The following is a 70988-nucleotide window of genomic DNA, read 5'->3' as shown; positions in this document are numbered from 1 at the left end:
ACGTGATTTTTGGAACAAACGTGATCCAGAGGACTTGGAGTGGACGTCAAGTAATCAACGAGGCGGCCACGAGGCAGGGGCGCGCCTACCCCCCCTGGGCGTGCCCTCCCCCCTCGTGGGCCCATCGTAGCTCCACCGACCTACTTCTTCCTCCTATATATGTTCACATACCCCGCAAACATCCAGGAGCATCAGGAAACCCTATTTCCACTGTCGCAACCTTCTGTACCCAAGAGATCCCATCTTGGGGCCTTTTCCGGAGCTCCGCCGGAGGGGGAATTGATCAGGGAGGGCCTCTACATCAACTCCATGGCCCCTCCGATGATGTGTGAGTAGTTTACTTCAGACCTTCGGGTCCATAGCTAGTAGCTAGATGGTGTTGGGGATCGTAGCAGAAATTTAAAATTTTCTACACATCACCAAGATCAATCTATGGAGTAATCTAGCAACGAGGGGAAGGGGAGTGCATCTACATACCCTTGTAGATCGCTAAGCGGAAGCGTTACAAGAACACGGATGAAGGAGTCGTACTCGTAGCGATTCAGATCGCGGTTGATTCCGATCTAAGCGCCGAACAACGGCGCCTCCGCGTTCAACACACGTGCAGCCCGGTGACGTCTCCTACGCCTTGATCCAACAAGGGGGGAAGGAGAGGTTGGGGAAGACTCCGTCCAGCAGCAGCACGACGGCGTGGTGGTGGTGGAGGAGCGCGGGACTCTTGCAGGGCTTCGCCAAGCACTACGAGAGACGAGGAGGGAGAGGGGTAGGGCTGCGCCAACAGGGGAAGAACTTCGTGTGTTGGGGCTTCCCCTTTGCCTCTACTATATGTAGGGGGAGAGGGAGGGCTGCGCCCCCACCTAGGGTTTCCACCCTAGGGGTGGCGGCAGCCCCAATCCCCATCTGGGGTGGCGGCCAAGTGGGGGGAGAGGGAGGCGCACCAGGCATGGGCCTTAGGGCCCATCTGCCCTTAGGGTTTGCCCCCTCTTCTCTCTAGGCGCATGGGCCTTGGTGGGGAGGCGCCCCAGCCCACCTAGGGGCTGGTCCCTTCTCACACTTGGCCCATGTATGCCTCCGGGGCCCGTGGCCCCTCCCGGTGGACCCCCGGACCCCTCCGGTGGTCCCGGTACACTACCGGTGATACCCGGAACACTTCCGATGGCCAAAACCATACTTCCTATATATCAATCTTTACCTCCGGACCATTCCGGAACTCCTCGTGACGTCCGGGATCTCATCCGGGACTCCGAACAACATTCGGTAACTGCGTACATACTTTCCCTATAACCCTAGCGTCATCGAACCTTAAGTGTGTAGACCCACGGGCTCGGGAGTCATGCAGACATGGCCGAGACAACTCTTCGGTCAATAACCAACAGCAGGATCTGGATACCCATGTTGGTTCCCACATGCTCCACGATGATCTCATCGGATGAACCACGATGTCAAGGATTCAATCAATCCCGTATACAATTCCCTTTGTCTATCGGTACGATACTTGCCCGAGATTCGATCGTCGGTATCCCGATACCTTGTTCAATCTCGTTACCGGCAAGTCTCTTTACTCGTTCCGTAACACATCATCCCATGATCAACTCCTTGGTCACAGTGTGCACATTATGATGATGTCCTACCGAGTGGGCCCAGAGATACCTCTCCGTTACACGGAGTGACAAATCCCAGTCTCGATTCGTGCCAACCCAACAGACACTTTCGGAGATACCCGTAGTGCACCTTTATAGCCACCCAGTTACGTTGTGACGTTGGGCACACCCAAAGCACTCCTACGGTATTCGGGAGTTGCACAATCTCAAGGTCTAAGGAAATGATACTTGATATTAGAAAAGCTTTAGCATACGAACTACACGATCTTGTGCTAGGCTTAGGATTGGGTCTTGTCCATCACATCATTCTCCTAATGATGTGATCCCGTTATCAACGACATCCAATGTCCATGGTCAGGAAACCGTAACCATCTATTGATCAACGAGCTAGTCAACTGGAGGCTTACTAGGGACATGGTGTTGTCTATGTATCCACACATGTATCTGAGTTTCCTATCAATACAATTCTAGTATGGATAATAAATGATTATCATGAACAATGAAATATAATAATAATAACTAATTTATTATTACCTCTAGGGCATATTTCCAACAGTCTCCCACTTGCACTAGAGTCAATAATCTAGTTCACATCGCCATGTGATTAACATTCACAGGTCATATCGCCATGTGACCAACATCCAAAGAGTTTACTAGACTCAATAATCTAGTTCACATCACTATGTGATTAACACTCAATGAGTTCTGGGTTTGATCATGTTATGCTTGTGAGAGAGGTTGTAGTCAACGGGTTTGCAATATTCAGATCCCTATGTATTTCGCAAAACTTTATGTCATATCGTAGATGCTGCTACCACGTTCCACTTGGAGCTATTCCAAATTGTTGCTCCATTATACGTATCCGGTATCTCTACTCAGAGCTATCCGGATAGGTGTTAAGCTTGCATCGACGTAACTCTTTACGTCGAACTCTTTATCACCTCCATAACCGAGAAACATTTCCTTATTCCTATAAGGATAATTTTGACCGCTATGTGGTGATCTACTCCTAGATCACCTTTGTACCCTCTTGCCAGACATGTGGCAAGGCACACATCAGGTGCGGTACTCAGCATGGCATACCGTATAGAGCCTATGACAAAAGCATAGGGGACGACCTTCGTCCTTCCTCTTTCTTCTGCCGTGGTCAAGCTTTGAGTTTTACTCAACTTCACACCTTACAACTCAGGTAAGAACCCCTTCTTTGACTGATCTATTTTGAACTCCTTCAAAAACATGTCAAGGTGTGCGTTCTTTGAAAGTATCATCAGGCGTCTTGATCTATCTCTATAGATCTTGATGCCCAATATGTAAGCAGCTTTATCCAGGTCTTCCTTTGAAAATCACTCTTCAAACAACCGTTTATGCTTTCCAGAAATTCTACATTATTTCGAATCAGCAATATGTCATCCACATATACTTATCAGAAATGTTGTAGTGCTCCCACTCACTTTCTTGTAAATACAAGTTTCTAGCAAACATTGTATAAACCTAAAAGCTTTGATCACTCCATCAAAGCATATATTCCGCCTCCGAGATGCTTGCTCTAGTCCATAGAAGGATCCCTGGAGCCAGCATACCTTTTAGCATCCTTAGGATCGGCAAAACCTTTTATTGTATCACATACAACTTTTTCTTACGAAAACGGGTAAGAAAACTTGTTTTGACATCCATCTGTCAGATTTCATAATCAAAAAATACAGCTAATGCTAACATGATTCCGACGGACTTAAGCATCGCTACGGGTGAGAAATTCTCATCGTAGTCAACTCCTTGAACTTGTCAAAAGACTCTTTGCCACAAGTCGAGCTTCATAGACGGTAACATTACCACCCACGTCCGTCTTTTTCTTAAAGATCCATTTATCTCAATGGCTCGCCGACCATCGGGCAAGTCCACCAAAGTCCATACTTTGTTCTGATACATGGATCCTATCTCGGATTTCATGGCTTCTAACCATTTGTCGGAATACGGGCCCACCATCGCTTCTCCATAGTTCGTAGGTTCATTGTTGTCCAACAACATGATATTTAAGACAAGATTACCGTACCACTCAGGAGTAGTACATATCCTTGTCGACCTACAAGGTTCGATAGCAACTTGATCCGGAGCTTCATGATCACTATCATTAACTTCATATGCAACAGACGTAGGCGCCACAGAAAACATCTTTCTGTGTTGCATCACTTTCTGGTTAAAATAAAGGTTCGACAACCTGATCAAGTTCTATCTTCCTCCCACTCAATTCTTTCGAGAGAAACTCCTTCTCGAGAAAGGACCTGTTCTTAGCGACAAACAATTTCCCTCGGATCTGAGATAGAAGGTATACCCAACTGTCACCTTTGGGTATCCTATGAAGATGTGTTTGTCCGCTTTTGGGTTCGAGCTTCTCCGGCTGAAGCCTTAAGTATCGCAGCCCCAAACATTAAGAAACGACAACTTTGGTTTCTTGCCAAACCAATGTTCATACGACGTCGTCTCAACGGACTTATATGGTGTCCTATCTAAAGTGAATGTAGCTGTCTCTAATGCATAACCTCAAAATAATAGCGGTAGATCGGTAAGAGACATCATAGATCGCACCATATCTCATAAGGTTCGATTATGACGTCCGGACACACCATTACGCTGTGGTGTTCCAGGTGGCTTCAACTACGAAACAATTCCACAATGTCTTAAGTGATTGCCAAACTCATAACTCAGAAAATCCCCTTTTGATCAGATCGTAGGAACATGATCTTATTGTTATGATGATTCTTAACTTCACTCTGAAATCGTTTGAACTTTTCAAACATTTCAGACTTGTGCTTCATTAAGTAAATATACCTATATCTACCCAAATCGTCAGTGAAGATGAGAAAATAGCGATATCCACCGCATGCTTCAATTCTCATTGGATCAGACGCATCAGCATGTATGATTTACAACAAGTCACTTGCCCGTTTCATTGTACCTGAAAACGGGGTCTTAGTCATCCTGCCCATGAGGCATGGCTCGCATGTGTCAAGTGATTCAGAATCAAGTGACTCCAAACATCCATCGACATGGAGTTTCTTCATGCATCTTATGCCAATATGACCTAAGCGGCAGTGCCACAAGAAAGTGGTACTATCATTATTAACTCTACATCTTTTGGCGTGAACATGCGTATTATCACGACCGAGATTCAATGAACCATTCACATAGGGTGCATGACCATGAAAGGTATTATTCATGTAAACAGAATAACCATTATTCTCTTACTTAAATGAATAACCGTATTGCAATGAACATGATCTAATCATATTCATGCTCAATGTAGACACCTGATAACATTTATCTAGGTTCAATACTAACCCCGAAGGCAGATGGAGCGTGCGATGGTGATCTCATCAACTTTGGAAACACTTCCAACACACATCGTCACCTCGCCCTTAGCCAGTCTCTGTTTAGTCCGTAGCTTTTGTTTCAATTCACCAATAATAGCAACTGAACCGGTATCCAATACCCAGGTGCTACCAGGAGTACTAGTGAGGTACACATTAATAACACGTATATACTTTGTTGAAGTTGCCAGCCTTCTTATCTACCATGCATTTGCGGTAATTCCACTACCAGTGACCGTTCCCCTTACAATAGAAGCACTTAGTCTCGGGTTTGGGTTCAACCTTGGGTTCCTTCACTGGAGCGGCAACTGGTTTGCCATCCATGAAGTTTCCCTTCTAGCCCTTGCCCTTCTTCAAACCAGTGGTCTTGTTAAACCATCAACACTTGATGCTCCTTCTTGATTTCTACCTTTTGTGGTCTTAAGCACCGCGAACAGCTCTGGGATCAACTCCATCCCTTGCATGTCATAGTTCATCACGAAGATCTAGTAGCTTAGTGATAGTGGCTAGAGAACTCTATCAATCACTATCTTATCTGGAAGTTTAACTCCCACTTGATTTAAGTGATTGTAGCACCCAGACATTCTGAGCACATGCTCACTAGTTGAGCTATTCTCCTCCATCTTGTTGGCAAAAGAACTTGTCAGAGGTCTCATACCTCTCAACACGGGCATGAGCCTGAAATCCCCATTTCAGCTCTTGGAACATCTCATATGTCTTATGGTGTTCAAAACGTCATTGGAATCCCGATTCTAAGCCGTGAAGTATGGTGCACTAAACTATCAAGTAGTCATCAGGATGTGTCTGTCAGGTGTTCACAACATCCACAGACGACGTTGTAAGGGTTTGCACATCGAGCGGTGCATCAAAGACGTAAGCCTTCTGTGTAGCAGTGAGGACACTCCTTGGACTACGGACCCAGTCCGCATCATTGCTTACAATATCTTTCAACTTGGTCTTTCTCTAGGAACGTATTGAAACAGGGAGCTACAACGTGAGCTATTTATCTACAACATATTTGCAAAGACAATTTAGACTATGTTCATGATAATTAAGTTCATCTAATCAAATTATTTAATGAACTCCCACTCAGATAGACATCCCTCTAGTCATCCAAGTGAAACATGATCCAAGTCAACTAGGCCGTGTCCGATCATCACGTGAGACGGACTAGTCATCATCGGTGAACATCTTCATGTTGATCGTATCTTCTATACGACTCATGTTCGACCTTTCGGTCTTCCGTGTTCCGAGGCCATGTTTGTACATGCTAGGCTCGTCAAGTTAACCTAAGTGTATTGCGTGTGTAAATCTGGCTTACACCCGTTGTATTCGAACGTTAGAATCTATCACACCCGATCATCACGTGGTGCTTCGAAACAACGAACCTTCGCAACGGTGCACAGTTAGGGGGAACACTTTCTTGAAATTATTGTGAGGGATCATCTTATTTAAGCTACCGTCGTTCTAAGCAAATAAGATGTAAAACATGATAAACATCACATGCAATCAAATAGTGACATGATATGGCCAATATCATTTTGCTCCTTTTGATCTCCATCTTCGGGGCGCCATGATCATCATCGTCACCGGCATGACACCATGATCTCCATCATCATGATCTCCATCATCGTGTCTTCATGAAGTCGTCTCGTCAACTATTACTTCTACTACCATGGCTAACGCTTTAGCAATAAAGTAAAGTAATTACATGACGTTTATGTTGACACGCAGGTCATAAATAAATTAAGACAACTCCTATGGATCCTGCCGGTTGTCATACTCATCAACATGCAAGTCGTGATTCCTATTACAAGAACATGATCAATCTCATACATCACATATATCATTCATCACATCCTTTTGGCCATATCACATCACACGGCACATGCTGCAAAAACAAGTTAGACGTCCTCTAATTGTTGTTGCAAGTTTTTACGTGGCTGCTATAGGTTTCTAGCAAGAACGTTTCTTACCTACGCCAAAACTACAACGTGATATGCCAATTTCTATTTACCCTTCATAAGGACCCTTTTCATCGAATCCGATCCGACTAAAGTGGGAGAGACAGACACCCGCTAGCCACCTTATGCAACTAGTGCATGTCAGTCGGTGGAACCAGTCTCACGTAAGCGTACGAGTAAGGTCGGTCCGGGCCGCTTCATCCCATGATGCCGCCGAATCAAGATAAGACTAGTAACGGCAAGTAAATTGACAATATCGACGCCCACAACTGCTTTGTGTTCTACTCGTGCATAGAAACTACGCATAGACCTAGCTCATGATGCCACTATTGGGGATCATAGCAGAAATTTAAAATTTTCTACGCATCACCAAGATCAATCTATGGAGTAATCTAGCAACGAGGGGAAGGGGAGTGCATCTACATACCCTTGTAGATCGCTAAGCGGAAGCGTTACAAGAACGCAGATGAAGGAGTCGTACTCGTAGCGATTCAGATCGCGGTTGATTCCGATCTAAGCGCCAAACAACGGCGCCTCCGCGTTCAACACACGTGCAGCCCGGTGACGTCTCCTACGCCTTGATCCAGCAAGGGGAGAAGGAGAGGTTGGGGAAGACTCCGTCCAGCAGCAGCACGACGGCGTGGTGGTGGTGGAGGAGCGCGGGACTCTAGCAGGGCTTCGTCAAGCACTACGAGAGACGAGGAGGGAGAGGGGTAGGGCTGCGCCAACAGGGGAAGAACTTCGTGTGTTGGGGCTGCCCTTTGCCTCTACTATATGTAGGGGGAGAGGGAGGGTTGCGCCCCCACCTAAGGTTTCCACCCTAGGGGTGGCGGCAGCCCCAATCCCCATCTGGGGTGGCGGCCAAGTGGGGGGAGAGGGAGGCGCACCAGGCATGGGCCTTAGGGCCCATCTGCCCTTAGGGTTTGCCCCTCTTCTCTCTAGGCACATGGGCCTTGGTGGGGAGGCGCCCCAGCCCACCTAGGGGCTGGTCCCTTCTCACACTTGGCCCATGTATGCCTCCGGGGCCCGTGTCCCCTCCCGGTGGACCCCCGGACCCCTCCGGTGGTCCCGGTACACTACCGGTGATGCCCGGAACACTTCCGATAGCCAAAACCATACTTCCTATATATCAATCTTTACCTCCGGGCCATTCCAGAACTCCCCGTGACATCCGGGATCTCATCCGGGACTCCGAACAACATTCGGTAACCACGTACATACTTTCCCTATAACCCTAGCGTCATCGAACCTTAAGTGTGTAGACCCTACGGGCTCGGGAGTCATGCGGACATGGCCGAGACAACTCTCCGGTCAATAACCAACAGCGGGATCTGGATACCCATGTTGGTTCCCACATGCTCCACGATGATCTCATCGGATGAACCACGATGTCAAGGATTCAATCAATCCCGTATACAATTCCCTTTGTCTATCGGTACGATACTTGCCCGAGATTCGATCGTCGGTATCCTGATACCTTGTTCAATCTCGTTACCGGCAAGTCTCTTTACTCGTTCCGTAACACATCATCCCGTGATCAACTCCTTGGTCACAGTGTGCACATTATGATGATGTCCTACCGAGTGGGCCCAGAGATACCTCTCCGTTACATGGAGTGACAAATCCCAGTCTCGATTCGTGCCAACCCAACAGACACTTTCAGAGATACCCGTAGTGCACCTTTATAGCCACCCAGTTACGTTGTGACGTTTGGCACACCCAAAGCACTCCTACGGTATCCGGGAGTTGCACAATCTCATGGTCTAAGGAAATGATACTTGACATTAGAAAAGCTTTAGCATACGAACTACACGATCTTGTGCTAGGCTTAGGATTAGGTCTTGTCCATCACATCATTCTCCTAATGATGTGATCCCGCTATCAACAACATCCAATGTCCATGGTCAGGAAACCGTAACCATTTATTGATCAACGAGCTAGTCAATTAGAGGCTTACTAGGGGCATGGTGTTGTCTATGTATCCACACATGTATCTGAGTTTCCTATCAATACAATTCTAGTATGGATAATAAAAGATTATCATGAACAGTGAAATATAATAATAATAACTAATTTATTATTGCCTCTAGGGCATATTTCCAACAGATGGCTTGTTCTCTCTCTCTTTGGATCTCAATACAAAGTTCTCCTCGATTCTCTTGGAGATCTATTCGATGTAATCTTCTTTTGCGGTGTGTTTGTCGAGATCCAATGAATTGTGGGTTTATGATCAAGTTTATCTATGAACGGTATTTGAATCTTTTCTCTAAATTCTTTTATGTATGATTGGTTTATCTTTGCAAGTCTCTTCGAATTATCAGTTTGGTTTGGCCTACTAGATTGATCTTTCTTGCAATGGGAGAAGTGCTTAGCTTTGGGTTCAATCTTGCGGTGCTCGATTCCAGTGACAGAAAGGGAAACGACACGTATTGTATTGTTTCCATTGAGGATAAAAGGATGGGGTTTACATCATATTGCATGAGTTTATCCCTCTACATCATGTCATCTTGCTTAAGGCGTTACTCTGTTCTTATGAACTTAATACTCTAGATGCATGTTGGATAGCGGTCGATGTGTGGAGTAATAGTAGTAGATCCAGGCAGGAGTCGATCTACTTGTCACGGACGTGATGCCTATATACATGATCATGCCTAGATATTCTCATAATTATTTGCTATTCTATCAATTGATCGACAGTAATTTGTTCACCCACCGTAATACTTATGCTATCTTGAGAGAAGCCACTAGTGAAACCTATGGCCCTCGGGTCTATTTTCCATCATAGAAGTTTCCAATCTATTTTATTTTGCAACCTTTACTTTCAATCTATATCATAAAAATACCAAAAATACTTATCTTATTATTATCATCTCTATCAGATCTCACTCTTGCAAGTGGCCGTGAAGGGATTGACAACCCCTTTATCGTGTTGGTTGCGAGGTTCTTATTTGTTTGTGTAGGTACGAGGTGACTCGCGCGTGGTCTCCTACTGGATTGATACCTTTGGTTCTCAAAAACTGAGGGAAATACTTACGCTGCTTTACTGCACCACCCTTTCCTCTTCAAGGGAAAACCAACGCAGTGCTCAAGAGGTAGCAGGGCGCACCCCTTGCCTCATGGAAGCTTCGCGGACTTCCAGACTTGTACTCCAAGTCTCCTGGGTTGCGTTTGTTCCAAGAAAGATCCTCACGAAGCTTTCGTTCCGTTTGGATTCCGTTTGATATCCCTTTTCTGCGAAGCACTGAAATAGGCAAAAAAAACAACAATTTGCACTGGGCCTTCGGTTAATAGGTTAGTCCTAAAAATAATATAAAAGTGCATATTAAAGCCCATTAAACATCCAAAACAGATAATATAATAGCATGGAACAATCAAAAATTATAGATACGTTGGAGACGTATCAAGAATCAACATGTACACTTCATATTTGCACCCCTAGCTCCTTTCCCTCTCCCTGGAGTTTGTCATTTCATCGAAAGTGGAGGTTGTGAGGTGCTTGCGGTAGTACCGCCACCAGAGCGGTAGTACCGCCCATGGACCTCAAGCGGCAGTACCGCTATACTACGGCGGTAGTACCGCTGGGGTGCATCGGTGGCAATACCGTCCTAGGTTGGCACTGCTACCGCCTCGATTCGAGGGTGCTCTCCTCGTGTCGAGTTGAGCGGCAGTAGCAGCAGTAGTACCGCCCTTGAGCGGCAGTACTGCGGCTACCACCGCTACTAGTGCCGCCCAAACACCCCCTCTCTCTTTCGTTTCTCCTCTGGTGGCCCTACTCTCAGTCACCGCGGTAGTACCGCTCCTACCAGCGGTAGTACTGCCCCACTAAATAGTAGTACCGCTCTGCGCAGGCTGAAGAGGGGGGTAACGGTTGGATTGGTTCCCCCACTATAAAAGGAGGTCTTCTTCTCCAAGTTGACTTACCTCTTTTCCCCAAGCTCCATTGTTGCTTCAAAGCTCATTTTCGCTTGATCTGTCTCCCTAGCCAATCAAACTTGTTGATTCTTTAGGGATTGGTTGAGAAGGCCCGGATCTACACTTCCACCAAGAGAAGTTTGATTCCCCCCACTAATCCCTTGCGAATCTTGTTACTCTTGGGTGTTTGAGCACCCTAGACGGTTAAGGTCACCGCGGAGCCATATTCCATTTTGGTGAAGCTTCGTGGTATCGTTGGGAGCCTCCAATTAAGTTGTGGAGATAGCCCCAACCTTTTTTGTAAAGGTTCGGTCGCCGCCTCTAAGGGCACCAATAGTGGAATCACGGCATCTCGCATTGTGTGAGGGCGTGAGGAGAATACGGTGGCCCTAGTGGCTTTTGGGGAGCATTGTGCCTCCAGACCGCTCCAACGGAGACGTACTTCCTCTCAAAGGGAAGGAACTTCGGTAACACATCCTCGTCTCCACCGGCTCCACTTTTGGTTATCTCTTACCTTTACTTGTGCAAGCTTTATTTGTGTTGTATCCCTTGCTTGCTTGTGTGCTTGTGTTGTTGCATCATATAGGTTGCTCACCTAGTTTCATATCTAGACAACCTACTTTGATGCAAAGTTTAATTTGATAAAGAAAAACTAAAAATTGTTAGTTGCCTATTCACCCCCTCCCTCTAGTCAACTATATCGATCCTTTCAGAAGTTCTTATCAAACCAGGGCTCCAAGCGGTACCTACGTTCACCATGAGTTGTTTTCACCTCGCAAAGAAGACGTGCCGGAATCTGACCTCTATCTCTTCAAATTCTGGTGGGGTGCAAGAAATGGTGAGCGGAAAGTGCATTGGATCTCATGGCAGAAAATGCATGTGACCAAACGTGAAGGTGGAATGGGTTTTCGGGATCCAGAAGCTTTCAATCAGGCTCTCCTTGTTAAACAAGCATGGAGGATTTTACAGTGCCATCATCTTTGTGTGCAAGGGTACTTAAAGCGCGGTACTTCAAGGAGGATTCGATCATGTCAGCCACCTGCCCGTCGACGACCTCGTTCACTTTCAGAAGTATATTGCATGGGAGAGATCTCCTGCATGAGGGTACGGTGTGGCGTATTGGAGATGGGTCAAAAGTCAGCGTCCACCATGCAAATTGGATACCCAAAAGTGGATCATTGAGACCATTGAGTCAGGTTTTCATACCCGGGGTGACTAAGGTGGCTGACCTGCTAGCTCCGGATGGTTGCAACTGGAATCATGCTATTGTGGACGCTATGTTCTCTGCAGGAGACGTGGCGGATATCAAACAGATAGCGACGGAGGGCATAGGTATAGAGGACTATATGGTGTGGAATTTCACGAAAAATGGTTGCTTCACTGTCAGATCGTCCTACCATCTGAAAATGACCCTCATAAAGGTAAGAAATGGGATGTCGGAGTCATCTAGTTCAGTAAACACGCACAAGGGGTACATTGCACTGTGGGACACTAACGCGCCGGGAAAGGCAAAGATCCATATGTGGAGACTCATAAAAAATGGTTTGGCTGTTGGATCAGAGCTTCACCGACGAAGGATTAAGCCAGGAGTATTCTGTGTTGCATGTGGAAGGGAAGGAACTATATACCATCGGTTTTGGGGCTGTCAGCACTCTATCCTCTTTTGGCAGTTGTTTCAAGCGGAGAGGAGAGTTCCAGCGGTGACCGCGCCATACCCGATGGAGACCCATAGTGCTTTAGCTCAATGGCTGATCGGATGGTTCGCCGATGCATCGGATGAGGAGAAGGAAGGAACGATGCAGGCTATCTACGGTCTTTGGCTGGCCAGAAATGAGGCAAGAGATGGGAAGAGAATCAAGGCCCCCCATGAAGTGGTTCCGGCTGTGCTTACCCATATGCAACAATGGAAGGAAGTTCATCCAGCAAAGGACAGGAGTTCGCAGCAGAAAGAGAAACAAAAATGGGAGCCGCCGGATGAAGGTTGGATCAAGATAAATTCAGATGGAGCTGTCTCGAAAGCAGGTGACAAGGGTGGCGGAGGAGCAGTTCTCAGAGATCACAACAGGGCTTTTAGAGCAGGTATGTGTCATCATTTTCCCAATATTGTTGATCCAGGGTTGACGGAAATCCTGGCATGCAAGCAAGCTCTTCGTCTGGCAAGAGAAATCAACGCCGAGAAGGTGCAAGTGAAGCTTGGCTGTCAAGGGGTGGTTCATATATTGAATCACTCACCAAGAGATCTGCCTGCAGCTGGACCTTGGGTGCAAGAAATAAAGTCTATAATGCGATTGTTTTCAGAGGTAAAGGTGTCTTGGGTTAGGCGTTCTGCGGATTTTGTCATGCATAAGTTTGCGAAAGTAGGTGTTGATGATGAACTTTGTAAGGTTTGGGTGGGGGCTCCGCCTGACTTTGTCCTGGATGTAATTTTGGATGAGATTCGGAAGTTTGAACTCTAAATAAAGCGGCAATACCAACCATATTTAAAAAAAGCGCATGCATCGTCGCGTTGGAGTTGGCCATCCGACCGTCTCAGGATGTCCGTTGCATCTCATCTTCACGCGTTGAGTAAACCGGCCGGTTTGTTGTTTAACCCGTCGTCAGGCTGGTCAGTCTTAGGTGGTGTTTGGTTCTCTAGTCCTAAGATTTTTTTTTAATCCCTAGGAGTTTTTAAAAAAGACTCTCAAGAAGGTGCTTCTAAGATCTTTTAGCAAAAAGTCCAAAAAGGTTCCATCCTATTTGGTTTGTTAGGGACTTTTTCTAGTCCCAACATAAAAAAAGTCCTTGAAACCAAACACCCCCTTACATCACCGGTTCCCATGGACGAAATGGGGCGCACAACGCACGACGACCATTTGGGAGCGCCCTACAATCCACCTGTCTCTCACGAGAGCACACAGACGCCAGGTTAGCCACACGAGCAAACGATTCAGGCCAGCTCATTTTTGCTGCTATTATACTCACTAATATAAAATACCATATGATGTAGCCGTAGGTCAACTACATGGAAGATACGTACGATGCACTAACTAATCGAGCAGGAGCCAGGTGTACGGGGAGCGTATACTAAACTATTAAGAAGCGATCCATCTCCTGGCCAGCGGCGGGACACGATCCGCCCTTTGCTGCCGCCGAGCAAAGCGACCTGGCCTACCCATCATCGTCGTTAATCAATTTAACACTTTACGCGGCACATCAGCTTCCCTGCCAAGCCCCGAGCCGTGCCTGCCTAATGATACAACGGCCAACTTTTAAGCCAGTGGATTTTTAGCAGAAATCTCCGATTCGCCCCCGCCATCATTCATTCATTCGCCTCTACTTTTTCCTTGCTGCTGCTCCTGCTGCAGCGCATTGGACGACAGGAATCATCTTTTTCTTCCACATGGCCAGAAAATTAGAATAGCGCTGAAAAAGTACTACTATATGTAAACAAATTAGACAGACCGTATTGTTCTGCCCCGGCCGGTGGTCAGGTCAGGCCGCTGCAACTGGCTCCTGAGAGTGGTCACCCGTGAAAAGCAAGCGAGCCTTTTCGTCTTGTTTTTGTGACAAGATCTTGTCTTGGCTGGTAGTCGGTCGAACGTGCTTGTGTTTCACGCCGCCGAATGCCCGTTACGTCGAGTGACAAATCCGCCAGAGTAGAGTAGACTGTGCTGTTGTTTTACTCGCAAAAAAGAGAGAGAGAGAGAGAGACCGTGCTGTTGCTTCACGCCGAGCCAGGACGGTGGTCTGGCGCGCCAAATCTGAGCAGGCCGGCATGGAGAACAAATCCAACTGTACTCCGCTGCAGGTTGCAGACATGCCTTGCTGTCTTGTCCTCTCCGCCGAAACTTTCAGATATCACCAAGACAGAACGGGCCATGGATTTGTCGGCATGGACGTGTGGGTCCGCCCTCGATATATACTGTATGTGTAATCTGCCTTCACGGACGGACCGCTCGTAATAAGATTCGAGGCCTGAGGTGCACCCAACGTCTACATCCAGCTGGTGGTACGTTTCCGTCTCTCTCTGTATCTGGAGCCGTGTTAACTGTGACCCCCCCTGCCGCTCCTACCTTGGGGGAGGCCAATCCGTCCTGCCCCACTCCACAGCGACGGGAGCCGGCGACGGCGACGGTGACGGCATCGTCGACCGGGTGCTCAGCTCAGTCCCCCACGTACACACGGGAGCCGTCGCCGTCTCTTTGTCTGGCAAACAGCGACCCCGAGACAACGGTGGATAGACGATGAATGGATCTGTCTCCATAGACTCCAAGCGTGGCGTGCTTAATTTGGCGGCAGAGCAAACAGACGTGCCGCCGCCGCCACCCACTATGCTCACCAGTTTGCCAAATTTTAGCAAGCTTTTGGGAGCACCAAAGGAAACATCTACGACGACATGGCTATTTGGGGGCTGCAAGCCGAATTCCAAGTCCCTTTCCCGTCTGCCCTGCGGTCCAGAAGAATTGTAGATCATGGATCATGTTTGGTACGCGTCGCACTTTCGTCCACGTTGCTACATGGCCTCGGGCGAGCACTCGACCAATTCTGTTTTGCTAATGGCTTGAAACCGGCCGACGGCCGTGCAAGTTTAACCAATTTGCGCGTCGATTAGTTCATAGTTCCTATAGGGCGCTTCAACCGCCGGTTGAGCTTAATGGCTACAAAGAGTCAGCTCTAGAATGGGCCGGTCCAACCAGCACGATCAACCAGGCGCCGCCCTAAATGGACAGACCCGGCTCGCCCGAAGCCACTTGCTCGTTTTTTCTGTTTGTTTCACCTTTAGTTTTATTTCTATTTCTTTTATTTACTTTTGTTTATACTTACAGAAAAATATAAACATATATATTATAAAGATATATACTTTCTATAATGTTTTGAAAAATGTTAATTATGCATTTTAAAAATAATGAATGTGTATAGAAAAAATATTGACCATGTATACGAAGAATGTGTACAAAAAAATACAATACGTCTGAAAGAATTTGACCATGTATTAAAAATATGTTATTAAAAATTTCGAACAAGTATTTGAAATTTTTAATAAAGCATTTAAAATTTGTTGCATGCGTATAGAAAAAATGCCGACCATTTATAAAAATTAATAATCTTGCATTGAAAAATGTTGACCAAGCATTAAAAAATGTTAAATGTGTATAGAAAAAATGTATACAAAAATATACAATATGTGTGAAAAAGTCGATCTAGTGTTTAAAATATGTTAATGAATCAATTGAAAAAAAAACATTATACAAGTATTTGAAAACTGTTGAATGTGTAGAGAAAAAATGTTGACCATGTATTGAAAAAAATGTTAATCTTGCATTTAAAAAATATTTATCAAACATTTGGAAAATGTTAAATGTGTATAAAAAGTGTACATGAAGAAAAAATATTTTTTTAATAGAACCGAGAAAGAAACAAAAAACTGGAAAAGAAGAATGAAAACAGTAAAAACGATAAAGAAACAAAATAAAAACCGATGAAAAACGAGAAAGAAAGAAACTAAACCAAAGAAAAAAGATTGAGATGAAAAATAATGAAAACCAAGAAAAGAAACAAAAAAACAAAAAAACAAAGAAACACAAAGGAAAAAAGAAATAAAAGCAAAACCAATAAAAGCAGAGAAAGAAACAAAGAAAATCCATGAAAATACCTCTCGGCATTAGTGGTTTGCTCTCTCCAAAAAAAAAAAGAAAATCCATGAAAAAACAAAGAAAAAACAAAAACAAAGAAACAAGATAGAAGCAATGGAAAAACCAGACCTTTCCCCTAAGTTCATCACAACTTTTAGTTTTCCACAAACACAATAGTGGCTTTCTGGCTAGCTGCGGTACTCAACACCGGGGAGTCCTCGGTTTGATCCTTCGTTCTCCCCTTTTACTCCATTTCTCATTTTCTGCGCGAGGTATAACAGGTCGGCCAACTACTGTTTAGGCTTCACACAAGAGCTTGTTCCATCTCGTGTAAAGCAAGATATAGCTCTCGGGTCGTCGCATTTTCTGTCCACATTGCTACATGGGCTCGAGCAAGCACTCGACCAACTGTTTTGCTAATGGCTAGAAACTGGCCCATGACTGTACAAGTTTGACCAATTGTGTGTCACATTACCAAAAGATGCCCGTGAATCCAATTCGGCTTTTACGGCGCTACGAATACGCCGGGGCTATATCTCAGTCAGTGCGAGTCGGAAGATACTCTCGCATTAAGATTTTTCTTCCCCACTTTGTCCCAGTGATAGTTCACGCTCCCTTGCTCGTGCCTTTTTCTCTTTCATTTTTCCTTTCGGGTTTTGGTTCCTTCATGGTTTCATATGTTTCTTTTTTTCACCATTTTCTTCATTTTTTTGTGTTTTTACTAGTTTTTTCTTTTTTTCTTTGGTTTTATTTTGTTCCCCTCTCTATTTTTATTTTTTCTTATTTTCTTAATTTAAATATTTTTCTTTGTTTTTATATATCCATATTAATTTTCTTAGTTTTCTTTGGATTTGTTTTGTTTTTCTTGGTTTTCCTTCCTTTCCTCATGGGGTTTTACAATTTTCTTTGGGTTTTCCGTTTTCCTTCGTTTCTGAGGTATTTCTTTTGTTTCTTCGGTTTTGACCGCTTTTGTTCGGTATTTTTTCTTCAACACATCTCTACATTTTTGTACACATCTGTACACCTTTCGTATACATCAGAAACATTTTAGATACATTTTAAACATTTTTCAGATCCATGAAAAATAGTTTTTATAAATTATGTTTGATGACTAATTTTCTCAAACAAATTTTACATTTTTGGTATATATCGAAAAATCTAATACATGTTCAACATTTCTAGAATATATGATTACCTTCTTTTTTTATGCATGATCAATGTTTTATAAAAATTGTGTTTTTATGTTTGAATTTTTTAATAAACATTCTATTTTTTCTTATATTTCAAATATATGTGTTTGATGACCACTTTGTTCATACACATTGTACATTTTCGGCATTGTTTAGAAAATTGATAACTGGTAGCTGCTCGGTCGGCTTGGGAGTAGTGATTAATCGGTGAATCGGCCTATCAACTTAATTAATCGGTCGATCATTAATGGATACACTAAATAGGAATTGCCAACACGTATCTAGTTTTTTATGTATAATACCATACTCTCATGGTCTCAGCTATGTAATATACCAAAATATGCTATTGTTTGGTCAAACTCTAGCTATTGAGGAGCAAGAGGGGGATTGGAGGGGTTACAGGGAAATTATTTGTGCTTTGTTTACCCACAAGTTCTTGGGTCAACATTGATTATCGGCCTAACAACTGATTAATCAGTCTAACAGGCTAATTAATTGGCATGACAAGTTAACACGATGAATAGGTGCTATTTGATTTGGTCACCCTACGAGTAGCAATTAACAGGCCCATTAACTGATTAATCATCGAACGAATTCTTGAACAGTGATTTTTGGTATATATTAGCAACATTATTTTTATACATACTTAACAATTTTGAAATATGGTGATTAATAATTTTTTGACTCACAATCAATTTCTAAAAATTATTTTTTACAATCTGTTTTTAATACATGTTCTACATTTCTGTACACATGTTTATATTTTCGAAATAGATGAGTAACATTTTTATAAATATTGATATTTAAAGAGTGCTTTTCTTCATAGACATAGTACATTTTTCCTTCATATGATGTCTATTTTCCAATAACTTGCTTAACCTATTTTTCAGTTGCTTGATTAAAAATTTAAATACATGATGAACTTTTTTCATACATATTGTATATTTTTATATACAATTTTCATACAAATGAGAGGCATTTTTTTCTAAAATATTTATATGTATAAATATAAGTAGAATAAGCCCGCAAAAAAAGTAGAATAAGAAAGCAAAAAAGCAAAAAAGGTCAAATATGAAAAAAAAAATATAATAAAGGAGAATGGCCTCCCGTGAGCTGGGCTGGCCCAGTCTCGCGCTCCGTTAGGCGAGGCCGCCCTACTTCTCGCGTCTAGTGAGGCAAAGGCACACCCCTAACGCTAGAGGCAAGGTTTTGCTTCCGCGAGAGGCACGACCGTGCCTCTCGGAAACGGATAAAAAACGCGTTTTCTGTTTTTTTTTTCTTCCGCGAGAGGCAGGATTGTGTTTTTCACCAGAGGCACGGCCGTGCCTCTCAAAAAACGAAAAAAAGCATGTTTTTTGTTTTTTTCTTTCACGAGAGGCACAGTTTAGCTTCTGCGGGAGGCACGAAACGTGTTTTCTGTTTCTTTTTTCTTCCGTGAAAGGCACGGTTGTGCTTTCGCGAGCCCATGCCTCTTGGAAACGAAAAAAATATGTTTTCTATTTTTTCCATCCGCGAGAGGCACGGTCTTGCTTGCGCAAGGTGCATGGTTGTGTTTTCGCAAAAGGCACGGCCGTGCCTCTTTCAAAAAGAAAAAAAAACATGCTTCCAGTTCGGTTTTTTGGTCTATTTTTTTTGTTCGTCTTTTGTAAAAAAAATCATCAAAACCTATCAACATGAGATATAATAGATCTCGACGCGAGGAATCCAATGGTGTTTTAAATGATTCGATATTTGGACGTACGGTTTTAGAAATAAAACATTTTAAATAAATGGATGTATGAAAAACGGGAAAATTCACGTTACGACAAGTGACACGCATGCCACTTATCAAAATCTGAGAAGATGGAAGTGATCTTTTAAAGAAATACTCTTTAATTAGTGATTTAGTACGAATAGGCATCCCGCATACGCAGCGCCCACATAGACTTCCGATCCTTTCCTACTGGCCTGGTCCATGTGACCGTCATTCAGTGGTATTGATTCTTTTGTGGTTTTTTCCCGGGACATTTTTGTGATTTTCTTTTCTCATGATTGGTTTTGTTCGGTTTACCTTTTTATCATTTTCTTTTCTCATTTTACTTTTAATTTTCGTTTTGAATATTCCTGTTTTCTTGTTTCTCGTTTCATTTCTTTTCCTTTTTTTAATCTGTGAACATTTATCAAATTCCAGAACTTGTTTGAAATTTATTTTGTTTCTAAATTCAGGAGCATTCCCTAATACACAATTTTTTTTGCAACTGTTGAACTTTTTCCAAATTTGGGTTCATTTTTTAAACCCATGCACTTTTCCCAAATCCATTAATTTTATAAATCGCAAGGCCATTCTTTGAAATATTTGAACTGTTTTTCTATTTCATAAACATTTTTCAAATATGTTAATATTTTTAAAATCCACCAACAGATTTTGAAATTATGAAATCTTTTCAGATCCATTAGCTGTTTTTGAAATAATGCAGAATTTTCAATTTTGTGTTTGTGTTCTGCCATTTTTCTCACAATCAACTAAAATGGAAAAAGAAACTCGCTCGTTCGATCCAGTCAATTGTTTTGACCATTAAAGTTTTGACGTGTAGTTGACCATGTTGTCTTCTATTTTATTATTCAAAATTCATCAAATTGAAAAAAGAATCCTTGATTTGAAAAAATCATCGATTTTTGTAAAAGTTCACAAAATTGTGAAAAATTTCAATGATTGTGATTAATAGTTCATCAATTTTGAAAAAGTTCATTGATTTGGAAAATGTCATCAATCTTGAAAAATAGTTCACCTATCTTAAAAAAATTGGCAAATTTTTAAAAGATCGTCAATTATGAAAAAAGTTCACAAAATAGAAAAAGTTTGTTGTTTTTAAATTAAGTTCATCAATTTGGTTTTGAAAACAGTTTGCCAATCCCAAAAAAATAACCAAATTTGAAAAAATTGAACACTATTGGAATAAGTTAATCGATTTGAAAAAAATCATCAATTTTAAAAGAAATCCATTGATTTTCAAAAAAAGTTCATCAATCTTCAAAAAAATTAACCAAAACTGGAAAATAATCATCGATAGAAAAAATGACAAAATTGAAAAAAAATTCTTTGAAAAAAGAAAGGGAATAAAAGAAAGATAAAACCACAGAAAACCGGTCCAGGAAAAGATAAGGCGAAAAAACAGAAGCTCTCCAAAACCAGGTATCTTGGTCCACTCATATACCTTAAATGGGCGGGCCCATGACCATCAATGCAGGAGGGGGGTGCGCCGTTTGCGCCGAGACCATTAACCAGCGGTACGGGCACCGAATAGGGTTTGGCGCGATGAATAACACTGATATGTGTCATCTTTGTTTTCCTTTTCCCCCCTCAAAAATAAATCTGTTGCTTTTTTCTTGTTCATGCGTATCTAAAAGCATGCAGCGACAGGTGAAATGTGAAATTTTTAGCGACCGCCAAACGGGCAAAACGTGAGCCAGGCCGCCTTTTTATTAGGATCGTGCACTACTCTATCCCTATGAGCAGCTCCAGGCAATTGAGCTGACATATCATCTCATCGTCTGAAACCTAAAATAAATTTAAAATAAATGCAAGCATCAAAACTTAAACCCTGCTGGACTAATGATATCATTGTCTTTTTGATTATCCAACCACAGGTTGGTTTGAATGCTCCCTTCGTGTTGTCGTCTGTACTGAAGCATGCACGCGACAACCCTCAAGAAAAAAAATGAAGCATGCACGCGACAACCCTCAAGAAAAAAATGAAGCATGCACGCGACGGGTTAAACGTAAAAATCTCAACAACGAGAAGGAACGGGCAAAACGTGACGGCTAACGGCCACGAAAACACATCCTCGTGTGTTGCCCACGATTGGTATGTGATGTACGGCCAGCCCCATGTTTTACCAGCACCTGCCTCATTTGTCAGATCATGTCGACACTAGCAGCTTCGTTTTCTTATTCGCATCCTCGTCTTGTCATCCTTATAATAATAGCCAAAAAGAAGGTGCATCGCATGCACTTACGGGCACGCGCTCGCGCGTGAAAACCTCCAGGGAACCTAGCTTCTGATGTGAAAAAAAAATCTCACGAATCAACAATATATATAAATATGATACCGCGAACCAACCTATGGTTGAATGCTTAAAGGAATAATGTCATCTCAGCTCACCAGGATTCAAGTCCTAGTGCTCGTATTATTTCTGGATTTATTTCAAAATTTTCGGTGATGCGCTTTCAATGGAAGGAGACGTTTCCGTCGACGACGAGGCATCTACGGTGATCGATACTATCCACAATTTTCTTCTCCCTACGATCCCCTCCACCTCAACCAGCGCCGCCGCCTCCTTGGTCCCGTTCGAGCCGCCCTCTGGCATATGATACCTGGTCCATGTGAAGATCATTAGCTATAACTCTTGATCGATACCATCTACACTTTTCTTCTCCCTACGATCCCCTCCACCTCAACCAGCGCCGCCGCCTCCCTGGTCTCGTTCGAGCCGCCCTCTGGCATATGATACCTAGTCCATGTGAAGATCATTAGCTATAGCTCTTGATTGATACCATCCACACTTTTCTTCTCCCTACGATCCCCTCCACCTCAACCAACGCCGCCGCCTCCCTAGTCCCCTTCGAGCCGCCCTCCGGCTCCCCTCGACCCTCTCTTCCTGGCCCGGCGCCACCGCATCCGCGGCACACCCGCCGGTAGGCACGACCTGCATTTCATCTAGGGATTCTGAGTCTCACAGCGCCGCCAGGCTCGAGCCGGCTCTTCTCGTCTCCAATGGCCGACGAGTCACCGGATGTGCGCCTTCTCCTCCGCCTCTTTGGTGTAGCCCTATCGACTGGTACCCATCGCCGCCGCCCATGACCACCAATTCGCCACCCCGTTCTTTTCCACCCCAACTCGCCGTCGTCGCTGGACCGTTCTCTGCTGCCCCAGCTTGTTGTCGTCGCAGGACCATTCGCTGCAAATACCCTCCCTCCTCCCTCCTTCCGTCCTCGATTCTCCGTCCTCTCCCTTGTATGCTCTCCTTCTTTTTCAGTCTCCGGCCGCAACAGCCTCGAAGTCTAACTAGATTCTTTTTTTTTTGTCTAACTAGATTCCTTTACAGGCATGAACCAAACAAAACAAGGATTTATCCATTACGTCCTTGTTACCAGCGTGATCTAATTTCTTTACCATTGACGTTACCTCTCTCTAATCCAAACACCTATAATTCCTTCCTGCCGACATCCAAGTCTACAGTGGTAACTTGTGCTGACCAAATTTCTGAGACTGAAAACACTACACGCTCCATAATTACCGGGGGGGTTCTCAGTTTTCTAGACGAAACGTGTGTCGACACAAAACTGCTCTGAATATGACACGATGATCGATCGGGAGGGGCCGAGCATGCCATAGCTAGGCCCCTGGTATGGACGGAAGGCGCCATCGTCTTGACTGTTTCGACCATGACACCGATCGAACCAATTAATTATGTCAAAATCCTTCTCAATATCGGAGGCTCTAGTGTAGCTAGCGTACAAATATTTTTCTCATCTTGGAAAAGAGGAAGGCGACCAAGCCTTTCTTTGGAGAGGATATGCTCGCCGCCGACGCTCGCAAGCGCGACCAAGCAAGCAAAGCAAGGATGCGTGTGTGAAAATTATGCTCGCGTCCGTCGACTTTGCAAATGTATTCGAAATCGTCTCTGTTCGTCTTTGTACATGTTTTCATTCAAAAATATGCTTCCACTCGTGCCTGATTTAAAAAAAATTCTTTAATTCCTTCAGGAATACACGACCATCACACATTTACAAAATCAAAATCGACACTACTACTTTGTATTATGAGCATCACGTAGAAGTATACTGCTTCTGTACACAAACTAATGAAAGAACAGACGACACATTTGGCGTGCCCTGCATGTGTGGCAGCCATGCAGGTCCTAGCTGCTGCGGCGTCCGCTCTCAGGGGAGCTCCAGAGGAGTGGGAGGGGACATGGGGCGGCGCCGCCACAGGTTCACCTCCTTCCTGGGCTCCGACGCCACCACCCCGCCGCCCAGCACCAGCGGCGCCGAGAACGCCACGAACCCGTCGTCCACGTAATCGTCGTCGACGTCGACGTCGGAGCCCCTCCTCTCCGCCTCCCTCCAGTCGAAGTCCTGGAACGCGCCGCGCCCGCTGGTGAACCGCTTCATCTGCCCCAGCCCTGCCATCCCCGGCCCCGACACCGGCGCAGCGGCCACGGCGGCGCTGCTCCCCGGCCTCCCCTTGAAAAGATCGGCAGCGCCGCTCGACTTGTGGGACGAGGAGGAGGACGAAGGCCGCGACCTGCTCCGTCGGGAGAACATCCGCCTGACGAGCGACCTCTTTGGCCTGCTGTGGACCGGCGGCCGCGGCGGCATGGGGCAGGCGCCGCCGTCCATCCCGCAGGCGGCCGCGGGGGCGACGTTCTTTGCCGCCTTCCTGGCCTTGCTGGTCTTGGACTTGCTCCGCTTGATCTGGCCGATGCACGACACCTTGGGCGACGAGGCCTCGGGCGTCCGGTACCCGCTGCCGCCCCCCTGCTTACTACCGCCCCGCCTCCTGCCGCCGCCGCCGCGCGCCTCGGGCGGCACGATGGAGACCATGGGGCCGGAGAAGGCGTTGCGGTGGTTGAAGGACGCCTTGCCGCCGCCGGCGGGGCGGGAGCCGAAGGTGGTGGCCGTGGAGGAGGAGAAGGAGGCGGCCGTGGACCTGAGGAAGGACGCCAGCGCGCCGCTCCTGCTCCTCGCGTGCTTCTTCGTCGGCTTCCTCTCCATCGCCTGCTTGTGCCGAGACCTGGACGCGCTAGCTAGCTATAGATTCTTGGCCGATGAGCTCGATGGATCGTTTGCTTTTCAGCCTTGTCCTTTGTACCGTGTACTGGTCCTGGTTATATACGACGGGCGTTGGCCACGCACCGGAGGAGGAGGGGGGACGGTTGGTGACGGAGTAAAATAAGGTTGCGGGGTCGCGATGTGACGGCGCACCGCGCAGGCACTGGCGGAATGGCGTGTTCGGTGGTCAAAGGCCGGGAAACCGGCGGGGGCAGCAGGTTCGTTCCGGCCGCTGCAGCTAGCGAGCTAGCTAGCTACTCGTGCTCCTCATTAATCCCCGCGGCGAAACCGCGCTCGCTCCAGCTAGCTAGCCAGTGGGCGCCGACGAGGTCGTGGTCGGGACGTACGTGGACCGGATCCGGCACGCGCGAGCCGGGATTATATTAGCGTTTCCCGCGCGACCTCGGCGCTCACTACTTGTGTCGACGACCCGGTTTCCCCGTGACACAATCCGACGGCCGCGTCGCGTCGACGTCGCCGCCGTTTGCCTCGTCACCCCCGAGCGCGCCGTCGTGGCGCCGGCGCCCGTGGCCGACGACGACGACGGCTCGCTGGTGCTGTAAGCTACGGTATACGTACGTCCGTAGTGATGGATGAGAACCTCCGCGGCCGTGTGTACGCGAACGGGAGTAAGGCCAAATTCCGTCCCCGGGCGGCCCGTCGCTGTGGGAATCAATTCGATCGCTGGCTTGCTCCGCCGCACGACCTGCATGTTGCGTTGTTGCTTAGCTAGATAGCCGCTCCGTAGTACGCCATCAGGCATTACGCCGTGGAAAAAGGCTGCACGTACCGGGGAAGAAAGTTTCTCCCGAAATGAATGGCGCGGTTTGACCTGCGGGTGGGGATCAGAGGTCTCGTCCTTTGTCTTCCTTTATTTCTTTCTTTAATTTTCTTTCTTGACACCGTGGGCAATGAAAACGTGTAGCTGTTTGTTGCGCTGAGCTTGCTGTTTACACTGACAGCCAGTCTCGGTGCCCCACCTGCTTTCATGTGTTATGTTATTCCACCAAACATGCCTCGGTTACCTTAATAAAAAACAACCGCCATGAATCTATGGAGGATGGAGGTCAGTCATATCATACGGCATACGCATGCTCTCATTCTCCTCCCGGGCGGTTTGAACATGCAGAGCGTACGCCCTGCAAAGTCGCGCACACACCTGGAGGCTGAAAAAGTAGTACTAGTAGCCAGCGGTACGTAGCCGTGCCGAGTCCAAGTATTTTACCATGGTTGATTATTAGCGTTGGATTATAGAGTAGTTTTTAGATGCGCGAACGGAATGGTCACCTGCCACTCACTACGCTTCCTTCCCCAGCTTCTGGGGTTCCTCGATGATGATAAGCTCACCGCGTCAGCTTGTCCGACTGTACCGGCGTTCACGCGACCTCAAACGTACCATGACGAGTCCACGTCAAGTTTTTTATCAACCCTCACAAGTCCACGCCACGTATTGCCGCACCATCCCTGTTTTCTGAGGGACGCCGGCGCGTTCGATCGCTCACATGAATTTCAACCAGCGATACGTGGACAATCATGATGGTAGACTTGTTCGCTTCAATGCACCCCTCTCCACGAATGAAAGAAACCGCCCCGGAAAAGTAGGATCGCTCGAGGCGATCAAGGGAGGCGAGAGGGTTCCCTTGCGCGCCGCCGGTGACGTCGCCGGTTCCCTCTCTCTCCGTCGGCCGCTCCGGCGGCGGCGGGGGGGGGGGGGGGGGGGGGGGGGGAGGAGGAACCTCAGGTCTGTTCGCTAGGTGGGTGGGTGGTAGGGTTAGGGTTGAGGGAGACGTTGCCGAGGCCGTTGCGATGGTGTCGCGTCGGAATAAATTTCTTCGGGCTCCGTTCGCGGTCAGACGAGGCTTTTGCCTTCGTCTAGGAGCCAGCGGGGTTGGGGATCCCCGGATCTCGTCGAGGTCACATGCTATGGTGGTTGAAGGTCCATCGACACTGGCCGTTTGGGTCCTCGGATGGGCGATGGATGCAGGGAGACGAAGACCTTTCTTCTTCCTTGTTGATATGATTTGCTGCTGCTGTTCTTCTCCTTCCTCTGTGCTGATGCTGGTGGAAGATCCTACTTTGTCCAGGCGGATGGCCCTGCCGCAGTGCTCGACCGGTCGGATGACTCGAGTTCTCTTCTTTTTGGAAGGGACACTTTCCGCGGTACTCAAAACCAAAGATGGCGACGGCTGTTGCAGGTGTGTTGGATTGATTTCCATGCCCTCTCAGCCCTGGTGTCAAGAAAGGAGGAAGCAGCATGGCGACAATCGTACCGTGGTCGAAGATGATGATCTGTTTGCGACTCGTTGGAGATCCTTCTGTTGCAGGGGTCTTCTCTCAAGATTCAGGGATGATAACACATGGCTCCGGAGATCTTCTTGTTTTATGGTTGTCTTATGATATTCTAGGTGTTCATGATCCTTTGTGTTTGCGTTTCAGTGTGCTTGTAAGGGTCAACTGCTTTGTACTGATTCGTAATATGAATGAAAAAATTCTCAAAAAAATATATGAATGAAAGACATAAAATATTCACTTTTTCCATGGCAATCAAGCAAAATGACCCACCCCCTATCCTATCCTTCCCTTCAAGATCACATCTGAATGAATTTAAAAAACAGAAAAAGATCACATCTGAATAGCAAATCATGTATCTAGAGCATGGCACTCTGTAACAGTTCCTCCTGATGTAGCATGACAACCCCCTTCTCCTAGCATGTCAAATGCCTGAACAAGTAGGCAATTTTCTTTCATATAACATGACAATTCTGTGTTGTAATATTGCACGTCTACATGCTATAGCATGACAATTTAGGGTGTGGCAATTTTCCCTCATGTAGCATGTCAATTATTCTATACGGTAGCATTTGTCATGATCCTCATTTACAACATGACAATTCTTCTATGCTGCAGTATGGCAATGTTTGGAACACGCGGGCAACTTGCCTGCTATAGTATGTCAACTTTCCCTCGTTCATTGGAGCGGTTTTCCAGGGAACTATATGTTCTCTCGCAAGAGCCACCCAGAGAGCACACTTGTTCGCTCGGGAAACCTTTCCAAGAGAATGTTTACTCTCTATTAGGGTACTTTTTTTTTCTAATGAACCTGTCGATTTTATCTTGTAAAACCTTGTGGATGGTTTAACAGTTCTATGAACAATAAAGCTAGTATAGAGTTTTTTTTAAGAATACATTTTACCGGAGCTTCGCACAATATACATTTTTTTAGCCAACGCATCATACACTTTTTAAGAAACTTCGCCGACCTTTATTAAACAACAACTTTTAGTGAAACAATTACAAAATCATGGGGCACACCAAGCCTAACATGACAGCGTGCATCAAGAGATAAAGCAAACTTTGCTAAATTGTGAGCTTCATGATTATTGTTTCTTTCTTCGTGCATGCGTGAACTTGCATTCTTCAAAGTCTCCTGCTATAGCATTGATCTCCATCTAATGGCTCCGTATCTTGCACCCGATTTATCAGAGACATCCTTCAAGACTGATAGGCAATCATAAGCGATGAACAGTTGCTGAATAAGCAGCTCTTTTGCTAGTGGTTGGGCCTTTTTCTTTTGAAAAGGGGGGTCGAACCTGCAACTCCATTGTTGCAAGAGCTCTGCTCTAACCACAAGGCCAACACCACGCAGGTGTAAATATACATCATTTTCTCCTTTATTTTCGTTCTTCAGCTTAGTTTATCCTTTTTCCTTTTTTCTTATCCTTTTTTGTTTTCTTTTAATGCGCGGTTATTTTAAAATTCGTGATCCTTTCTTCAAAATGGATAACCTTTTTTCGAATTGGGTGAACTTTTTTTTCAAATTCGATGAATGTTTTCCCAAATTTGATAAACTATTTTTCAAATTCGATGAACTTTTTTCAAAGTTGATGATATTTTTTCAAATTTGACGAGCTTTAAAAAATTGTTTATATTTTTTTAATTCGTGAATTTTGTCTCAAATTTGTGAAAAAAAATCAATCTTCTTGATTTTTTTGTATTTCATGAACTTTTTCAAATTTGTGATTTTTTTTCAAATTCATTAAGTTTCCTTAAATTAGTGATATTTTTAAAATTTCGTGAGCTTTTTCTGAAATTATTGAACTTTTTTTAATATGCGAGCCTTTTCTTTTTGAAAAAAAAATCGTGAACATTCTTTAAATCTGTGAACTTGCATTTTTTGGAACAACACAACTACTATCGTCCTTAAGTATTTTCGAGGTACTATGGATTACTAGTACCAGGTAGCTCCAGTGGTTAGCCGAGCAATGGCGTGAGTTCGAATCCTCAGCGTGACAGCTTTGTTTTAGGATTTTTCCGCTGGCGTTGTGTGTTCGTGGGCTGGTCTACCAGGGCGCTGCAGCGAGCACCAGTTGGGTTAGACGGCGTGGAATAGGAAGTTCCCTAACAGTTCACTAAACTGTCAACTTCATGATTATTGTTTCATTTTTTAGGGATTATTGTTCCTTCATTCATAGGTCTCCATGTGATGGCCCCTTGTCTTGCACCTGATTTATCAGAGATATACTTCAAGACTGATAGGCAATCATTAGCGATGAACAGTCTCTGAATAAGCAGCTCTTTTGCTTGTGGTTGAGGTTTTTTCTTTTGAGAAGAATTGCTAGAAGTTGAGCTTCTCTGCATGCAAAAGCTTCGATCGCTCGTGATGCAGCCCGGCCCAACAGTTCACTTCACGGGCTACATGGGCCACGAATACTTCAGGTAAAACAGCCTGAACCCATCGAAATGGCTTCAGACCCAAACCCTGAACCCTACAGCCCCCACGTCGCCGGCAACCGCGACCGAGCAGCCACCGCCCCCGCCGCCGCCATGGCTCTCCTCCTCAAGCGCAATCGCCACCTCTCCACCACTTCGCGCCTCCTCCTCCGCCGCCTATGCGCCACCGATCCCACCACAGAGCCGGCGCCCGCCTCGCCTCCGCCACCGGCTCCCGACTCGCCTCTGCCCATGACGCCCGCGGAAGCCAAGCTCCTGGACTCGCTCCACGCGGCGATCCTCGACCACAGCCGCGCCCACCCGTCGACGGCGCTCCCCGCCTCGCCGCCATTCGAGCCCCTACCCGCGTTCTCTTCCACCCTCGCCGGCCTCCTCCCTTCCCCGCCCGCGCCGCACCTCGCGCTCCAGCTCCTCGGCCGCCTCCTCGCGCTCCGCCGCGGCGTCCCGTTCCCGGAGGCCCTCACGTTCTTCCACCACGTCCTCCCGTCGCTTCCCGCGGACTCGCTCCCCGCGCTCTACGCCGCTATGATCGACCTGCTCGCGAAGCACCACCACTTCCCGCTCGCCCGGCACCTGCTCGACGAAATGCGCGAGCGCTCCATCCCCGTCTCGCCGCAGGTCATCCTCGCCATAATCCGCCGGTACGTCCGGGCGGGGATGTCTGCCGAGGCCTCCGAGCTGTTCCGTCGCATGGAGGAGTATGGCGCCGGGGTCCCCGACCCTGCGGTGCTCGCGTCTCTCCTTGGCGCGCTGTCCAAGAAGCGCCTCGCCAGTGAGGCCCAGGCGCTGTTCGACAGCTACAAGTCGGTATTTCCGCCTGATGTCGTGCTCTACACGACCCTGGTGCATGCCTGGTGTCGGGCCGGGTGTCTCGACAAGGCAGAGCGGGTGTTCGCTGAGATGCAGCAGGCGGGGATCATGCCGAACGTGTACACCTACACTTCTGTGATTGATGCCATGTACCGCGCGGGGCAGGTTCCCCGTGCGCAGGAGCTCCTCTGCCAAATGATTGACACCGGGTGTCCGCCGAACACGGCAACCTTCAATGCCATCATGCGGTCTCATGTCAAGGCCGGGCGTTCTGAGCAGGTGCTGCAGGTGCACAACCAGATGCGGCAGCTTGGTTGTGATCCGGACATTATCACATACAATTTCTTGATGGAAACACATTGCGGGAAGGGGCAGAGCAACCTTGACGCAGCGATGAAAGTGCTCGCCAAGATGATTGCCAAGGGGTGTATTCCTGACTGCCACACGTTCAATCCCATGCTGAAGTTGGTCCTGGGGACCGGCAATGTAGAAGCTGCACGGAAGCTATACGAACGGATGCAGGAGCTGCAGTGTAAGCCGAATGTGGTGACTTATAATTTGCTTATGAAGTTGTTCAATAAGGAGAAGTCGATGGACATGGTGCTGAGGATAAAGAAGGACATGGATGCACAAGGTGTGGAGCCAAACGTGAACACCTACGGAGCTCTAATCGAGTCATTCTGTGGGAGGGGAAACTGGAGGCGCGCTCATGCGACGCTGAGGGAAATGGTCGAGGAGAAATCCCTGAAACCCACGAAGCCGGTGTATGATATGGTGCTGATGCTGCTGAGGAAGGCCGGACAGCTCAGGAAGCACGAAGAGCTTGTGGAATCAATGGCTGACCGGGGCTTCATCAAGCGCCCATCAGAGGATGCCTTGTGGAAGGCAGTAGCTGCTTCGTAAACATTTCTTCCCATACAATCCAAAAGGACCAAGAAGTTTCAGCTATCAGCACGGTAATGGAACAACGTAGTACCAGCACCCAGTGCAGAAACAAAGGGAATATGAGGTTCTGCTGCCATCTAATGCTAGCAGCAGCTAAGGAGCTAGAAGATTTGAGTAAACATAAATGACAGCATAAATTTGTAGAACAGCACTTACTGCTGTGAATAGAGGGCCAGGCACATCAGGCAAACAACATTGATCAGGCACATCAACTTCACCAGCAGCTACAGGCACCATGTTTTCTGCTTGCTTCCTGAAGTTTATTTGCTAGACTGTTATTGATGTGCAATCTTATAAGAGTGGTATTTTTTTTTAATCTGGTGTGTTGTATCCTAGTATCATATAGAGTAATAATGTTTCCTTAGTAATACTGGCAGAAATTGGTGTTTCGAATTCCTACACTGCAAAATTTTGAAATATTTATCGTGTTCAATCAGACGATGACACTGCCTTTCGGCCGGCAGTATCTGCTTCCTGATGTTTACTAGTATGCCTTGCTAGACTGTTAGTGAAGTGCAATCTTGTAAGATTATTACGTACTTCTTATCTGTTGTAGTGTCTCATGGAGAAATAATGCTTCCTTGATTTGATGTACGAGAGTGATCCGCAGGTCTGAATTCTCAACACTAGCCACCTCTTGGTGTCAATCATCGACGGACCGTACCTGATTAATCAGCCGGGTTCTTCCTCCTTGTGGCATGTTTTGGAAAGCTGTACTACACTGATTCGGCCAAGCAAATCATCCAGCCAACGTACCTGATATGGTTCTCCTTTCTTGGGTCATGTCTGGGAAAGCTGTACTAGACTAATTCGGTGAAGCAAATCAGTACCCTGTAGGCCTGTAGGTACTACCATGCAACATGTTTGACATTTTCACAGGACTTTAGGGTTAGAATGCATCAATCACTTATCTTGGTTGTTAGTGCCTGATGATTCACGGCTTGGCATTCATCAACCGACGTGCCCGCTTTGAACCGCACCATGTGGGGATCCTTGCTTTACACAAGTCCTGAGCCGCTCCGAAATGAATGCCCAATTCAATTTTTACCTGCCATGTAAGTACGTGGTGATGATTTAAAGTGCTACAGGAAAATTGGGATAGAATTCTGAACATCCACGCGCCATGCTCGGCATGAATTCAAATCGCTTCCACAGCAGCAACACGCGGTTGGTTACCTTGTGGTTTGAATGGAATGGTGTGCTTTGTCTGAATCGCAGCGTGTACTAGAAGGGGAGACACGGACAGCGGTCCTTGGTTTTGCATAAATTCGAGGTGATTTGAAATCAATGCCTGGGCCAATCATTTTTACCTGCCATGCGATTGTGATCCCCGTACAAGAACGATTTGTCAGTCTTTATTTACTTACGTGCGTTGCTAGTTGTTACTCCTTGTTGCGGTGAGTAGGCTCGGTTGAGGACGACGGGTTTGTGGTCTCTGGATCCGCTCGCAGTGTCCGTCGAATCGATCCGGTGCGGTGCATCCGTGGTACGTGACCCTGCCTCCAGAGCCACTTGTTCATAGATTAGAGAAGGGGGCAGGAGTGGGAGCAGCTTTTGTTGCAGCGGTAAACTACTGGGCGCAACATGTTGGGCGTCCGTTTTGTTGCTCGGTAGCCACACTTGCGTCTGCCGGGCTGACGGCGTGTCGGGCTCGTAGCGTAGAATCTATCGACCACCTTTACGTCAGTCAGTCAGCCAGTCAGTCACGGGCTCGCTCATCACATGCGCCAGCCAGGCAGTTCACATGTAGACTGACGTACGGTCACCCAACCGTCCGAAGCTCCGAAGAGAAACATCGCACCGCTTGAATCATCAGCCAGGCACGAACAGCAGAATCATTGCCCGTGCACGGGACGATGAGTCGATGATCACAAGTCCAAGCCACGGCACGCAGAGTACCTCCACGCACGTATGCTTTCAGTTAACCCCCCATTCATGCTCCTTGACGTACGCTCTGAACCACGGCTATAGCTGGTGCTGTACGCTCTCGGTTGGTCAAGCATGGTTGATGAGCCGTGACCAAACTGCGAGATGGCCCTTCGATTCGGTATGGTCTCACCTGCTGCTGGCCGTTCCATGCATAGGCAGTCTGGTCTGGGTTTCCCTAGCTAGTTTTTTTTTTTTTTTTTGGCGAGATTGTTGTCTAGCAAGCTAGCTAGCGAGGCTCGTGGTGAGAGGCATGCACATGGCGCCGCGGCGTCTTCTGGCCGGAGGCGCGCCCGTGCTAGCTCCGTGGATGTCGCCGCCTTCTCGCCGGGGGCCACACGGCATGCATATGCATGAGGGAGGCCGCCGCAACCGGACACCGGGAGAGTTTGTGAGCAGGATCCTTGCTTCTTTGTACGTATGTTGTACATGATGAATACTCCCACCTATACTTATCTATCTATCGCCAATCTGTGGGCAGCACGTGAACCCTTGTCTCTGGCCGGCTCCAGTCCGGTCCAGCGATCGAGCCAGCTACCAATGGTGTGAGGAGAAATCACCTGTGCTACTCGCGTGCTGCTAGCTACTCCCTCCGTTTCGAATTACTTGTTTTAGATTTGTCTAGATACAGATGTATCTAGCACTAAAATGAGTGTAGATACATCCGTATCTAGACAAATCCATAACAAGTAATTTAGAACGAAGGGAGTAGTACGTAGCTGCTACCCACAACCCCGTTGCGTGAGTGGCTCACTTGTTTGGCTCCATTGTGCTGACCTTTTTGGCCGGCCTGTTTGATTGGTACCACAATACAGTGCAAATTATGCAATCATCTTTTTTTTCTGTACGCATGTTCGCCACCATCTCCCGTACGTACACCGCTTTTGTTTCATGGCGATGGACCGACCGATCGGCCTAGGTGCCTAGCTAGGCATATGATAGACAATACCATTGGCGCACACTCGCCTTCCCGTTGCCACGACAACATAATCAGGATGGGTCACCACAATGGCCTTTTCTCTTGTCTTTTTTGCCCCTTCCAACCGGGCTAACCACATTCGCATCAATTGCTCCAAGGAAATACCAAATTTGTTACACCAACAAAAAAGCCGGAAAAATAAAAGAGTGAGTTGGAGCACTGATAGAAAAATCAATGCAATTTGAAAATGCTCACCCTCGAAGCAAATACCTATTAGCTCATATACAAGATCATATGCATCAGAATTATACAATGAATTGGCGAACAAATGGCCTCGCCGAACAATTTCAATAGAATCGTAAAGAAGAGACACACGATATACCAAGGCCCGGACCCCTGTGAGATGGGTAAAGAGCCCTTCCAACCTGTTTTATCTCGAGTAGTACAATGGTGAGTGAAAAGTAGGAGCAACTTCAATCGGACGATCCATTTTATCCACCTGCGTCCGTTTGGGTCGACGCGGATACAAAAGTCAGTCCAATGCGCCGACTTAAATGGACGCGCGTCTGCTTTTCGTTCGCGGGCGACTTATTCCCGGTCCATTTTTAAGCCGGATTTGCGTCGGCGCGGACACGAGACGGACGCGCGTGCGCTCGCCTTCTCCTTCCTCGGGCCCGCTGGTCGGTGGCACATTGGCCTAACTCATTCCAACAGCAACCCTCGTCCGCCTCCTTCGTCGCTGACGCCGCCGCCCATTTTTTCCGGCAACTCTGCCAGCTGCGAGCACCGCAATATCCGCTCGGCAACGCCGCCAAACTCCCACATCATCCGCCGACATCGTCTTGCCGTCGAGGAGTAGACTGCTTCCCACCCCCGCTCCCCCACACCCCGACACAGCCGCCACCGCGACCAAGAAGCCGCCTCGCCGCCCCGGCCAGATCCTTACCGGCACGCTCGTCGCACGCCGGCCCACTCGTCGGATGCCGGCAGGGCAGCTAGCTGGTCCGTGCGCCCCGCGACTCTCTTCACCGGCCGTCTCCTTCGTCGACGCCCGCAAACTGTTTGACAGTTTGCCAAGGTACAAAATGGACTCCGCCGACGAGTTTTTTTTTCACAATTTCCTTTGCGACTCCGACGATTCGTCGTGCGATGACGAGGAGGAGATATTGGCTGCCGTGTTGGTCCATCACCACCTCAATAGCCAGCAGCCGTTGTTCGTGGCTCCATTTCGGACCACCTTCCGGCGTTGAATCGCAACCGAGAGAGCGGGCATTTCCTTCTTTGGAAGGACTGCTTTGATACAACAAATCCATTGTTCAGACATCAAAAATTCCGCCGCCGTTTCCATATGAGTAGGCATCTTTTCAACCGTATTAGAGTGGGGGTGGTCGGCTATGATGACTTTCGAGTGCAAAGAGGATGCCGTTGGTAAGATTGGTTTCTCCTCTTATCAGAAATGTACTGCCGCCATCCGAGTGCTTGCATACGGAGTGCCCGGTGATCTCATTGATGAGTACGTCCGTATGACCGAGTCTACATGCCTAGAGTCCCTGTATAAGTTCTGCAAGACTGTTATTGTTGTGTTTGGCCCTGAATACTTGAGAGAGTCGACTTCTGAAGATACAACCCGTTTATTGGCGATGAATGCCAGCAGGGACTTCACATATATGCTTGACAGTATAGACTATATGCATTGGGAGTGTTAGAACTGCCCTTCTTCTTTTATTGAGCTTGCAAAACTATGTGAGACATTTTTATTTTTATTTGGCTGGTAAAACTATGCTATTTTATTCAGTTCAAACTATATTATTTGACTATTGTTATGCAAAATCAATGCGTGAGCTATTTGTTGAAATATGGCAGTTAGCCGGCCACGTCGGCATATATGGGTTGGCGCCTTGGACGCGTTGCTAACCCATATCTAAAACAGGGTGGGCGCTATAGATAAAATGCGGACGAAATCGCTGTTGGTTTAGGTCAGTCCATTGAAGTTGCTCTAACCTATTCATTGACGAGTACGTGAGATCTAAACCAAAAATGACGACGATTCTTGTCAAGATTTTATTTGGTTTGTGTATATCGTTTGCGATACAACAATGCTACATCAACGGACCTTTACTTAAGGTTTACGGGTTGTAAATTGACCTGACAATTTTTTGGTTGCATTAAGGGGGAGGCCAGGGCCCCACCCCGGTGTGTGTTTTTTTTGGGAGGAAAGGGCGGAGGAGGGGGGGGTGGATAGTATTTAGGGAAAAGTACCATAACAGCCCCGTAGTCAGCCCATGTGTTTTACCATTTTAGTTTTGTGAGATGAGTTTGAAATGTTCATTTCTTTCTGCCGTCGCCTTTTGGTTTATTTTTCCCAAATGATAACGTCTATATCCTAAAAAAAATGATAACGTCCACATGTGTGACACGTTTGCACATCGTTCACACGTCTTAATCCACCTTGATTCTGTATTGCACGAATCCAAAAAAAATCTGAATGCTATGTAGGCATAGTGTGTTGTGTGGGCGTTAGAGCTTGCCCACACGACCCGCTGCGCGCGGTTGCCAGCTGCGCCGTATGGGTGAATCAGTTCCCGTCCACATAGTCACCAATCAGTCCACGCGCGTGTGGGTGAACTGCTCTTCGCCTACACGACACTCGTATGATGATAGATGGCAACTGCAGTTGCGCGTATGTGACAACTAGGTAAACACACATGGCAACTATAATTTGTTGGTAGATGGCAACTGTAGTTGCGCTTACGTGGCAACCAGGTAACACACATGGCAATTATGGTTTGATTGCACGTGGCAACTACCATAAATTAGACATAGCAGCTATAGTTAACCAAAACAGAAAGAGTTGTCATGCTTTTACAACTACATTTAACATTCCAGATGGCAACTAAAGCGTCATCCCACTGGTAACTAACGTAGCTGCGTCAGGACATGTGGGCATTTTTGCTTCATGCCACACACGCAGGGTGGGAGAAACAGTACTTGTTGGGCGTGTAACATGAAGTAGTTGTGCCCACATGTGTGGGCAGTTCTAATATTCGCCCACACCTACCTCGCGTGGGCTGCCTCCTACTTACGCCACACACAGAATATGGGTGGATGTATGGTAGTACGTCACACGTATGATCGTTATCAGCGTTCTTATTTTTTGAGTTGCCTCTTGGGCTTTTTTTTTCAATTGCCTCTGGGTTCTTCTATTATGCTTAAAGAAGGATGAAGCTTGGTTAGGTTTAAGCTCTGGATGTTTTGTAGCGCCTTCTTGTTTGATACCACACCTCCCACTCCTACGCTGATACGCCCATCATATGTGCGCATACATATACAATGGTGACATGTGTCATCGACAGCTACAAAGTCTAGAGTTTAGGTAGAGAGCGCGTAACAGTTATTACAGGCCGAAAAGGAACAGTAGCGGCCGAGCAGGTCGACGCACGGCCACCAAAAGCACCACTGTTGCCTGCCCGTGTCAAAAACTCGTCCGTTACAGTGACCGTGAGCGGGGGTCCGCCCGCCATCTTTGCACCGCATGCGGTCGACCAGCACAGCACGGTCAACATTGGATTTGCCGTTTGCGTCGTGCTCTTGCATGCTCTCCCCAGCTCGCCTGTGAGCAGCCTGTGAGCCAAGAGGACCACGGCCACACCATCACATGCCCAGCAATAGCAGCACCAGCCGAGCAGGCAAGGCAGCAGTGCCGATCCGGCTGAATCCACCGCCCGCCCGCGCGCTGTGGGTTCATGGGCGAATCACGGCCTCGCCAACGCCAGTGCCGGCCGGACGTGGACGTGGACGTGTCAAGGACGCTCGGCGCCAAGGGTGGCGCATCGGTTCTGCCTCCCGCGTATAAAGCGACGACCACCATGGTGCGAGCGTGCGTACCCGCGGGGCCGCTCCCTCTCCCTCTCCCTCTCCCTCTCTCTCTCTCTCTCTCTCTCTCTCTCTCTGCGACGCAAAGGTGGCGACGTGACGAGCCAGGAAGATCCAAGCTTGGATTGGGGCTCAAGTAGCGGCCAACGACCACCCTGGACGTCCTCCCCAACGCGCGGCGTTTCCCGAGCGCGCGACCGTCCGGGCGGCGAAACCACCGCCACCGCTTGGCGGCTTCCTCCTTCCTTGAGTTGAGTCGGGCCTCTTTAAGTTGCCGCCCGCGGTGTCTCTCCGCCCGTGACGCCCTTGATAGCGCCGTGCCGTCGCTGCCAAGGTGGGGTCCTCGTCGCTGCTCAGGGGGTGCTGGCCGATGGGCGCCGAGGTGGAGGTCGTCGCCACGGTGCCGCCGCCGAGGAAGAAGAGGACGTCCACCACGCTGCTGCACCTGCTCCAGCTCGACAACCCCGACGGCGTCTTCGTGTTTGCCGCGGCGGCCGCGGCGGCTGGCAACAAGCTGCCGCCGCCGGAGCCGGAGCCCGAGGCCGAGAGCCTCATCGACAAGATCGCCTCCTGCTGCCGGGTCTTCACGTTTGCGGACGACGACGACGCCGCCGAGCGGGACGCCAAGCTGGAGCGGCTCGAGGAGGTGCTCGCCGCCGTGCGCTCCAGCGGCAAGAACCAGCCGCCCGGGCTGGACCACCTCGTCATGGTCGCGCTGGTCAAGATGCTCGCCGCCAACCTGTTCCGCACGATGCCGCCGCCGGCGTGCTGCCTGTCGGTGCTCGCCGAGGCGGCGGACGAGGAGGCCCCCTCGGCGTCGCTGCTCCCGTCGTGGCCGCACCTCCAGGCGGTCTACGACGTGCTCCTCGCCGTCATCGCCGCGGCCGACGCCAAGGCCCTCCGCAACCACGTCGACCGCCCCTTCCTCACGTCGCTCCTGGCGCTCTTCGCCTCCGAGGACCCCCGCGAGCGCGACCGGCTCAAGACCGCGTACTACCAGCTCTACGCCAAGCTGACCCCGGAGCGCGCCTTCATGCGCCGCTCCATGTCGGCGGCCCTCCTGGCGTCCGTCCACGAGTGCGGCGGCGGTGTGGCGGAGCTGCTGGAGATCTGCGGCAGCATCATCAACGGCTTCGCGGTGCCGCTCAAGGAGGAGCACCGCGGGTTCCTGCTCCGGGTGCTGCTGCCGCTGCACCGCGCGCGGTGGCTCCACGCCTACCACCGCCAGCTCGTCTACTGCGTGCTGCAGTTCGTGCACAAGGAGCCGGGGCTGGCCGGCGCCGTGGTGGAGGGCATCCTCCGGCGGTGGCCCGTGACCAACTGCCAGAAGGAGGTGCTGCTCATCGACGAGCTGGAGGAGATCGTGGACGCCCTGGACCAGCGCCAGTTCGACGCCCTCGCCGCGCCCATCTGCTCCCGGATCGCCCGCTGCGCCACCAGCTGCAGCTCCCAGGTAAAAATTCGTTCCCGCTTAATCACTACTGCACGAACGTACCAGGTTCAAGTGGCAATTTAGAATTTTTGTCAGGTTAGAGTAAATCTCTGAACCCAAGGCTTCAGACTGACATTGGATTGCAGAATATACCGTTACAACACGTCGCTTTAGTTTCAACTTTTGAGGAGATCCATTCAGCATGCACCAACATCTGCCCCCATACATACAGTTAGTTGGGTGCATGTGGGGGAAGAAAGCTTGCAGGAGGTGAACAGTAGTTGATCGAAAGTTTCGGCGATTGGTAAAGAGGCTTTATAAAGCGATGTCACTTTGGCTAATCAATTTGTCGACTTGATGCACGTACGTACCACACGGTTCGTGCAATTCGGGTTGAAAAACCTCACTTTTCTGCCGCCCCCATCCACCCTATCTTTCAGTCCCGACACAACGCAATCCGCTCGGGAATGCGGGCCGATGCCAACTCCACCGTGCACCCACATTCACAGTGGCGTTGTGGTGCCCTGCCTGCCACGTTACAAGTGTATCATCCCCCTGCCCTCCAGCTGCTGAATCATTCTGAAGTGCGTTAGTACCAACAACTAACTTTGCAAAGCGGCTTTGCCAAGGCGATGATTCGACCGGAGCAGACGTTCCTTGTCGTGTAATCCAGCCATGGATAATTGCCCTACCCTATCCTTAGCACTAATCATGATGAACTTGACTGCATTGATGATGAGTGGTGGGCTGAAGCTGAACGGGCAGAAAAATTGTGTGCTTTGATTTGCAGGTGGCGGAGCGGGCGCTGTACGTGTGGAACAACGAGCGGTTCCTGGAGATGGCGTCGGCCGGCGGCGCCATGGGCCGCATCCTGCCGCCCTTCGTGGCCAGCGTGGAGGACAACCTGGAGCGGCACTGGAGCAAGTGCGTGCAGCAGGTCACCGCCAGCGTCAAGGCGCTGCTCCTGCAGGTGGCGCCCGACCTCTACGACCGCTGCGCCGCCGACCACGCCGCCAGCCGGGACGAGGCGGACGCCCGAGCCGCCGCGCGCGACGCACGGTGGCGGAGGCTCGAGGCGGCCGCCGACGCCAATGGCCTGAGCGGTAGCTAACGAGCGTGGTGTTTGTTTGGGCTTTGTACATTGCGTGATGACGATGCCGGCCGGCGGGCACCGCAACTGATGGCGCGGCGTCGTGGCTGGCAAGGTACCATGTTGGTTTCAGCCACGACGCGGCGAATATTCGTGTGTGTTTTCCCCAGGCGCATGCGCCTACTGATATCGGACTGAGATAACTGCATATTCGTTGATACAATGAAAAGTTTGTCACGTTTTTCCCCTTCAGTTTGCACAACATTGCATCAAAATAATGCATTAGGCATCAAGTTGAAACCTATCACTGGCGATCACGCGCATGGAAACTAAATTGCATGATGCAAGGCTCAAAACTGAACTCCCTAGCATGATAAACACTGTGACAGGCCAAGCCAATTTCTTTGTTCCTTGTAGGACAAATAAAATCATGAAATGGATCAACAGGTGAGAAGCTAAGGATCTGCCGCCATAAAAGCAATTCGACAACAGATAGTGCATCCATACTACAGAAGAAAATGAAGAGTCGTTTACAAAAAACAACTTAGTGCCTAGGCAGCAAATGTACATGTGTATCATACGTGAAAGCACCGAAGGAGAAAAAGTCCAAGAACGGTCAGGCTCATCTTCAGATCGAGCGTTCTGACTTCAAGAGTGCAAGACCATTACATAACTTATCATCAACAATCGCCTCCAGGATTCAAAGGATATACTAGAGGCTCCCCCTCAATGGACACCAAGCCATGTTCGTCTGTATAATTCATTATGCTATGCTACTACTTCTGGAAAGAAACGGAGTACGAGCCAGTGTTTGGATCCTTGACAGCTTTGAAATTGTCCACGCTCATCCCAAACCGCCCCAGCACCGAGTTGCCCAGATCTTTCAGCTTTGCTGCATCACATAAATTTAGATAGGGAAACATGAGCAAAGAATAAATCAACCAAATGTCACAAGGTCTGAGGGTGCAGAGCTGTGCATGAGCCTAAATGGGGCATTCCATATGACACAACCATGGTGTCTGAATAATTCAGAATCCTTCCTCCTGCTGAATAATCCTTTTTTGTTCAACAAAAGTTGGGAGGGCATATGAGCTATGTAAAACATTGGTACATTCACGGCACATATTCTGATGACACTTGTAATCACTAAAGAAAATTGTGCCAGCAAGTAATAACACAATCGTGAATGCCGTGCAACCAAATATCATCATCGACAGGACCAATACGTTACTATACATATATAAGATGGCTAGAGCTGTGAACTACACTGGAAGCATAAACACAGATAAAGCTGTTATAAAGTCTAAACATTAGCGGAAGATGTTACCAATCATTTCCTCCTTCATCTTTTCCTTTTTCTCTGCTGCCAGTGGCTCAAGTCGGAACAATGATTTCTTAGCCTGTTGATTTGAAGGATCTAGCTCAATGATTTTTTTCATATCTGCGAAGAGGAACAATACTCAAAACTTAGCACTGGTGGAACATGAAAAATGGCATAAAAAATTATGTGAATGCACTGAACTAAAATTGACAATATAAAGCACATAATGAGGATAAAATCTAACCAGCAATAGCGTCATCATAGTTTTCAAGCTTTTCATGTGCTTCTCCCCTCCGAAGCAGAGCTTTCAAATATGAAGGATTCAGCTCAAGCGCTTTGGTGCACTCCTTAATTGTTTCATCATATTTCCCCTAGATCACATGAAGTCAGCACCAGAGTTTGCGTGTGATAAGATATGACCAAAATAAAAACCCTTACTTAACAGAAACGCTCATTCAAGTACATGAAGGGCATTTGAAATTAGACTACAAATCAAAGATTTCATCAACCACATAATTACATGGCCTAGTCTAGCAAGTTTAACATCACAGTTCTTAGCAATGGGATATCAAGAACGGTGCCCAAGCACAGGTGAGCTCTTTATCCTGACGTTTGGTATGCATGGGGATTGACGCACCAGAATGTATATATTGTTGTATGTGTTCAGTATTTTCGCACTGTGGTGTTTAAATAATTTCTGGCCGACACATGGTACTGCTATCCTAGGGATGCAATCGGATAGCATCTGCATGTCCACGGCTGTCCACAAAGCAAAAATTGCAGTGATCTTCATTACTTTAATAACCGTGTTAGTGTAACTTTTCTGTTCGCGGACATGCGGACGCCGTCCCCTTGCATCTATCCTGACATGAAGAGGTCCCACTCACACAAGACATGATTGGACACCTTTCTCTTTACCATTGATATACTTATGCTGCAGCAGCCCATTCATTGTGCAACACCATTATTCATCCTAATTAGCACCAGATTAGGACAGATTGATTGCATCATCACCACAATAGATGTTTCACTAAATCAATCTTGGCACCCAATTTTTTAACCAGTCAAAGTACAAGATATTGGCATGAACATGAAAAATCAGATCGATTGTGCAGTAAAAACCTTTGCACGAAATGGCCTGCATGGGGAATAAAAGTTGATGAACAAAACAAATGCTCTAGACATCAGAATTAGTTGATGACCCATCTAGCACCACTGCTGCTGCTACAAATAAATTATCGATTCACAAAAAAATGCAGCACTACAAATTGCACGGATGCAGCAGGAAATCAATTGATTTGTGATTAACCGATATAAGATCCAAAGAAGAAGAAAAGGAGTGTTGTCAAGCAAACAAGGAACCACACGCATGAGAAGTCACCTCGGCCCTCCACCGAGAATCCACCTACACAAACTCAGCCAGCGCACGTCGGCATGGCCGGAGTCAACGGACAAGCCGGATCCACAACCTCTGCCCGCCGGAGACGAGGGGCTTGCGCGATCAGTCGCTCAGGCAGCTGGAGCCGAGGAGGGAGACTATGGATCAGGCACTCAAGCAGTCACATCCATGTAAACAACACCCCTCCCCACACGTTGCAGTGCCCAATCACCACAGTCCACCGGACTCCTCGCCGTTTCAAGTTGGATAGAACGAGTGTTGGCTCCAGCCCCATCCCATCGGTAGGAGAGAGATCAGAGAAACAAGATGTGACGAGAGAGAGAAGCTAAAGGCATTTACTGTCGTCGGGAGCCAAATCGCTGCTCCCTGCTTTCTACCGAGATTACACAGAAAACAGATAAAAGTAATGACATTCCTACAGTACATCAGGAATGGATAAACCGTAGATAAAAGAAATAATTATATGATGGTACCATACCATCTTCATGCAATGATAAATACTATGACCGAACTACTGCATGTTCACATCATGTAAATGGGCAATAATGGCAAGCAAATGTGGATAGTATCCTATGTCCTCCGAGTTGTCAACCGACCCGAAAAGTGTCTTACCAATTTCAAGAAACATACAGCACGATTTGAATGGCATGCAGAGGATATGTCTTCAGAAGATTCCAGTTCAGCAGCAATTTGCAGTGCAATTTCATATTGTGATAATGCATCCTCGTACTGTCCAGCTGCAAAATGCTTGTTTCCTTCTGCTTTTGCATCGTTTGCTTGGCTTCTAGCTTTCTGCACCAAGTTGAAGGGAAAATTTTAATATGGGAAGGCAAAACTCTTCAACGTGATGCTCTAGGAAATGCCCAGCCCAACATAGCATAAAAAACAGCATAGTAAGACATGAAGTTCCGTCAACAGTTTCCAGAGGCCTATTCAGAGGCAGTTACTAGCAGCAGTCCAATAATTTATCAAAGCAAGAAATTTGGCTAGTCACTGCTTCATTTATTACAGACCAGAACACTTAAAACGATCCCGTAAAATTTCAGGAACAAGCTCTACGCAAAATCTAGCGCTGCCACTTCAGCAAAGTTAGTTTCGTACAGCAGTCATATGAAGAGTGTATTGTATTCAATTCAGCCTTTCTTACTTAAGTTTTTCTAGAGTGTATTGTCGATTATTTGCCTGCTACATCCGAGGAATGAGAACACCCAATCATGAAACTAACCTATGGTGCTGCCTGCATACTAATACTCAACCACGATAGTTGGATCAGGACAATATCTTCTAGTAAGGCAACATATAGACTTATTTCATAAGAAAATCTGAAGGGTCCAACAAATTAAAGAGATTAAATTCATTAGCTGACTGAGTGGAACGCAATCGAGCATCAATTATCATACACTAACTATAAATCCTTGCATCCTTCTCAGTTATTAGTATTTGTAAAAGCGGGGGGGGGGGGGGTATTGAATGTTGTTTTCAAGACCATCTCCTGCGAAAACTAACCCTAAGAGCCAGCCCACCAATGGAACCCTCGCGGCACCGCACCACCATATGTCCTAATCAAAGCCTCAGGGTCGGGATCTCAAATTCGAGCACAGAAATCAAGAAGGAGGACGGGTGGATGGATGGGGTGATCGGGGCGATACCTCCCGCAGCTGCTCGTCGGTGAGCGCGTCCTCGAAGGCCTCCTCGTCCACCTCCGCCCTCCTCGGGTCCGGGGCTTCCACGAACTCCGGCGGCGAGGAAGGGCGTGTCGTCTCCTCGCCCTCGTGCTCCGGCTCGAGCTCGATCACCACCATCTCTCGCCTCCGGTGGTCGCCGCCGTCCGCCCGCGCCGATCGAGGGTTCGCCCCCAGTCCAGTCGCAAGAGCAGTCAGCCCGCTGGGGTGAGAGGAGAAGATGATTTTACCGTGCTCACGGCGATCCAGAACATCCTAGACCCACGAGGAGTAGAGGGAAGAGGCCCTGGGCCCTGGGAGGCTGGGAGCGTAATATAGCTCACGTTGGGCCGGTCCATAACAACTTTGAATTTTCGATCTTGTGTATCTTCTGAGTATCTGGCTAAAAAAAATCTTCTGAGTACTTAAGAAAAGAACCCCAATTTTTTTGTTAAGTCAATCATAACTTCAAAACCTGGAGCCCAAAAACAACTTAAGATATTATTTCGCTTGAACACTAATCATATGGAAAATAGTCATTTGTATAGAATAAATATTCATGTGTCCCGGGAAAATTGTTCTGACCACACATAGATTTGTGATTTTTTTAATATAAATACATAAACACTTATTTCTAGGATATGAACATTTTTAAAAAAATATAAACATATTTTCGAGATACATGAACATTTGAGATACATGATTTCTTCATAAAACAGAAAGTGTTTATTTTCCTTCATCCATGTATATTTTTCAATTGCATTTATGTTTCTAAGAATAATATATTTTTCATATTGTTGTAGATGCCAGATGGAGAGGCCAGTCAGAGTGTTGAAGTACAAAAGAGAGGCCACTTGCTACATAGACAAGGTTATCAAACGATGAGATTCAAGGCTCTTGATGGCTCTTTCAGCAATGTAAAGGTTCAATTTTCTGTAAACTTAGCTATGGTGTGAACCTTGGATGCATTGTGATCATTTGATATTATCGTGAACCCTTGATGTATTGAAAAGCTTGAAATCTTGACAACGAAAGGGCGATGACGGCGGCGCGCCTCAGCTTGCTCCGGTACTAGTAGTCGGTGCTAGGTGGTCTACGGATCTGATTGTAATTTTTTACTTCTGGTTTCTTTGTAATACCCTAACAATTGATGAATCAAAAATTCTCGCAAAAAAAGAGCTCTCGTTTTATTTTATGTGGACCGTCATGGTTGAGTTTACTGCACAATATTATTACATGTGTGAACAAGAGATGTTTGATGTTATATTCTTGCTCATTTTTGTGTTGGTTAATGAGTATGCCTCAAAATAGCAGCCAATCATGGGATAGAATCATTTCAGTTTATAAATTATGTGTCAGCCAAACATGAAAGTTGAATTGAAATCTAAATCCAAGTAAATGAAATCTTGATAGAGATTTCATTTCTATCTAATGAAATGGAACAAGGGTAGCCAAACAAGTTGTTAAAGACATTGTAGCGTACACTCGGTTGGTTAGGATTAGTAGCGCAGCCAGGTTGGAGACTGTTAACTCCATGGATCAGGTAGGTTTAGGGACTCGTGGTGGATTACTGTGGTATTACCTTCTCCTTGTCCAGATGAGGAACTCTCGGTGCCAGAGCCGACCATGGTGAAGTAGTGGCCGGTGATGGCAGAGAGTGGATGGCGGCGGTGGTGGAGCTTCCCATGAGCGTCGTGCTAACCCTAGATCAGAAGGGATTGTCGGTGGGGTTTGTGGCAACGATCAACCTCCTGAGTCGTGCCTCGGCCCCCACCTCTGTTTATATAGTGCGGGTCACAGGGGCCCACCAACCATGGTTTGGTTGGGCGCCCCCGATCAGGGCGCGAGTTAGGGGCCCGTTCGACCCGTTGGGTTCAAACGAGAGAGAGATCAACCTAACATTCTCCCCCTTGATCTCAACTTTACTTTTAACCTTATACTTTCTAGTTTATTTGTTTCATCACATATTGGTACATAGAGCATGTTTCATCATCACAGCTCAATTGCCGTTAGAATCATACGGCTACAACATACGTTATGTTCAGAAACAAATTCTGTTCCTTTTGGGCCTATCCAGAAATCATAAGGCTTTCCCTTAGACCCATGCCGGCTAAGTGTTCCTTGAACACATTGGATGGTAAGCCTTTCGTTAGCGGATCCGCAAGCATATCCTTTGTCCTTATATGCTCGAGACTTATAGTTTGATCCTGGATTTTATCTTTCACAACATAATACCTTATCTCTATTGTTTTGACAGCATTACTCGACTTGTTGTTGTGATCGTAAAATACTGCGGGTTGGTTGTCGTAGTACATCTTTAGTGGTTTGTGAATACAATCTACCACTTTCAAGTCGGGTACAAATTTCTTTAGCCATATCGCCTGCCCCATGGCTTCGAAGCATGCTATAAATTCTGCATACATCATGGATGATGCAACTATCGACTGCTTGGAGCTTTTCCACGAAATAGCTCCCCCAGCGAGAGTGAAGACGTATCCTGACGTGGATTTTCTACCATCTCTGTCCCCCGCAAAATCTGCGTCTGAATATCCTTTTATCTCTAGGGAATCACTTTGATACGTCTCCAACGTATCTATAATTTTTGATTGCTCCATGCTATATTATCTACTGTTTTGGACATTATTGGGCTTTATTATCCACTTTTATATTATTTTTGGGACTAACCTATTAACCGTAGGCCCAGCCTAGAATTGCTGTTTTTGTCTGTTTTAGGGTTTCGAAGAAAAGGAATATCAAACGGAGTCCAAACAGAATGAAACATTCGGAAACGTGATTTTCTCAACGAACAAGACCCGGGAGACTTGGACCCTACGTCAAGAAAGAAAAGAGGAGGCCACGAGGTAGGGGGTGCGCCTACCCCCCCAGGCGCGCCCTCCACCCTCGTGGGTCCCCTGTTGCTCCACCGACGTACTCCTTCCTCCTATATATACCTACGTACCCCCAAACGATCAGATACAGAGACAGAACCCTAATTCCACCGCCGTAACTTTCTGTATGCACGAGATCCCATCTTGGGGCCTGTTTCGGAGCTCCGCCGGAGGGGGCATCGATCACGGAGGGCTTCTACATCAACACCATAGCCCCTTCGATGAAGTGTGAGTAGTTTACCTCAGACCTACGGGTCCATAGTAGCTAGATGGATTCTTCTCTCTTTTTGGATCTCAATACAATGTTCTCCCCCTCTCTTGTGGAGAACTATTCGATGTAATCTTCTTTTTGCGGTGTGTTTGTTGAGATCGATGAATTGTGGGTTTATGATCAAGTTTATCTACGAATAATATTTGAATCTTCTCTGAATTCTTTTATGTATGATTGGTTATCTTTGCAAGTCTCTTCGAATTATCAGTTTGGTTTGGCCTACTAGATTGATCTTTATTGCAATGGGAGAAGTGCTTAGCTTTGGGTTCAATCTTGCGGTGTCCTTTCCCAGTGACAGTAGGGGCAGCAAGGCACATATTGTATTGTTGCCATCGAGGATAACAAGATGGGGTTTTCTTCATATTGCATGAGTCTATCCCTGTACATCATGTCATCTTGCTTAAGGCGTTACTCTGTTTTTAACTTAATACTCTAGATGCATGCTGGATAGCGGTCGATGAGTGGAGTAATAGTAGTAGATGCAGGCAGGAGTCAGTCTACTTGTCTCGGACATGATGCCTATATACATGATCATACCTAGATATTCTCATAACTATGCTCAATTCTGTCAATTGCTCAACAGTAATTTGTTCACCCACCGTAGAATACTTATGCTCTCGAGAGAAGCCACTAGTGAAACCTATGGCCCCCGGGTCTATTGACACGTCTCCAACGTATCTATAATTTTTGATTGCTCCATGTTATATTATCTACTGTTTTGGACATTATTATCCACATTTATATTATTTTTGGGACTAACCTATTAACCGGAGGCCCAGCCCAGAATTGTTGTTTTTTGCCTATTTAGGGTTTCGAAGAAAAGGAATATCAAACGGAGTCCAAACGGAATGAAACCTTCGGGAACGTGATTTTCTCAACGAACAAGACCCAGGAGACTTGGACCCTACGTCAAGAAAGAAAAGAGGAGGCCACGAGGTAGGGGGCGCGCCTGCCTACCCTAGGCGCACCCTCCACCCTCGTGGGCCCCTTGTTGCTCCACCGACGTACTCCTTCCTCCTATATATACCTACGTACCCCCAAACGATTAGAGACAGAGCCAAAACCCTAATTCCACCGGCGTAACTTTCTATATGCATGAGATCCCATCTTGGGGCCTGTTCTGGAGCTCCGCCGGAGGGGGCATCGATCACGGAGGGCTTCTACATCAACACCATACCCCCTCCGATGAACTGTGAGTAGTTTACCTCAGACCTACAGGTCCATAGTTAGTAGCTAGATGGCTTCTTCTCTCTTTTTGGATCTCAATACAACGTTCTCCCCCTCTCTTGTGGAGAACTATTCGATGTAATCTTCTTTTTGCGGTGTGTTTGTTGAGATCGATGAATTGTGGGTTTATGATCAAGTCTATCTATGAACAATATTTGAATCTTCTCTGAATTCTTTTATGTATGATTGGTTAGCTTTGCAAGTCTCTTCGAATTATCAGTTTGGTTTGGCCTACTAGATTGATCTTTCTTGCAATGGGAGAAGTGCTTAGCTTTGGGTTCAATCTTGCGGTGTCCTTTCCCAGTGACAGTAGGGGCAGCAAGGCACGTATTGTATTGTTGCCATCAAGGATAACAAGATGGGGTTTTGTTCATATTGCATGAGTCTATCCCTCTACATCATGTCATCTTGGTTTAGGCGTTACTCTGTTTTTAACTTAATACTCTAGATGCATGCGGGATCGGTCGATGAGTGGAGTAATAGTAGTAGATGCATGCAGGAGTCGGTCTACTTGTCTCGGACGTGATGCCTATATACATGATCATACCTAGATATTCTCATAACTTTGCTCAATTCTGTCAATTGCTCAACAGTAATTTGTTCACCCACCGTAGAATACTTATGCTCTCGAGAGAAGCCACTAGTGAAACCTATGGCCCCCGGGTCTATATTTATCATATTGATCTCCTACTACTTAGTTATTTCCTTTGCTATTTACTTTGCCTTTATTTTACTTTGCATCTTTTATCATAAAATACCAAAAAAAATTATCTTATCATATCTATCAGATCTCACTCTCGTAAGTGGCCTTATAGGGATTGACAACCCCTATTTGCGTTGGTTGCGAGGATTCATTTGTTTTGTGCAGGTATGAGGGACTCGCGCGTAGCCTCCTACTGGATTGATACCTTGGTTCTCAAAAGCTGAGGGAAATAGTTACGCTACTTTGCTGCATCATCCCTTCCTCTTCGGGGAAAACCAACCAGTGCTCAAGAGGTAGCAAGAAGGATTTCTGGCGCTGTTGTCGGGGAGGTCTACGCAAAAGTCAACATAACAAGTACCCATCACATACCCTTATCTCCCGCATTACATTATTTGTCATTTGCCTCTCGTTTTCCTCTCCCCCACTTCACCCTTGCCGATTTATTCGCCCTCTCTCTCTCTCTCTCTCTCTCTTTCTATCTCTACCCTCCCTCTCTTTCTCTATTTGCCTCTTTTTGCCCGCTTGCTTTTTGTTTGCTTGTGTGTTAGTTTGCTTGCTTGTCACGATGGCTCTACCTAAATTTGGTGACCTTCACCTTAAAAGATTAGAAGAGATCGAAAGCAATGTCAGGAGTTTCATGGTCTTGCAATTTGAACATAATAGTTTCTTCAGAAATGAGCTTAAAGAACAGAAAAGTTTTATGAGTTTTATGAATAAAGAACTTTATGATATGTCTAAAGAATTCGATGGTTTAAGATCCCAAATTGCTCATCTTGAGAAATTAACTGCTGAAATTTCGGATAGGCATGCTACCTTAGTTAATAAGATGGCCGCTAAACCGGATTGCTATGAAAACAAAGATGAAGATCTAAAAGTTATTGATGAGTCCCCTATTAAATCTTTGTTTTGCAATATGAATCTTGATAATGATGGGACTGAATATGATCCACCTTTACCTAGAAGGCGTTCCAAGAATTCGGAATTTGTTGATCTTGATGCTAAATTTGATAAAAGTGGGATTGAAGAAATTAAAACCCTAGATGTTGCTAAACCCACTATTATGGATTTCAAGGAATTTAACTATGAAAATTGCTCTTTGATTGATTGTATTTCCTTGTTGCAATCCGTGCTAAATTCTCCTAACGCTTATAGTCAAAATAAAGCATTTACTAAACATATCGTTGATGCCTTGATGCAATCTTATGAAGAAAAACTTGAATTGGAAGTTTCTATCCCTAGAAAACTTTATGATGAGTGGGAACCAACTATTAAAATTAAAATTAAAGATCATGAATGCTATGATTTATGTGATTTGGGTGCTAGTGTTTCCACGATTCCAAAGACTTTGTGTGATTTGTTAGGTTTCCGTGATTTTGATGATTGCTCTCTAAAGTTGCACCTTGCGGATTCCACTATTAACAAACCTATGGGAAGAATTAATGATGTTCTTATTGTTGCAAATAGGAATTATGTGCCCGTAGATTTTATTGTTCTTGACATAGATTGCAATCCTTCATGTCCTATTATTCTTGGTAGACCTTTCCTTAGAGCGATTGGTGCAATTATTGATATGAAGGAAGGAAATATTAGATTCCAATTTCCACTAAGGAAAGGCATGGAAAACTTTCCTAGAAAGAAAATTAAATTACCTTATGAATCTATTATGAGAGACACTTATGGATTGCCTACCAAATATGGCAATACCTAGATCTATTCTTGCTTGTTATGCCTAGCTATGGGCGTTAAACGATAGCGCTTGTTGGGAGGCAACCCAATTTTATTTTTATTCATTGCTTTTTGCTCCTGTTTAGTAATAAATAATTTATCTAGCCTCTGTTTTGGCTGTGTTTTTTGTGTTTAATTAGTGTTTGTGCCAAGTAGAACCGTTGGGAAGACTTGGGGAAAGTCTTGTTGAACTTGCTGTAAAAAACAGAAACTTTAGCGCTCACGAGAACTGCTGTCATTGTTATTTGGAAAGTGATATTTAGTTAATTCTTTTTTCAGATGATTAATAGATAAATTACTCACGTCCAGAAATTTATTTTAGAATTTTTGGGGCTCCAGATATTGCGCTAGCTACAGATTACTACAGACTGTTCTGTTTTTGACAGATTCTGTTTTTCGTGTGTTGTTTGCTTAGTTTGATGAATCTATGGCTAGTAAAATAGTTTATAAACCATAGAGAAGTTGGAATACAGTAGGTATAACACCAATATAAATAAATAATGAGTTCATTACAGTACCTTGAAGTGGTCTTTTATTTTCTTTCGCTAACGGAGCTCACGAGATTTTCTACTTTAAGTTTTGTGTTGTGAAGTTTTCAAGTTTTGGGTAAAGGTTTGATGGATTATGGAACAAGGAGTGGCAAGAGCCTAAGCTTGGGGATGCCCATGGCACCCCCCAATATAATCTAAGGACACCTAAATGCCAAAGCTCGGGGATGCCCCGGAAGGCATCCCCTCTTTCGTCTACTTCTATCGGTAACTTTACTTGGAGCTATATTTTTATTCGCCACATGATATGTGTTTTGCTTGGAGCGTCCTGTATTATTTGAGTCTTTGCTTTTTATAGTTTACCACAATCATCCTTGCTGCACACACCTTTTGAGAGAGCCATACATGATTTAGAATTTGTTAGAATACTCTATGTGCTTCGCTTATATCTTTTGAGTTATATAATTTTGCTCTAGTACTTCACTTATATATTTTAGAGCACGGTGGTGGATTTGTTTTATAGAAACTATTGATCTCTCATGATTCACTTAGATTATTTTGAGAGTCTTAATAGCATGGTAATTTGCTTAAAATCCTAATATGATAGGTATTCAAAGTTAGTAAAATTTTCTTAAGAGTGTTTTGAATACTAAGAGAAGTTTGATGCTTGATGATTGTTTTGAGATATGGAGGTAATAATATCAAAGTCGTGCTAGTTGAGTAGTTGTGAAATTGAGAAATACTTGTGCTGAAGTTGCAAGTCCCGTAGCATGCACGTATGGTAAACATTATGCAACAAATTTGAAACATGAGGTGTTATTTGATTGTCTTCCTTATGAGTGGCGGTCGGGGACGAGCGATGGTCTTTTCCTACCAATCTATCCCCCTAGGAGCATGCGCGTAGTACCGAGGTTTTTGATGACTTGTAGATTTTTGCAATAAGTATGTGAGTTCTTTATGACTAATGTTGAGTCCATGGATTATACGCACTCTCACCCTTCCATCCTTGCTAGCCTCTTCGGTACTGTGCATTACCCTTTCTCACATTGAGAGTTGGCGCAAACTTCGCTGGTGCATCCAAACCCCGTGATATTGATACGCTCTTTCACACATAAACCTCCTTATATCTTTCTCAAACAGCCACCATACCTACCTATTATGGCATTTCCATAGCCATTCCGAGATATATATTGCCATGCAACTTTCCATCATTCCGTTCATCATGACACATTCATTATTGTCATATTGCTTAGCATGATCATGTAGTTGACATAGTATTTGTGGCAAAGCCACCGTTCATAATTCTTTCATACATGTCACTCTTGGTCCATTGCATATCCCGGTACACCGCCGGAGGCATTCATATAGAGTCATCTTTGTTCTAGTATCGAGTTGTAATCATTGAGTTGTAAATAAATAGAAGTGTGATGATCATCATTTTCTAGATCATTGTCCCAAGTGAGGAATTAAAATAAAGGAGAAAGGCCATAAAAAAGAGAAAGGTCATAAAAAAAGAGAGAAAAGGCCATAAAAAAGAAAAAAAAAGAGAGAAGGCCCAAAAAAATGAGAGAAAAGGAGAGAAGGGACAATGTTACTATCCTTTGCCACACTTGTGCTTCAAAGTAGCACCATAATCTTCATGATAGAGAGTCTCTTGTTTTGTCACTTTCATATACTAGTGGGAATTTTCATTATAGAACTTGCCTTGTATGTTCCAACAATGGGCCTCCTCAAGTGCCCTAGGTCTTCGTGAGCAAGCAAGTTGGATGCACACCCACTAGTTTCTATTGTTGAGCTTTCATACATTTATAGCTATAGTGCATCCATTGCATGGCAATCCCTACTCCTTGCATTAACATCAACCGGTGGGCATCTCCATAGCCCATTGATTAGCCTCGTTGATGTGAGACTTTCTCCTTTTTTGTCCTCTCCACATAACCCCCCTCATTATATTCTATTCCACCCATAGTGCTATGTCCATGGCTCGCACTCATATATTGCGTGAAAGTTTATAGGTTTGAGATTACTAAAGTATGAAACAATTGCTTAGCTTGTCATCGGGGTTGTGCATGATGAGAGCATTCTTGTGTGACGAAAATGAAACATGACTAAACCATATGATTTTGTAGGGATGAACTTTCTTTGGCCATGTTATTTTGAGAAGACATAATTGCTTAGTTAGTATGCTTGAAGTATTATTATTTTTATGTCAATGAACTTTTGTCTTGAATCTTTCGGATCTGAATATTCATACCACAATTAAGAAGAATTACCTTAAAATTATGCCAAGTAGCACTCCGCATCAAAAATTCTGTTTTTATCATTTACCTACTCAAGGACGAGCAGGAATTAAGCTTGGGGATGCTTGATACGTCTCCAACGTATTTATAATTTTTGATTGCTCCATGCTATATTATCTACTGTTTTGGACATTATTGGGCTTTATTATCCACTTTTATATTATTTTTGGGACTAACCTATTAACCGGAGGCCCAGCCCAGAATTGCTGTTTTTTGCCTGTTTTAGGGTTTCGAAGAAAAGGAATATCAAACTGAGTACAAACGGAATGAAACCTTCGGGAACGTGATTTTCTCAACGAACAAGACCCGGGAGACTTGGACCCTACGTCAAGAAAGAAAAGAGGAGGCCACGAGGTAGGGGGCGCGCCTAGCCCCCACGCGCGCCCTCCACCCTCCTGGGCCCCCTGTTGCTCCACCGACGTACTCCTTCCTCCTATATATACCTACATGCCCCCAAACGATCAGATACGGAGCGAAAACCCTAATTCCACTGCCGTAACTTTATGTATCCATGAGATCCCATCTTGGGGCCTGTTCCGGAGCTCCGCTGGAGGGGGCATCGATCACGGAGGGCTTCTACATCAACACCATAGCCCCTCCGATGAAGTGTGAGTAGTTTACCTCAGACCTACGGGTCCATAGTTACTAGCTAGATGGCTTCTTCTCTCTTTTTGGATCTCAATACAATGTTCTCCCACTCTCTTGTGGAGAACTATTCGATGTAATCTTCTTTTTGCGGTGTGTTTGTTGAGACCGATGAATTGTGGGTTTATGATCAAGTCTATCTACGAATAATATTTGAATCTTCTCTGAATTCTTTTATGTATGATTGGTTATCTTTGCAAGTCTCTTCGAATTATCAGTTTGGTTTGGCCTACTAGATTGATCTTTCTTGCAATGGGAGAAGTGCTTAGCTTTGGGTTCAATCTTGCGGTGTCCTTTCCTAGTGACAGTAGGGGCAGCAAGGCACGTATTGTATTGTTGCCATCGAGGATAACAAGATGGGGTTTTCTTCATATTGCATGAGTCTATCCCTCTACATCATGTCATATTGCTTAAGGTGTTACTCTGTTTTTAACTTAATACTCTAGATGCATGCTGGATAGCGGTCGATGAGTGGAGTAATAGTAGTAGATGCAGGCAGGAGTCGGTCTACTTGTCTCGGGCGTGATGCCTATATACATGATAATACCTAGATATTCTCATAACTATGCTAAATTTTGTCAATTGCTCAACAGTATATGGTACTGCTTTCCTTTGATCGATCTCGTACTAGTTCTTGGGATATTGGAATTTCCCAAAACTATCGCCCTTGACTATAGGAGCAGGTGTGGCTTTACTTGCATGCATATTATACTTTTTAAGAACCTTTTCTAAATATGCTTTTTGCGATAGTGCTAAGACTCCATTGTTCCTATCTTGGTGAATTTCTATGCCCAAAACATATGATGCTTCACCAAGATCTGTTATGTCAAAATTTGAGGATAAGTATTTCTTCGTTTCTTGTAGTAGACTAACATCACTACTAGCAAGCAGGATATCATCCACATACAAGATTAGGAAAATATATTTCCCATTTTAAAACTTTGCATAAATGCAATTATCCTCAATATTTTATTTAAATTCAAAACTTTTAATCGTTTGATTAAACTTTAGATACCACTGCTGAGAGGCTTGTCTTAATCCATAAATGGATTTCTTTAGGTGGCATCCCATATTTTCCTTGCCTTCCATGATAAAACCCTTGGGTTGTTTCATGTAGACCTTTTCTTTTAAATCACCATTCAGAAATGTCGTCTGAACATCCATTTGATGTAACTCTAAATCAAAATGAGCAACTAATGCCATTATGATTCTAAAGGAATCCTTACATGAGACTGGAGAAAATGTCTCATTGTAATCTATCCCTTCTCTTTGTGTAAATCCTTTTGCCACGAGTCGTGCTTTATACTTTTCTATATTCCCTTTAGAGTCATACTTAATTTTGTAGACCCATTTACAACCTACTGTTTTGGCTCCTTTAGGAATTTCCTCTAAGTCCCAAACATCTTTGGAACTCATCGATTTCATCTCGTCTTCCATTGCCTTCATCCACTTCGATGAATGGGGGCTTCTCATGGCTTCTTCATATGAGGTGGGATCTTTTTCCATATGAACCATTTTTGTGTTATAAACTTTAAAGTCAGTAGAAATAGCTGACTTTCTTGGTCTTGTAGACCTTCTAAGGGCCTCAGTTTCTGGCACATTCTGTGCCTCAACTTCTGGAACTTCTTCTAAAATTTGCTGTTGCACCTCCCTTTCATGCTCAACAACGGGTTCAGTCGGCTCCTGACGGACAGGTTCCGAGTCTACCCCCATAGTTGTCATGGTTGGAGTTGCAACTGGTAGTGAGAAAAATGGCTCCTGAATCATCGGATTAGGTGCATGCACCCTCTTCTCCTCCAGATCAATTTTCCGAGCTACCAAGCTCCCGCTCATCATTTCGTCCTCTAAGAAGACTGCATGTCTCGTTTCTACAAACTTTGTATATCTGTTTGGGCATTAGAAACTAAAACCCTTTGATCTGTCTGGCTAGCCAATGAAGTGGCAAATTACTGTTTTGGGATCTAACTTTGCAATGTTTGGATTAAACATTTTGGCCTCAGCAGGGCACCCCCACACCCTGAAGTGTTGTAGGGAGGGCACCCTTCCTGTCCATAGCTCGTACGGTGTTTTGGGCACCGACTTGCTTGGTACTCTATTGAGAATGTGAATGGCGGTTTTAAGCGCCTCCATCCATAATCCCAATGGCAAGTTGGAATAACTCATCATGCTGCGCACCATATCCATCAGTGTACGATTGTGCCTTTCAGCTACTCCATTTTGCTGAGGCTCGCTTGGCATTGAATACTAGGCTACTATGCCAGTCTCCTGCAAGAACTTAGCAAAAGGTCCAGGGACTTGGCCATATGGAGTGTACCGACCGTAGTATTCTCCCCCACGATCGGACCTTACTACCTTTATTCTTTTATCATGCTGATTTTCAACTTCAGCTTTGAATATTTTAAATTTATCCAACGCTTCAGATCTTTCTTTGATTGGATAAATATAACCATAGCAAGAGTAATCATCTGTGAATGTTATGAATGAGTCATAGCCATCCACACTTTTCACCGGAAATGGTCCACAAATGTGAGTGTGGATGATTTCTAGTGCGCTTGTGCTATGGATAGAACCTTTTTTGATTTGTTTTATATACTTTCCTTTAATGCAATCTACGCATTGTTCTAAGTCTGAGAATTCTAACGGAGGAAGAATTTCACTTTTGACTAATCTTTCTATTCTCCCCTTCGAAATATGGCCCAAGCGACAGTGCCATAATTTCGATGAGTCGAATGTTCTCTTTCTTTTCTTTTGTTCTTTATTTGACGCGGAAACATGTTCTTTCACATTGCATACAGAATGCACTTTTTCACTAAGTCATAACAAATAAAGCTCATCTTGTAGTAAAGCATCACCCACATAAGCATTATTATACCATATGGCACACTTGCCATGTCCAAAATAACACTCATAATTTTCTTTGTCCAAACATGAAACGCTAATTAAGTTTCCATTACATGAAGGAACATAAAGAACATCTCTAAGTAGAAGCTTGAATCCATCAGCTAACTCCAAGGAGATGTCGCCGACAGCTTCAACTTCCGCTTGAATTCCATTTGCTACCTCAATGCCTCTTTCTCTTCTTAGCGTAGTCTGGGTCGAATGGAATCCCTGTAAATAATTTGCAACATGAACAGTTGCTCCTGAATCAATCCACCAAGTAGATTTCAAAAACTATGTGTACAAGGATTCATTAACTAAGGAAACAATGTTGTTACCTTGCTTTGCCATTAAGGACTTCAGCAAAACAGGGCAGTCTTTCTTGTAATGCCCGATCTGCTTACAGTGGAGACAAGTGTCTTTGTCCACTGGGAAAGGCTGTTGCTGACGCTGATGCTGATAGGGAGCTTTTCCTTGTGGATTTGAAGGAGAACTTTTGTTGATTTGATTGTAATTCTTTTTCTTGTGACCCTTCACATAGTTGAGTGTACCACCATGTGAGGCTTTGAGTCTGTCCTCTTTTTGGACACACATTGCTATTGTCTTTTCAATGTCCCATGTTCCATGTAACGCCCTCGATGCGGCTATATCTCCCACGTGTCGAAGCACGACTTAGAGGCATAACCGCATTGAAAGCAATGTCGCAAGTGAGGTAATCTTCGCAAACAACCCATGTAATACATAAGGGAAAGAGATACATAGTTGGCTTACAATCGCCACTTCACACAATTACAAGAATAAAGCATTACATCAACCAGATACAATCAAGGTCCGACTACGGAACCAAAATAAAAGAAGACTACCCCAAAAGCTACACAGATCCCCGATCATCCCAACTGGGCTCCACTACTGATCGACTAGAACGAAACAACACAAAGGACAAGATCTTCATCGAGCTCCTCCTTGAGCTTGGTTGCGTCACCTGCACGGTATCACTGGCACCTGCAAGCTGGTTTTTGAAGTATCTGTGAGTCACGGGGACTTAGCAATCTCACACCCTCACGATCAAGACTATTTAAGCTTATAGGTAGGGTAAAAGGTATGAGGTGGAGCTGCAGCAAGCGACTAGCATATATGGTGGCTAACATACGCAAATGAGAGCGAGAAGAGAAGGCAATGCACGGTCGAGAAACTATGATCAAGAAGTGATCCTAGAACAATCTACGTCAAGCATAACTCCAACACCGTGTTCACTTCCCGGACCCCGCCGAGAAGAGACCATCATGGTAACACACACGGTTGATGTATTTTAATTAAGGTCAACTTCAGGTTTTCTACAACCGGACATTAACAAATTCCCATCTGCCCATAACCGCGGGCACGGCTTTCGAAAGTTCAAATCCCTGCAGGGGTGTCCCAACTTAGCCCATCACAAGCTCTCACGGTCAACGAAGGATATTCCTTCTAGCGGGAAGACCCGGTCAGGCTCGGAATCCCGGTTACAGGACATCCTCGACAATGGTAAAACAAGTCCAGCAAGACCACCCGCTGTGCTGACAAATCCCGATAGGAGCTGCACATATCTCGTTCTCAGGGCACACCGGATAAGCTAAGCGTACGGGAGCCAACGTAACCCAAGTTGCCAAGGGACGGCCCCGCACGGTGCTCTGGGTTGGACCAACACTTAGAGAAGCACTGGCCCAGGGGGGGGTTAAAAATAAAGATGACCCTTGGGCTGGCCGACCCAAGGGAAAGAAAAAGGCTAGGTGGCGAATGGTAAAACCAAGGTTGGGCCTTGTTGGAGGAGTTTTATTCAAGGCGAACTGTCAAGGGGTTCCCATTATAACCCAACCGCGTAAGGAACGCAAAATCCGGGAACATAGCACCGATATGACGGAAACTAGGGCGGCAAGAGTGGAACAAAACACCAGGCATAAGGCCGAGCCTTCCACCCTTTACCAAGTATATAGGTGCATTAATTAAATAAGAGATATTGTGATATCCCAACAAAATATCCATGTTCCAACATGGAACAAGCTCCAATCTTCACCTGCAACTAACAACGCTATAAGAGGGGCTAAGCAAAGCGGTAACATAGCCAAACAACGGTTTGCTAGGACAAGGTGGGTTAGAGGCTTGGTTCATCAATATAGGAGGCATGATAAGCAAGTGGTAGGTATCGTAGCATAGGCATAGCAAAAGAGTGAGCAACTAGCAAGCAAAGATAGAAGTGATTTCGAGGGTATGGTCATCTTGCCTGAAATCCCGTAAGGAAGAAGAACGAGTCCATGAAGAAGACAAACGGACGTAGACGAACGAGTCCTCACAAACACGACGTTACTGGATTACCGAGAAGAAGCAACACTGGAAAGAAGCAAGCAACATAGTAAACAACCACCACATAACATGGCATGATGCACAACCAAGTATGATGCATGTCCGGTTTAATGAAGCATGGCATGGCAAAGTGCAACAAACAACACTACAAATTAAGTGGAGCTCAATATGCAACGAGTTGCATATTGTCGGACACCACATTTGGTTATTTAGTTCAATCTCGTTTATGTACCCAACAATATTAAATGTTCTTAGCATGGCACAAGGTGAAGCAAAGTAAAACTACCTATCTAGTCAAGTTTAAATGAGGCCGAAAGCAACGAACAACAAATCCGGTAAATCCCCATATGCATATATTAGGGTTTGGTACTGATCTTCCCTAAACACAATTTTAGGGTTGTTAAACATGCAAAGTAAAGCCACCATGTTAAACTAGGCAAAATTCTACCCCATTTACATATAAAGTTTATTTGAAACCGAGCTACGGTTATTTAGTTATGAATTAAAGCATTTTAACATGGCATAGGAGCAAATTTAAACAAATAGCATTTTAAACATTTTAAACATGTATGAAAGTAGAATATTATGAAACTAGATGAAATTCTAGTCATATTTCATATTTAAAGTTTTAACATGCGATGCTTAGTTTGTGAGATATTAAATGTATGAACATGAGGGTCTTTTCTACAAAACTGCAATTCTGTGGATAAATAGGAAAAACCTCCAGAACTGAAAAAACATAACGGGCCGAATCAGAGGCTGGCCCAACAGTGCACAGGGTCTGGGCGACTGCTCACCATGGGCTTCGGCCCGTTGGTGAAGGAGGCTGGTTGGGGAGGAAATTGCTGGGCCGGTCACTGCCACGCTTTGACACGGACGAGCGCACGCGCGCGGTCAACTGGCGCGACCGGATCAAGCACTGCTCGATGTAGAGGCAGAAACAGAGGCATCGGTGGCGGCTTGGTTTGGAGCAGGGATGGCGAGGACGACCTGCTGGTGCTGTTCACGGGCGAGGGCGGAGCAAGGCGGCGGCATGGGCGACGAGATGGAGGTTGGGGACGGCTCAGTCAACGCCCTCGAGCACGAGCAGATGAGGCAGCACCCAACAGGGTCACGAGCGGCGATGCTTCTAGGCAGTGCGGCCAGGGAGCGATGGAGATGGCGGGCCGCGGTGGATCCCCTGGGGACGGATCCGGTCCGGCAACTGCGGCCAAGGGGCGACGAGATGGAGGCCATGGCGACTCGACGATGGCGCTGAAGCTTTGAGGCGTAAGAACTCCCTGTACAAGCAGACAGAGAGAGGGGGATGTGAGGAAGAGTGAGAAGAATGGAAGGAGGGAGAAGAGAAGATATGGCGCGAGGCTCATCTGGGACTAGGGGTGTCGGCGACCAGCGGGCAAGGCGGCGGAGCAGCAGCTGCAGAAGACGGCGGTGGTTGTTCATGGTGGCGGTGGTGGTGGTTCTGTTTGGTTCCTGCAGGGAAAAGAAAAGGAGAGAGGCGGCATGAGCGAGAGCTACGGGAGGGTACAGAGAACAAGAGGAAAGGAGGAAGGCATGGCCTGATTCGCTGCTCTGGCGAGGTTGCCGCAGGGCCAGAGGAGCTGAGGAGGCCGGTGCCTTACGGGCAGTGCGGGGACGAGGAGGCGCATCCTCGGGCGGCTGCGGAGAGAGCACAGGCAGAGGAGCTTGGGAGCGACGACCAGGGTCTCGGGCGGACGATGGTGGTTGGCTGTTGCGATTAGGCGGCGCGGAAAAACAGGGAGGTGGTCGGAGGCTGATTGGAGAGGTGGATCTGGGATGATCCCGATGGAGATGCTGCTGGCGGCGGCGGCGTGAGGGAAAAGAGGGAGGATTTGGTGGATGGGACATCTCTCCTCAAAATTAGGGTTGGACTAGTTATTTATAGCATATGGGTGTTTGGCTAGGGGCTAATCTGGATCCTTCGATCGAAATCGAGCGGTTGGGAAAAATAGGCTAGGGAGCCTAAATAAGAAAACAATGATATTTTGTAGATGTTTGGGGATGATCCGGATCCAACGGTGACGACTGTCCGGGTCGGGTCCGGGACAACTTTCGGACGCGCGCGAGGAGGGCCGCGGGCTGACGAGAGAGGTTAGATTGGGTCTGGCGGATTGTGAAGAGCGGGTTGGTCTGAAAGAAGAGGGGAGAGATGCAGCCCGGCACGGTTTCCGGAGACCAAAAACGTCCGACGTTAGACCGGCTATACTGCCGCTATATTTATCCGTTGGGGCATCAAACGATCTCCGAATGCGATGAAACTTGATAGGCGGTCTATCTACACTATAATAAGACCACAGGTCAACTCTCATCCCATTCCAAGAACATTTTCCGGCCACTTATAAAATACTATTTCGGACATGCCGCGGGCGCGTGCAAGTGTGGTTGGGCTCAGAACGGACAACGGACGGAACTGGGGGAACCCGGACGGATGCAGGTTTTGAAAACATGATGATGCAATACACATGATGTCATGATGAAATGCAACACGCAAGAAAATGACATGGCAACAACATCGAATAACTGGAAGACACCTGGCACATCGGTCTCGGGGCGTTACATTCCATGTGATATATTGTAGTTCACAACAAAAGCTTCAAACTCCTTTAGCAGTGAAGCCATGACCAGGTGGACCAGGAGCTTTGGTTTGATCTCCAGATCCTCATCCATGGGCTTTAGCTTTGCTGCCATATTGCTCATCCTGAGGATGTGCTCTCTTATTCCATGACTACCACCTGTGTAGCGTTCTGTCACAAGTTGCTCTAACACCTGGGTGGCATATATCTTTGAAGAACCAGTGAACTGGCTCTTTATCTTTGAAAGCAACTCCCCTGCGGAAGTGCACTCTGCAATGGAGCCCACAATGGTGCTCTCAATTGTATTCTTTATAAAGGCCATGCACTTTTTGTTTGCATTGACCCACTTTTGGTTTTCTATGATGTAGGACATCTTAAAAGGAGCATAACCCCCCCTCTTTTTAGCCCACGCAGCATCATCATGAGTGGCCTCTCTTACTGACTCTATAGGTCTGACCGGCTGTGATTCATCCAGAACCCAGTCCAGATCAGGACAGACAAATGCTAGTTCAACTTTCTTCCTCCACTCAGTGTGATTGTCACCTCTGAGTGTCGGAACATCTTTTAGGCAACTCATCAAGTGAAAGCCTCCTGAAATCACAATTTCTGTGACATCAATATAACAATCATATGCATTAATCTAACGTTGGTCAAATTAAACATATAATTGTCTATGCAATTAAATCTATATTACCGTTGGGCAAAAATTAGAAATAAATGCACCTTTAAATTTCAATAATAAAACATGATCATGTTATTAACAACGTTGGTCATAAAAATAACATGATCCTATTCATTTTAATAATCACTTTAACATGCTCTTAAAAACTTAATTCTATCAAAAATTTTGTTAAAGAGCACTATTAATTATTTACGCAGCGGAAAAACATGAATAAAAATTCATGAACCTTTTACTATTTTACAGAAACTTTTCTTTGACCGAATAAGAAATCATGAACTTTTCTAATTTCCTTTGCAAAAATTCATGAACATTTCTATTCTTTTCAGAAACTTTTCTATTTTCTGAACAATCAAAAAAAGAGAAAATAGCTGCAGCAGAGCCTGGCGCGCGTTGCTGCGGCCTCGGCCCAGAACGAGGCCGCGGCCTCGTCCAGCGCGCGCGGCTGCTGTTGGCTTGGGCCTAGTCGGGTCCCCTTTCGGCCCAGCGGCCTGCCTGCGCGCCACGTTGCACGAACCGACCTAGATTCGGCCTGGGCCGCCAGCCTGCGCCCAGTCTTCTTTTTCTTTCAGCCCAGCCGGCCTGTCCCTGCACTAGGGTTTGCATCCTAGCCATCCCTTTGATCGGACGGTTGCCCGCGCCTGTCGCAAGAACAAAAACGCCGGCGCCGCGCGGTTCGCCCAAACCCTAGCCTCATTCTGTTTCTCTTTTGTCTCTCTTCGCTCTCTCTCTCGATGGACGGCCACCACCACCACCGCAATCAAATTAGAAATAAATGCACCTTTAAATTTCAATAATAAAACATGATCAGGTTATTAACAACGTTGGTCATAAAAATAACATAATCCTATTCATTTTAATAATCACTTTAACATGCTCTTAAAAACTTAATTCTATCAAATTTTTTGTTAAAGAGCACTATTAATTATTTACGCAACGGAAAAACATGAATAAAAATTCATGAACCTTTTACTATTTTACAGAAACTTTTCTTTGACCGAATAAGAAATCATGAACTTTTCTAATTTCCTTTGCAAAAATTCATGAACATTTCTATTCTTTTCAGAAACTTTTCTATTTTCTGAACAATCAAAAAAAGAGAAAATAGCTGCAGCAGAGCCCGACGCGCGTTGCTGCGGCCTCGGCCCAGCACGAGGCTGCGGCCTCGTCCAGCGCGCGCGGCTGCTGGTGGCCTGGGCCCACTCGGGTCCCCCTTTCGGCCCAGCGGCCTGCCCTGCACGCCACGTTGCGCGAACCGACTTGGATTCAGCCTGGGCCGCCGGCCTGAGCCCAGTCTGCTTTTGCTTTCGGCCCAGCCGGCCTGTCCCTGCGCTAGGGTTTGCATCCTAGCCATCCCTTTGATCGAACGGTCGCCCGCGCCTGTCGCCAGAACAAAAACGCCGGCGCCGCGTGGTTCGCCCAAACCCTAGCCTCATTCCATTTCTCTTTCGTCACTCTTCGCTCGCTCTCTCTCTCTCGACAGACGGCCACCACCACCACCACAATCAAATTAGAAATAAATGCACCTTTAAATTTCAACAATAAAACATGATCATGTTATTAACAAAGTTGGTCATAAAAATAACATAACCATATTCATTTTAATAATCACTTTAACATGCTCTTAAAAACTTAATTCTGTCGAAACTTTTGTTAAAGAGCACTATTAATTATTTACGCAGCGGAAAAACATGAATAAAAATTCATGAAATTTTTACTATTTTACAGAAACTTTTCTTTGACCGAATAAGAAATCATGAACTTTTCTAATTTCCTTTGCAAAAATTCATGAACATTTCTATTCTTTTTAGAAACTTTTCTATTTTCTGAACAATCAAAAAAAGAGAAAATAGCTGCAGCAGAGCCCGGCACGCGTTGCTGCAGCCTCGGCCCAGCACGACGACGCGACCTCGTCCAACGCGCGCGGCTGCTGGTGGCCTGGGCCCAGTCGGGTCCCCCTTTCGACCCAGCGGCCTGCCCTGCGCGCCACATTGCGCGAACCGACCTGGATTCGGCCTGGGCCGCCGGCCTGAGCCCAGTCTGCTTTTGCTTTCGGCCCAGCCGGCCTGTCCCTGCGCTAGGGTTTGCATCCTAGCCATCCCTTTGATCGGACGGTCGCCCGCGCCTGTCGCCAGAACAAAAACACCGGTGCCGCGCGGTTCGCCCAAACCCTAGCCTCATTCTGTTTCTCTTTCGTCTCTCTTCGCTCTCTCTCTCGATGGCGGAAGCACGGGGATGCGCCCCGGCCGCCCGGTCTGGCCGCCGGCTGCGGCGGCAGAAGCCACCGCGCCGCGCGCGTCTCTGTTTCCTTCCCCCTTCTCGAGCTCCGCCCGCTTCTCGCGGCGTTCTGCCAGGCCGGTCGGCAGCGACGGCGTTGACGGCCACAGCGGCGCGCTGCGCCGCCCTTTCCTTTTCTGCTCTTTTCCCCATTCCCTCTCCTCCCTCTTCTAGCAACACCGAGAGAGAGAGGTGCGAACCTCATATGCGGCGGCGCCGCCCCCGCCCCCCTTGCCGGCGCGCGCGAGCTCCCGAAGGAGAGTGCGTCGCCGTCAAGCGGCTCGGTGGTGGTGCCCTTTGCCCCTTTCCGGGTAGTGTTCTTCGTCCCGGATCCTCGGCATGGCGATGCGATTCGGGATCGAGAGGAACGGTGCGGCCTTGCGGCGACACAACTTTTCTTTGCCCTCTTTTTTCTGTTGGGTTTAGGGTTCTTTGGGAGGGGATTATATTTGCGGGATTGGAACTCCCGTTTCTTTTTCCTACCAAAAATCCTAAACCGATCTGGCTGATACCATTGTTAACTCCATGGATCGGCTAGGTTTAGGGTTTCGTGGTGGATTACTGTGGTATTACCTTCTCCTTGTCCAGATGAGGAACTCCCGTGCCAAAGCCGGCCATGGTGAAGTAGTGGCCGGTGATGGCAGAGAGTGGATGGCGGCGGTGGTGGAGCTTCCCGTGAGCGCCGCGCTAACCCTAAATCGGAAGGGATTGTCGGTGGGGTTTGTGGCAACGATCAACCTCCTGAGTCGTGTCTCGGCCCTCACCTTTGTTTATATAGCGCGGGTCACAGAGGCCCACCAACCATGGTTTGGTTGGGCGCCCCTAATCAGGGCGCGAGTCAGGGGCCCGTTCAACCCGTTGGGTTCGAACGGGAGAAAGATCAAGCTAACAGAGACAAGCCCCGGACCAACATCATTGCTACAGCAATAAACAGAGTCAAACTGTGATTATGTAGTTACAGTCAAGAAAAGAGCGAGTTGGCATGCCCCAGGCCATGGTCCTGGTAGCCTGGAGCCTGGCTATGCCCCTGGTTAGGATCACAAGCTAATGACATCATCAGTAATTATTCATGCCATCATTTTCCGAGTGCGGCACCATTTTATAGGATGTTGAGGCAAAAATAGCCCCGACAACTCCGGTTAACCCAATATTTTTTTACCCAAGCATGTGTAATAGCCCCTCAACTTTCCTCACATTGATGAAAAGATAATCTTTCCGTGTAATTTTGGCGGGCTAAAACCGCATGAACTTTCACACTCGGACATCCTAGCACCGCCGCCACTGCGAGGCCGCACTGCCGTTGTCAAAGATGGTCGCCGCCGGCAAGCCCCAACCTCTGTTGCCCGCTTCCTCGTCTCCACCGCTACAAATCTGACCTTCTAGACACGTCCAAGACGACTGATGCGTCCTCCTGTTACCTCCCTTGCGGCACGACGCTCCGACCATCGCCACTCGGCATCGTCGATTTTAACCCCGACATTGCCACCAACACTATTCAACGTGGTTTGCTGCGGGCGTCCGAGCGCCCGCACCCGCACGACGGGATATGGCCGAAGGTGAGCACATGTTCGTCGGCAGCACCCCTATACCACGCGCGCTTGTCGCTGTTCTTTTGTCGTTGGGTCACTAGCAAGTGGGCCACGATGATCAGATTATGAGATAGGGGCTAAAATTGATTTACGAAAAATAAGTTTACAGGAACTGTGAAATGTAGTTGTATTTCTCCTAAATTATACGATCATCCCAAAATGACTTTTATGAAAAGTTTTTGACAGGAGCTATTGGTGTTGCTCTAAGGAAATGAATCTCCGTTGTACGCATTCTTGCACCAAAGAAGAAAAAATTGCATATTTATACTTCCTTTTTCTACTTTGTATACTTTTTTCTCAATGAAGAAAATAAACTTCGTGTGATAGAGTAATTTTTACTGTATAGTTAATGAACGAATTGGGTGTGCCATTAATCAGGTGACGGGACAGAAGGTGATGTGGTAGCTGGCGGCGCCGGCGCAGGTGAAGGTGGAGCTGGCGTCGTCGTAGGCGTAGCTGTAGGCGGCCGGGCAGGCGGCCTTGAATACCCGCGAGTAGTTCGTGGGCCCGCACTTCGCCGGCGTGCCGTAGTCGCCAGTGCAGCAGTAGCGCGCGCTGCCGTAGGCGTTGCACGCGCTCTTGCACGCCACCACCTCGCCGGAGCCGGACACCACGCGCAGGTCCGACGGGCAGACCGCGTTCACGTCGCCCGCGCACGCCGCGGCGCGGCAGGCACCGCCGTCCCCATTGTTGTCGGGCGCGATGGAGAGGGGCAGGTTGAAGCCGTCGACGAGGCTGACGTCGTAGAAGTCCTGGCCTCCTCCGCCCGGGGCGGCGAGGGTGATCTCAGCGAGCGTGACGGGCGGGGCGGGCCCGCGGCCGGCGCAGGCGACATCGCCGGTGCCACAGTCGGCGGTGGCGCAGGCGAGGCGGCCCGTGGAGGCGTCGACGGCGCAGCCGGTGCGCGCCCAGAAGTTGCCGGACCAGGCGCCGGAGGACGGGGCGGCGACGGCGTCCGTGGCGCCGGAGGCGAGGTAGAAGCCGGTGCGGGCGAGCCGCGGCGATGTGGCGCCGTTGAGAGCGCCCACCCACACCGGGTGCGCGCACGCGTTGTGGAAGATGAACGACCTCGCCGCAGCCGCCTCCGGCCGACCGTTGGTGGCGACGCCGAGGAGAAGGACGATGACCAGGTGGAGAGGAAAGAGTTTGGTCAGCTGCCTGCACATGCTGCAGGTGGAAGAAGCTCCATGGCTGCCTTTATCGCCGGCGGCGACCATGGGCATCATCAGTCAGTTGGAGACGAGAAGGCCGGTCACAGGAAGCAGCCAAGATAGGATGAATGGAGAAACACCTCGATCGATTGATCGATCCATCCATCTATCTCGTCAAATTTATAGTAGTGCGTGCCGACCTACAAGAAGCAAGTAGGGGCGTACATGTCATGCACGCACGAGACTATCTATGAACCACATGAGTAGGTAGGTAGGTAGATAGACGGGATAGGTGATGGGTGGTGCCTGCGTGGAGGAGAAAAACCGGATTGCATTTTTGTGTGGAATTAATTTTTTTGAACACAGCACAGACACAAGCATACACTCATCAGTATGAACGCACACACGCACACTCTACCCCTATGAGCATCTCCGAAAAACTGAGCCGGTATATCATCTTGAAATTTACGAAGTCGCCGTAGGCATCCAGGAATAAATGCGAGCACCAGAATTTGAACCTTGGTGAGCTGGAAATACCATAGTCCATCTAACCATTCAACCACAGGTTGGTTCACTCCGTGGAATTTATTTATTTACTTCTTTTGCGAGTGTTATTTATTTATACTTTTAGTGGCTCACGTACATACGCTTGTCGCTTGGCATGGGCTAGCTGCATCCATATGTTCATCATATAGCTTTGAGGTGGTTTCGTATCCTATAATAATCTTTTCGTTTGTTCTTTGCTATTATTGCTTTTGGAGTGACTCTTTGTTGCATGTTGAGAGATAGTTATATGATCCAACTATGTTATTATTGTTGAGAGAACTTGCACTAGTGAAAGTATGAACTCTAGGCCTTGTTTCAACGCATTACAATACCGATTTCGCTCACTTTTATCATTAGTTAACTTGCTGTTTTTATATTTTCAGATTACAAAAACCTATATCTACCATTCATATTGCACTTGTATCACCATCTCTTCGCCGAACTAGTGCACCTATACAATTTACCATTGTATTGAGTGTGTTGGGGACACAAGAGACTCTTTGTTATTTGGTTGCAGAGTTGTTTGAGAGAGAACGTCTTCATCCTACGCCTGCCACGGATTGATAAATCTTAGGTCATCCACTTGAGGGAAATTTGCTTCTGTCATACAAACCTCTGCACTTGAAAGCCCAACAACGTCTATAAGAAGATTGTGTAGTAGACATCAATACCACCGGAGCCGCCCCCAACGCTACCGGAGCCGTGCTGCCTCATCAACGCCACCGGAGCCGCCCCCAACGCCACCGGAGCCACCCTCGACGCCCCTGCCTCCCTCGCCACAACTGCATCCCTCGCCGTCACCGGAGACGCCCCTGCCTCCCTCGCCACCACCGGAGCCATCCTCTGTAAGCCCCCACCCCTCCTCCCTCTCTCATGCATAACACAAACATTGGACAGAGGACTAGCTAGCTAGGTTAACTAGTTTAATTAGGTTAATTATCTAGGTTAGTGCAAAATTTTAGTTAGGGCTTTGACAGAGAACTAGTTAGATTAACTAGTTTAAATAGGTTAATTATCTAGGTTAGTGCAAAATTTATTTAGGGCTTTGACAGAGAACTAGCTAGGTTAACTAGTTTAATTAGGTTAATTATCTAGGTAAACTAGGTTAACTAACTAGGTTAACTGGCTAGGTTAATTAGGTTCGTTGGGTTAACAAGCTAGCTTAACTAGGTTGGCTAGGTTAGAGCAAAAATTTATTTTAGAGCATTAGGTCAGAAGGGTTGGAGAAATGGAGTTCCTTTGCAATTTAATTGCGTTCTATCCTAGGCAGAGTTGGGTTAGAGAAAATGTGTGTGTGTGTGAGGAATAGCTAGACCAGAATTTGGGTTCTGTCCTAGGCAGAGAAGTGTTTAGTGAGGTCATTTTGCAAAGGTTTTTGATTTTTGAAAAGACCACTATTTCCAAGGAAAAGAATTTAGGCAAGTTTTATTTTAAAGATGATCCCTTCCTAGACTTTTATTGTAGATTATATCTTTTCATTTAAGTGTTCATGTTATATCTTTTCATAGAAGTGGTTCGATTGTGCCCAAGTGGCCTTTTGTTGTTTTTAGGGAATGAAGCCGAGTGGCCTATGTTTTGCCGGAATGTTGATTCATTTCCTTTCCGGCAAATTTTAGGTGCTTGATTTGTCCACTTTTTAGCAAAGGTCATGCCGAAATTTTCCGTGAATTTTGGCATGACTTGTGCTACAAACTAGGACATATCGAGTGCCCGGGATTTGCTGCACTAGGAAGGAATCAACGTTCCTGCAAAACATAAGCCTTTTATGTCATTATTCAATTTATTAGGTCTAGAATTAAGTGACTAGATTTAATCCTAGGAAACATGGCTAGCAATGATGAAGGACAGGGTTATGGTGATTGCGACGACGTCTACCTGGCGGCAGACGGATTTTCGAACCTTGCCGCCGATCAACGGTTGTTGTTGCTGGGCCCACCTATCACATTGGAGACTGAGACCGACATCGAGACCGGCGCTGAGATTGAGACCGGCGCCGAGACCGGCACCGAGACTGGCGGAGCCGGTATAGAACCGAAACCAAAGAGGCTTCAAAAGAGGAAGGGGCTTCAAAAGAGGAACATATGGTGCCACCACCTCGGAAGACGTGGTTACGCTGGGAAGAGGTC

General features: G+C 46.5%; 6 protein-coding genes across 6 annotated transcripts; 2 read left to right on the top strand and 4 right to left on the bottom strand.

Moving 5' to 3' along the window:
- Nucleotides 1–23359: 23359 nt before the first annotated feature.
- On the bottom strand, nucleotides 23360–24559 carry LOC125510253 (uncharacterized protein At1g76070). Its single transcript, XM_048675376.2, has one exon. It carries the CDS (start codon nucleotides 24399–24401, stop codon nucleotides 23568–23570), a length of 834 nt encoding a protein of 277 aa, XP_048531333.1. The 5' UTR covers nucleotides 24402–24559; the 3' UTR covers nucleotides 23360–23567.
- A 4650-nt stretch (nucleotides 24560–29209) lies between these two features.
- LOC125510252 (Pentatricopeptide repeat (PPR) superfamily protein) lies at nucleotides 29210–31380 on the top strand. The gene has a single exon (XM_048675375.2). It carries the CDS (start codon nucleotides 29283–29285, stop codon nucleotides 30900–30902), a length of 1620 nt encoding a protein of 539 aa, XP_048531332.2. The 5' UTR covers nucleotides 29210–29282; the 3' UTR covers nucleotides 30903–31380.
- A 5973-nt stretch (nucleotides 31381–37353) lies between these two features.
- LOC125510250 (serine/threonine protein phosphatase 2A 57 kDa regulatory subunit B' alpha isoform) lies at nucleotides 37354–40436 on the top strand. Its single transcript, XM_048675373.2, has 2 exons — nucleotides 37354–39115; nucleotides 39885–40436. The coding sequence occupies exons 1-2, from the start codon at nucleotides 38033–38035 to the stop codon at nucleotides 40203–40205; spliced, it is 1404 nt and encodes a 467-aa protein (XP_048531330.2). The 5' UTR covers nucleotides 37354–38032; the 3' UTR covers nucleotides 40206–40436.
- A 204-nt stretch (nucleotides 40437–40640) lies between these two features.
- On the bottom strand, nucleotides 40641–44842 carry TPR1 (Tetratricopeptide repeat (TPR)-like superfamily protein). The gene is made up of 5 exons (XM_048675374.2): nucleotides 44554–44842; nucleotides 43517–43696; nucleotides 41750–41876; nucleotides 41512–41625; nucleotides 40641–41076 (listed from the first exon to the last, which is right to left on the bottom strand). Exons 1-5 carry the CDS (start codon nucleotides 44704–44706, stop codon nucleotides 40961–40963), a joined length of 690 nt encoding a protein of 229 aa, XP_048531331.1. The 5' UTR covers nucleotides 44707–44842; the 3' UTR covers nucleotides 40641–40960.
- A 12870-nt stretch (nucleotides 44843–57712) lies between these two features.
- On the bottom strand, nucleotides 57713–63197 carry LOC147972489 (uncharacterized). Its single transcript, XM_087523088.1, has 3 exons — nucleotides 62612–63197; nucleotides 58028–58315; nucleotides 57713–57920 (listed from the first exon to the last, which is right to left on the bottom strand). Exons 1-3 carry the CDS (start codon nucleotides 63195–63197, stop codon nucleotides 57874–57876), a joined length of 921 nt encoding a protein of 306 aa, XP_087379214.1. The 3' UTR covers nucleotides 57713–57873.
- A 4160-nt stretch (nucleotides 63198–67357) lies between these two features.
- Nucleotides 67358–68493, bottom strand: LOC125510249 (thaumatin-like protein 1b). The gene has a single exon (XM_048675372.2). It carries the CDS (start codon nucleotides 68389–68391, stop codon nucleotides 67540–67542), a length of 852 nt encoding a protein of 283 aa, XP_048531329.1. The 5' UTR covers nucleotides 68392–68493; the 3' UTR covers nucleotides 67358–67539.
- Nucleotides 68494–70988: the final 2495 nt, after the last annotated feature.

This window comes from Triticum urartu, chromosome 5A, assembly GCF_056163025.1.
Source record: "Triticum urartu cultivar PI428250 chromosome 5A, HENAU_Tu73, whole genome shotgun sequence".
Taxonomy (NCBI): domain Eukaryota; kingdom Viridiplantae; phylum Streptophyta; class Magnoliopsida; order Poales; family Poaceae; genus Triticum; species Triticum urartu.
The sequence above is the reverse complement of the archived record's forward strand: the minus strand, read 5'-3'. Positions and strand labels throughout refer to the sequence as shown.

Coding starts and splice junctions, on each gene's coding strand:
- LOC125510252 (XM_048675375.2), top strand. CDS start 29,283: ATGGCTCTCCTCCTCAAGCGCAATCGCCACCTCTCCACCACTTCGCGC.
- LOC125510250 (XM_048675373.2), top strand. CDS start 38,033: ATGGGCGCCGAGGTGGAGGTCGTCGCCACGGTGCCGCCGCCGAGGAAG. Junction 39,116..39,884: donor CCACCAGCTGCAGCTCCCAG/GTAAAAATTCGT, acceptor TTTGATTTGCAG/GTGGCGGAGCGGGCGCTGTA.
- LOC147972489 (XM_087523088.1), bottom strand. CDS start 63,197: ATGAGTTGCCTAAAAGATGTTCCGACACTCAGAGGTGACAATCACACT. Junction 58,316..62,611: donor TGTGAACTACAATATATCAC/ATGGAATGTAAC, acceptor CGAGGGCGTTAC/ATGGAACATGGGACATTGAA. Junction 57,921..58,027: donor GTCCTTAATGGCAAAGCAAG/GTAACAACATTG, acceptor AATTATTTACAG/GGATTCCATTCGACCCAGAC.
- TPR1 (XM_048675374.2), bottom strand. CDS start 44,706: ATGGTGGTGATCGAGCTCGAGCCGGAGCACGAGGGCGAGGAGACGACA. Junction 41,877..43,516: donor CTGTATGTTTCTTGAAATTG/GTAAGACACTTT, acceptor CATGTGATCTAG/GGGAAATATGATGAAACAAT. Junction 41,626..41,749: donor CTATGATGACGCTATTGCTG/GTTAGATTTTAT, acceptor TCCTCTTCGCAG/ATATGAAAAAAATCATTGAG.
- LOC125510253 (XM_048675376.2), bottom strand. CDS start 24,401: ATGGAGAGGAAGCCGACGAAGAAGCACGCGAGGAGCAGGAGCGGCGCG.
- LOC125510249 (XM_048675372.2), bottom strand. CDS start 68,391: ATGATGCCCATGGTCGCCGCCGGCGATAAAGGCAGCCATGGAGCTTCT.